The sequence below is a fragment of the Erpetoichthys calabaricus genome, chromosome 3 (genome assembly GCF_900747795.2).
Source record: "Erpetoichthys calabaricus chromosome 3, fErpCal1.3, whole genome shotgun sequence".
NCBI classification, from domain to species: Eukaryota; Metazoa; Chordata; class Cladistia; order Polypteriformes; family Polypteridae; genus Erpetoichthys; species Erpetoichthys calabaricus.
This window is the reverse complement of record NC_041396.2, coordinates 238,976,880-239,048,968: the sequence shown is the minus strand read 5'-3', so window position 1 is coordinate 239,048,968 and position 72,089 is coordinate 238,976,880. Positions and strand designations below refer to the sequence as shown.

At 38.3% G+C, this 72,089-nt stretch overlaps 3 protein-coding genes across 3 annotated transcripts; all 3 read right to left on the bottom strand.

Annotated features, from left to right (window-relative positions):
- Positions 1-15,983: 15,983 nt before the first annotated feature.
- Positions 15,984-17,021, bottom strand: LOC127527113 (trace amine-associated receptor 13c-like). The gene has a single exon (XM_051924751.1). It carries the CDS (start codon positions 17,013-17,015, stop codon positions 15,984-15,986), a length of 1,032 nt encoding a protein of 343 aa, XP_051780711.1. The 5' UTR covers positions 17,016-17,021.
- A 15,346-nt stretch (positions 17,022-32,367) lies between these two features.
- Positions 32,368-33,402, bottom strand: LOC114649466 (trace amine-associated receptor 13c-like). The gene has a single exon (XM_028798957.1). The coding sequence runs from the start codon at positions 33,400-33,402 to the stop codon at positions 32,368-32,370; it is 1,035 nt and encodes a 344-aa protein (XP_028654790.1).
- Positions 33,403-34,860: 1,458 nt separating this feature from the next.
- LOC114649465 (trace amine-associated receptor 13c-like) lies at positions 34,861-47,307 on the bottom strand. The gene is made up of 3 exons (XM_028798956.1): positions 47,292-47,307; positions 44,972-45,990; positions 34,861-34,935 (listed from the first exon to the last, which is right to left on the bottom strand). Exons 1-3 carry the CDS (start codon positions 47,305-47,307, stop codon positions 34,861-34,863), a joined length of 1,110 nt encoding a protein of 369 aa, XP_028654789.1.
- Positions 47,308-72,089: the final 24,782 nt, after the last annotated feature.

The window sequence follows — 72,089 nt, the reverse complement described above, 5'->3', positions numbered from 1 at the left end:
TTTTTCGACTCGCGCCTTGATTTAAACGATTGCATGTCTTGGTGGGTTTGCGTAGCTTATTGTCAATATCTTTACACTTCTTTTTAAGACTTAATTTAAAAAGGTTTTCTTTTCTTCTTAATTAAAATTTAAAAGCAATACTTCACCGCTGCGAAGCCCCTCTAGCGCTCATGTCCGAGGTTTGATTACCGTAAGCGAGTGCAGTGAGTGTGTACGCCTGATGAGCCAAGAATAAGGGGGAAAGACGTGTAGCGTACTCTTTGCATTATTTGACAGTAAACTATTTTCATCCATTCTATGATCTGCTTCTCACAACTGAAGGCACCGTGGCTGATGTTACCTGACTTGCTGGCCAGCCATAAGTGTTACTTGGTAGGTAACCACCCACTCACTTCACTCCCTTACGGGAATCGAACCTCGGACGTCAGCGCTAGAGGCGAAGCCCCTAAAATTGCGCCACGGCGTGTGGTTCGTTTATTTGACAGCATGTAGATCGGGGTAATTACATTCACGGCATTCGTAGTCTGATTCACAATCTGATTGTATGGGTGGTTACCTACCAGGTAACGCTTATGGTTAGCCAGCAAGTCAGCTCGAAGTGATCACTCGAGTGAAGGCAGCTTCACAAAAAAACAGATCCTTAACAAACTGTTATTGGTATATTTTCCATCAATTTAAAAAGCTTTTCTTCTTAATAAAAATTTAAAAGCAGTACTTCGCCGATGCGAAGCGCGGGGATTTGAGCGACTGACGCATACAGACATATTCATGAGTGCAGGTACTTCAGAAAGAAAGCACCGTGTAAACCTAAACTTTAAATTAAGTTCATAGACCTACAAAAGGTTGCCATTGATTTGAGGCAAGATTGCTTTTCTCATGTACAACTATACGTTGCATTCTTAACAGTAAGCTTGCACAGCTTGGTCATATTACAACCTGAGTGCTGAACTGACGTCGTATACAAACAGAACTATAACAATTGTAATAAACAAACAAAAAAAAAAAAGCGAAGAACCCTTGGATTTAATAAAAAGGCTCCTTCCTTGGCGAAGCAAGGAAAAAGGAAGACCTTATATGGCGTTTGTTTATAAAACAGAGGAAAAGCTGTGTTAAGGCTGCTTCACAAAAAAACAGATCCTTAACAAATTGCTATTGGGATATTTTCCCTCAATTTAAAAAGCTTTTCTTCTTAATAAAAATTTAAAAGCAGTACTTCGCGGGGATTTAGATATATATATATATATATATATATACAGTAATCCCTCCTCCATCGCGGGGGTTGCGTTCCAGAGCCACCCGCGAAATAGGAAAATCCGCGAAGTAGAAACCATATGTTTATATGGTTATTTTTAGAATGTCATGCTTGGGTCACAGATTTGCGCAGAAACACAGGAGGTTGTAGAGAGACAGGAACGTTATTCAAACACTGCAAACAAACATTTGTCTCTTTTTCAAAAGTTTAAACTGTGCTCCATGACAAGACAGAGATGACAGTTCTGTCTCACAATTAAAAGAATGCAAACATATCTTCCTTTTCAAAGGAGTGCAAAGCAAGCAGTCAAAAAAAAATCAATAGGGCTTTTAAGTATGCGAAGCACCGCCGGTACAAAGCTGTTGAAGGCGGCAGCTCACACCCCCTCTGTCAGGAGCAGGAAGAGAGAGAGAGAGAGAGAGAGAGAGAGAGAGAGAGAGAGAGAGAGAGAGAGATAGCGAGAGACAGATAAAAAAAATCAATACGTGCCCTTTGAGCTTTTAAGTATGCGAAGCTCCGTGCAGCCTGTCCTTCAGGAAGCAGCTGCACACAGCCCCCCTGCTCACACCCCCCTACGTCAGCGCAAGAGAGAGAGAGAGAGAGAGAGAAAGTTAGCTGGATAGCTTTTCAGCCATCTGCCAATAGCGTCCCTTGTATGAAATCAACTGGGCAAACCAACTGAGGAAGCATGTACCAGAAATTAAAAGACCTATTGTCCGCAGAAACCCGCCAAGCAGCGAAAAATCCGCGATATATATTTAAATATGCTTACATATAAAATCCGCGATGGAGTGAAGCCGCGAAAGGCGAAGCGCGATATAGCGAGGGATCACTGTATATATATATATATATATATATATATATATATATATATACATGTGAATGTATGTATGTATGTATATACATGTGAATGTATGTATGTATGTATATATGTATGTCTATATATGTATATATATATATATATATGTACATGTGTAAATTTGTATATGTATATATATATGTATATGTGGATGTGTATATGTATATACAGTAATCCCTCCTCCATCGCGGGGGTTGCGTTCCAGAGCCACCCGTGAAATAAGAAAATCCGCGAAGTAGAAACCATATTTTTATATGGTTATTTTTATATTGTCATGCTTGGGTCACAGATTTGCGCAGAAACACAGGAGGTTGTAGAGAGACAGGAACGTTATTCAAACACTGCAAACAAACATTTGTCTCTTTTTCAAAAGTTTAAACTGTGCTCCATGACAAGACAGAGATGACAGTTCCGTCTCACAATTAAAACAATGCAAACATATCTTCCTCTTCAAAGGAGTGCGCATCAGGAGCAAAGCCTGTCAGAAAGAGATAGGAAAGCAAACAAATCAATAGGGCTGTTTGGCTTTTAAGTATGCGAAGCACCGCGGCACAAAGCTGTTGAAGGCGGCAGCTCACACCCCCTCCGTCAAGAGCACAGAAAGAGAGAGAGAGACAGAGAAAAACAAGCAAGCAAAAATCAATACGTGCCCTTCGAGCTTTTAAGTATGCGAAGCACCGTGCAGCATGTCATTTCAGGAAGCAGCTGCACAAAAGATAGCAACGTGAAGATAATCTTTCAGCATTTTTAGACTAGCGTCCGTATCGTCTAGGTGTGCGAACAGCCCCCCTGCTCACACCCCCTACGTCAGGATCAGAGAAAGTCAGCGCAAGAGAAAGAGAAATGTAAGCTGGGTAGCTTCTCAGCCATCTGCCAATAGCGTCCCTTGTATGAAATCAACTGGGCAAACCAACTGAGGAAGCATGTACCAGAAATTAAAAGACCCATTGTCCGCAGAAATCCGCGAACCAGCAAAAAATCCGCGATATATATTTAAATATGCTTACATATAAAATCCGCGATGGAGTGAAGCCGCGAAAGGCGAAGCGCAATATAGCGAGGGATTACTGTATGTAGATGTGTATATGTAGATATGAATATATAAGTATATATGTTTATGTATATATATGTTTACATAACCTCTTTAACACACTACTTCTCCGCTGCGAAGCGCGGGTATTTTGCTAGTATATATATATATCTATATCTATATATATCTATATCTATATATGTATATCTATATATGTATATATATATATATATATCTATATCTCTCTCTCTCTCTATATATATATATACATATATATATATGTATATCTAAATCCCCGCGAAGTACTGCTTTTAAATTTTTATGAAAAAGAAAAGCTTTTTAAATTGAGGGAAAATATCCCAATAGCAATTTGTTAAGGATCTGTTTTTTTGTGAAGCAGCCTTAACACAGCTTTTCCACTGTTTTATAAACGAACGCCATATAAGGTCTTCCTTTTTCCTTGCTTCGCCAAGGAAAGACCCTTTTTATTAAATCCAAGGGTTCTTCGCTTTTTTTTTTGTTTGTTTATTACGATTGTTATAGTTCTGTTTGTATACGACGTTGTCAGTTCAGCACTCAGGTTGTAATATGACCAAGCTGTGCAAGCTTACTGTTAAGAATGCAACGTATAGTTGTACATGAGAAAAGCAATCTTGCCTCAAATCAATGGCAACCTTTTGTAGGTCTATGAACTTAATTTAAAGTTTAGGTTTACATGGTGCTTTCTTTCTGAAGTACCTGCACTCATGAATATGTCTGTATGCGTCAGTCGCTCAAATCCCCGCGCTTCGCACCGGCGAAGTACTGCTTTTAAATTTTTATTAAGAAGAAAAGAAAACCTTTTTAAATTGAGGGAAAATATACTAATAACAGTTTGTTAAGGATCTGTTTTTTTGTGAAGCTGCCTTCACTCGAGTGATCACTTCGACCTGACTTGCTGGCTAACCATAAGCGTTACCTGGTAGGTAACCACCCATACAATCAGATTGTGAATCAGACTACGAATGCCGTGAATGTAATTACCCCGATCTACATGCTGTCAAATAAACGAACCACACGCCGTGGCGCAAGTTTAGGGGCTTCGCCTCTAGCGCTGACGTCCGAGGTTCGATTCCCGTATTGAAGTGAAGTGAGTGGGTGGTTACCTACCAGGTAACGCTTATGGTTGGCCAGCAAGTCAGGTAACATCAGCCACGGTGCCTTCAGTTGTGAGAAGCAGATCATAGAATGGATGAAAATAGTTTACTGTCAAATAATGCAAAGAGTACGCGACACCTGTTTCCCCCTTATTCTTGGCTCATCAGGCGTACACACTCACTGCACTCGCTTACGGTAATCGAACGTCGGACGTCAGCGCTAGAGGGGCTTCGCAGCGGTGAAGTATTGCTTTTAAATTTTAATTAAGAAGAAAAGAAAACCTTTTTAAATTAAGTCTTAAAAAGAGGTGTAAAGATATTGACAATAAGCTACGCAAACCCACCAAGACATGCAATCGTTTAAATCAAGGCGCAAGTCGAAAAACACCATCCCATAATATTAGTTAACGATTAACACATTTCTATATGTATTGTAAGCATACAATACAACTGATAATATGTTGCGCTTATTTATCTGGTGTACTGACATTTTTGCGCGTTTAACGGCTGAAATCTAACGTAGTTTGTGCCCTTCAGAATGAAAAGACTTTGCATTTACCTTTTTAATAAAAGGCGAGCTTTTAAGCCTGAGAAATCACCCCGTAAATGCACACGTTTAATTGCACATGTGTTAATATGTATGCTTACACAGTATTAAAAGACTCTCAACAAGTACACAGTATTAAAAGACAGTCAACAATTAACGTCATTTACCTTCGTTCCCACGTTTGACTTGTGCTGTAAATCTCTTCCTCGTTTTCAGTTCACGTGATTACGTAGGAGGCGTAATACGTGATGACGCGATATGTGACTCCGCCTCCTCCATTAGAGTATATGGACAAAAAACAGGTTCCAGTTATGACCATTACACGTAGAATTTCGAAATGAAACCTGCTTAACTTTTGTAAGTAAGCTGTAAGGAATGAGCCTGCCAAATTTCAGCCTTCTACCTACACGGGAAGTTGGAGAATTAGTGATGAGTCAGTCAGTCAGTCAGTGAGTCAGTGAGGGCTTTGCCTTTTATTAGTATAGATGATTGTGCATTACGATATGTCATTCTATTATAACCCCCATTAATTAAATGGTAAAATGGAATTCTAGGTTTCTTTACAAAATTAACATCTGTTGCTGCACGTTGAGATAAGACGCGTGTACTTGGTCCGTGGGCCTTGTTGGAACATTGTAGAGGTACCCGTAGAATAAAATGATAAAATTCATTGGAATATACGTTTCACCATATGTCTATAAGTGATAACGTTGGAACATTCTAGAGCTACCCTGTTACATAAAATAAAATGATACAATTCACGGTAATTTACGTATTTACGTTTTCACCGTGTGTTTATAAACGATAATGTTTGATTATGCCATGTTAGATGGTTATCGGTCTATTATATATAACCGACTTGGACAAAATTACACATTAAATATTTTAATGCATTCTGCATTCCTGGAGCGTTATGGCTCACTTCTTAGATTTGGATGAATTTGAGGCACACCTTTCTGAACGACATAGAATTAGCAACGAAACGCCTGGTAAGATTTGTATAATATATATACATGTATAATTAGTGAAAAAATCTACTGGTTTGCTCCCTAACGGGGGGCCTTTTTCTTTTGGCAGAGTGTCGAGCTTTTTTCCTCTTTGCTCTCTTCCTGGGCCGTGCAGGTGGTCCAAGCAGTGCTAGATGGAGTGTGCGTCTTTTTATTTTAACACCTCTCTTTATAACAATCATACCCGAACCTTCTTGTTGGGGTGTTGCAACTTTATTCATTACAGCACCTGCCACATGACTCACGACATCATTAGCAATGCTTTTCGCTGCAGACTTGACATGAGGTTTCTAGCCCACGCCTAAACAGAGATACTGCTTTTCTGAAGAGAGCTTTAAAAATACCACCAATACCGCCACCGTACTGGACCGGGAGACCATGAAACCCTGGTAGACCATTGCCAGCTTGTGTCTTGCGTAGGTGTGTGGATCTCCATAGTTTTTTGTTACAAGCATGTTTAAAAATTGACAGATCTTGCTGGATGAAAATGCAACTTGATTATTACCTTACCATACTGGAACGGAACTGGTTTATTCTGGTCTGTCTTAATTTCAGTTCTTATAGTATTGAAGCTTTGCACGGCGAGAGGTATGTAGTGTGGCTTTTCAAAAAATATGGTGACATTTGCACCATCTTCACCTTTTATATTTACACATCTCAGTAATGGCGCATGCGAATCTCCAACAAGTTGTGGTTCGATAATATCTGTATACACGAACATGGTGGAAAAACCACCTGTGATATCAGCTGGGTGAAGTGCCTTGTTAGATGGCTTCTCTGGATCAAACCCGAGAATGTAAGCCAGCTCTCCGGTCACTTGGAGCAAAATGTTTTTATCACCAATCAGGCGAACAGTTCTACTGGCAGGATTGTATTTAAGTATTGGCTTAGGTGATGATGGGTTGGTATTAGTGACATGGTTCATTTCCAACAACAATGCTTCTATATTCCTGAAATAGCCTTTGTTTAAAGTGTATATCCATTTTGTTGCTCTTGTTTCCTCATTCATTAGTGTAAAAGGTGCTTGCTCAGTGATAGAATTGAACGTTTTTGGATAAGTCAATTCCACCAATGCCACTTCCCAGTCTCTGGACAGTTCTATTGTCTTGGCTAACTGAATGGTAAATGATGCTATTGTGTTGTTGGGAAAAGTCCTGGCCGATGAATTACTCGGCAGTGTCACATAAAATCCGCTTCTGACTTTAGACATTTTTTCTTGTTTTCTCAACTCCTTATGTCTTTCACTTCTGAAGCCTTGACCCAACTGTTAAATCTCTTGTCCCAACCAAGCCATTTTACCAACACATGCTTGTTTCTACCACGTCCGCGAGTGGTTAGAATTTTCTGGATGTGATACACCTGGTTAGCATCGCGGTTTATTTTTTGTAACTCTTCTGCATAAAATGTCCCTTGAATTTCATCACCTGCGTAATCTTTTAGTTTATATACAGGTTTGATCCCTTTAAAACAGTCCACGATAATAAATATTTCATCTGTAAATGACTGCTCATAACCTTTTTCGAATACAGCTTTTAATTTTAAAACTCTGACATGATCACCTATTTTCAAAGTGCACGAAGTAGATTTTCTTTGCACGGCCCTACCATAGACTGTTTTCTAAACACTCAGCATTTTCTGGTGTCACATCTACCGGTCTTATTTTAATCATGGTGTGAAAATTGTGGTTATAACTCTGCAGAAAGTCTGACAGGACATCTATATACCGAAAAGTATTGGCATATGTAAAATATTTACACATTTTGGATTTTAAGATCCTATTGAATCGTTCTGTTATGCTGGCCTTTACATCACTGTACGTGACAAAATGTACACTATTGTTCTGTTTTAGTAGTTTTTGCACCAATGTGTTATGAAATTCTTTGCCTTGGTCTGTCTGTAGCTTCTTAGGAACTCGACCCTGTCTAAAGATCAAACTAAAACTCCGAGAAACAGCCCAAGCATATTTTGAGAGCACATCGATACACGTAAGGATAAATTTATGTCCATCATTGAATTTTGAGTAATAAGACATCTCTACCAAATCTGCTTGCCACTGGTCATCGACCGTTGAAACAATTGTTTCTCTTGAACCTGAGCTGTGCTGGTTTGTGCACACTGTAAGTATATTGTCCACTCATTCATTCCAACATGTTTTTTCGCTTAACATTTTTCCGACGACTTGATACATTTCTCAAGAAGCTGTTAATACCACCAAAACTGCCAGGCTCCTTGGGTGTGTAATAGATTCTCTCTAAAACTTTCTTGTACATCCTCTTGCTGGGTCTGTCACACATGCTGTCTGTACTCTCTGTACACACACCGGCGCTGTACGCACATAGGAGCAGGATGTTTGCTCATCCCCATTGCTCACTTACCTTTTTGACACCTTACAGGTCCCGAAGGTCCATCTCGGATTACAAAGATGATCAGCCCCGTTTTTAGGACCAAAGCCAAGATCGGCCGACCATTTTCCTTTTCGAATGACAGACAAAAGGTCAGATGTCTGTCAAATATAGCCCAACAACGGGCAGAGACTAGAGCGCGGGGGAAACACCCATTAACCAGGTGGCATCTGGTGGGTACCAGAAATGCCCGGGGGGGCGGGACATACACCTGTCAAAATTTGTGATGTATAACAGTGACGCACCTTTACTACTCATGGGAGGCATGGCAAAGCAGTGATTTTCATCACCTCATAACCAGTCCCATGATGCAAGACACACGAAAATAACCACACAGAGACAGCTTGGAATTACTAACTAACCAATCTTGCACATCTATGTAAATATGACCCTCACAGACACAAGAAAAATGTGCAAGCTCCCCACAGTCATTATCTGGGCACAGGCATGGCTAAATCTCTGAGGCAGCCTCAGCCTTCTTTTCCCTTTACCTAAGGTGACATGAAAACAAATTATACATGCAAAACCCTTACTCATTCACATATGAAATTGGACAAAAAGTCTTTTTATGAGAATTAAGGGAAATTTAACAGTGTTTCAAATTTGTGAAACTTGACTCAGATATAAGGTTACGACTACTTTGAGGAATTAACAGAGGAGAGAGTGTGAAAGGGAAAAAGCTCTAGTGGGATTGCTATTTGGATGTACTGTTGAAAAATTATGAAGAAAATGTTAAAGGACATTATTATTACACAAACTTGAGTTCCCTGAGACTCGAAGCTGACTGTGTCTTCTAACATACACTGCACTCTTGTTTAGCTTGACAAGACTCCTGCTTAAGTCCTAGTACCTGACATCTGTCTTCTGAAAAGTTCAAAGTGTCCTCTGTGAGTCATCATCTCTCCACTTGTTCTTTTGGCTTTTCGATTCAAGTTAGATTGCTCCGTAGACAAACAACACTCTTGGCTGATGAACTGAGCATGTCCAATATGTCCAATAAAAAAGATTTTCCCGTTTTTTGACTTTCAGTGTGGACAATAAACTTTTAGAAAAGAATCTGGCAATGCTAGTGTGGATGGAAAACTTAAAATGAAAACGGCGTTTTCAAATGTAGCTGTGTTAGTGCGGACTAGTGTGATATGCTAAGGGTGCTTAAATGTGGAAACCCTATTTTACCAATACAGTGAGTGTGAATAACACTGCATAAAGGTTAGTACCCAACCCTGGACAGAAGACTAGTTTAACGTTTAACACTTGCACTCATCTTTAACCAATTTAGAGCTGATAATCAACCTAACCTGACCATCTTTGTGATGTGCTTAGCTCTGCCACCTCTCTTCTCCATATTTCTCAGTAATTGTACATGCTTCCTCTGTGGGGTTTTTCGGTTTCCTCCCACAATTGATAGACATGACAACTAAACTGACTGGAGATTCTAAACTGACCCCTTTTGAGAATGTGTGTTACTGTACCCCAAACTAAACTTGATTGTGCAGTCTAATAAAACACGCAACACTACAAGGTGCTTCACTGAAACAATGACAGTGAAGGTGACTTCTTGTGAAGTTAGAATTCATAGGCTGATTGTGTAAAAACTATGTGCTCTACTACAAATCTAAACACCTTCCCGAGGCATTGATCACAAAGCAATGCCAAGTGAGCCTGTGGCTGATAGGTTGGAGCTTTGCCTGCCTTGTGCAATTTCAAAATATAAAGGAGATGCTAAGAGTGGGAAACAATAATGTTGGTAGTATGACAAGAAGAGGAATGGAGCTGGTGGATATGATGCAGAAAAGGAAGATAGGAAAACTCTGTGTCCATGAAACCAGAGTGAAAGAAAAGCAAGCCAGAGAGTTGGGGTCTGGTTATAAATTAGTGTACTGTGGACCATACGTTAAGGGAAGAAAGAGAGTTGGGATCATCTTGAATAAGAAATATAGAGAATATCTAGTGGAAGTGAAGAGTGGAAGTGGCAGAGTAATAAGTGTCAAACCTGATCATGGTGACACAGTAATACATATATTAAGTGCCTACGCTCCACAGATGGAGTGTGAAGAGTATTCTGGAGACAGCTGGATGAAGTGGTAGTTTCAGTATCGGAGAGATACTTCATTCGTGGAGATTTAAATGGCCACGTAAGCAGAGAAAATGGGGTAACTCCGAGGATCCATGGAGGTTGGGGCTTTGGAAAGAGAAACACTGAAGGAGACAGCATAGTTAACTTTGCAGTAGATTGTGACATGGCAATATAGAGCATATTTTTTTAATAAAGTCTGGAGACCAGTACCTGACATTTAGTAGTGGAGGCAAAGTGAGTCATACTGAATACATCTTGTGCAGACAAAGTCACTTAAAGCAGATTGTAAACTGCAAAGTGAAAAGAATGAATGTAAAACAGCACATCAGCTGGTGGTAGCAGATTGGATGTTGTTACAATAAGTGTTACGATGAAGGGACAGCTCTATAAGACGGTAGTCAGACCAGCAATGATCTATGGAACTGGAACCTTGCCCCTGAAGAGGACCTGTGACGATGCAGGTTCAGCTCCGTGCTCCCCTCATTGGTCTGGGAGCCCTTGAACCCAACACCGTCGGTAATGTCACCGATGAGCTAGACAGTGAGGCAATAACAATGAGCAAGGGAATGGTGTAACAAAGTGCAAAGTGCTTTTATTAAAAGACAAATCAAATGTTCAAACAAAGTGCAGCAGTGCATTCAAAAGTCTTCATTAAATAAATAATCCATAAAATGAAACGTGGAGGTTAAAATGCACAAAAACAAAACAATCCTTTAAAACGAGGTTAAAACGTTAATAATAATAATAATTCATTACATTTATATAGCGCTTTTCTCAGTACTCAAAGCACTATCCACACAGGGAGGAACCGGGAGGCGAACCCACAATCTTCCACAGTCTCCTTACTGCAAAGCAGCAGCACTACCACTGCACCACCTGTGAGGATAAGTTCTTCAGGAAGCAGTCTTTAAAAACAAATGATAAGCCCGGTGCTTCTTTTTGTTAGCGTTAGCGTCTCACCTGCTTCTCCCATGCGGTCCCTGCAACAGGCGAGACGCTCTTAATGCAGCTGACCTTCTGCCTACTTCTGCTACTACTGTCAGTCGCCTTTCCGATCCTTGGCTCCGGTCGGCTCCCCCTGACAGTGACCTGGGAATTCCTCCAACGGCCAAGGCTTTCACGTGAAGGACACCACATTCCCAAGTCCTGACTCCCGCCGTCCGTCTGCCATCCGTGGAGAATCATCCGCCTTCCAGTCACTCCCGTCGTTCTAAAACACTGCGGGAGCGACAACATCTACTACGCCCGGGGTGTCGGCCTAACACCCAGGTTGCCTACTCAGCTGCTGCGAGCCTGTTCACGCTTGCTCACTCACTCGCACCGGCGCACTCTCTGTCTCTCTCTCTCTTCCTTACATGCTTCCTTCCTTCCGTAACCTTTGTCTTTCTTTCTTTCTTTTACTTTTTCTCCTCGTTCTCATTTTCTTCATTCCCCTAACCGTCTCGGACTTCTCTATATATGCAGAGAGGACATGGCAGCTGCAGCACATTAGCCCCAGGAACAATCACGGATGTGGGCAGTCTCTCACCTGTGCACACCGCAGATCGCCCTGAGACGCTACAGCCACCACGCACCCCCGCTAAGCCGGGAGTGCAGTGATTATTTATTTTAAACAAACTGGCCTTTGCTGGAAGAGCTGTGGACCCATAACACCACAGGACCCAAAAGAGAAAGCTAGACGAAGCAGAGATAAGAATGTTGAGACAGGTGTGTGGAATGACAAAAATGGATAAGATCAAAAATGTGAAGATAAGGAAACCTGATTGGTAACAACTATCTACAGTATACTACTCCAGCAGTCAATATTCAAATTGGGTTATTTCTTCATTAAGCCATAACAGTTTTTGTTATTTAATCCTCTATTTAACAAGAAATGCATCCACATTTCAAATGGTAATAAAAATGGAGCACCTTTTGTTACCAAACACTGTTTGCGCATCTATCTCCAATGCCATTTAGTATGTCAAAATATCAACATCTTGTCCCTGTGAATAGAGTAAACATCAAGGTGTTTTTAGTAAAATACGAATCCTTGGAATAGCCGCCTCATGCCAAATATGCCACTGAATAAAACTCAGATGCTCCTTTTCCAAAAGGAAAAAATATGCATTATCTAAACCAGAAAATAAAGCAATGGAGAAAGAATCATACAAAATGCTTTAATTCTATCATCTAACGGTCCTATTGGTGCTGTTTTTTCTTTGTTGAGAAAAAAGATCCAGTTCTAAGTCCAGACTATTGCAAATTAAATAAAATGGGACTTGTCGTCCCTGTCTGGAAAGAGAAGCATAATCGCTTGGAGTGTGGCAACTACAGGGGGATAACACTGCTCTCAGTGCTGGGTAAGGTCCTTGCAAAGGTCATCCTTAATAAGATCCATGATTACTTGCTCACCTACCAGTGACCGGAGCAGTCTGGTTTTAAGCCTAAGAGGTCTACCATCAACCGCATCCTGGCACTGAGGGTTGTCATCGAGCGCAAACGCAAGTATCAGCAGAGTTTCTTTGCAGTCTCTGTTGATTTTCATGAAGTGTTCAACTCACTTGAACCCCCTGAAGTTGCCAGATGTCATGGCTGGCCTGTAGACTGGTACTGTGTGTTCTATGTAGAGAGGAGGCAGAACCTCTGCATTCTTCCCATTTGATTCTGGGGTTCATCAGGGGTGTGTTCTTGCTCCTACTCTGTTCAATGCTTGCATTGACTGGATGTTGGCAGGGTTGTGGGGTCAAGCAGCTGTGGGGCATCTGTTGGTGAAGAAAGATTCACTGATCTTGACTTTGCTAACGATGCTGTGATGTTTGCGGAGTTAATAGAGGTTCTGACTGGGGCCATCGAGAAACTAAGCAAAGAGTCTGAGTGTCTGGGCTTGCGAGTGTCCTGGATAAAAACTAAGATCCAGGTCTTTAATAACCTCTTGGGCACAGCCATCAGCAGTGTGTCTGTCTGTGGAGAGAATGTCGACCAGGTTGAGAGGTTTACTTACCTTGGCAGCAACATTCATGTCTCTGGTGACTCTTCCTATGAAGTCAGTAGATGAATTGGGAGAGTTGCGGGGTAAAGAGGTCTCTGGAAAGGGGTGTGTGGCGCTCCTTCGTATCTTTGCAAGAGAACTAAGGTTCAGATCTTTAGATTGATGGTGCTTCCTGTTTTGCTATATGGTTGCAAGTCATGGATGCTATCCAGTAACCTGAGATGTAGACTAGACGCCTTCAGTACTATGTCTCTTTGGAGAATACCTAGGTACCACTGGTTTGACTTTGCATTGAAAGAGCGATTACTCACAGAATCGCAAATACCTGCATTGTAAGGGAGTGTCAGGTGTGACACTAAGACCATGTGGCGCGATTTCCCGAGGGTGATCTGGCTCGCTGGATCCACACTGCTGAGGACCCAAGTGGCTGGACCAGGCCAAGGGGACACCCATGTAACACTTGGCTGCAGCAGAAAGATGGCCATTTCAGGACGGTGTAACTGGACCGTGTGTCAGTCTGGGTGTTTGCCAGCCGGGATCCTGCGATATTTTGTCATGTGGTGGGTGCGGCAACGTGCTGTACCAGTACATGCTCCCCATCGTGATATGACCTGACCTGCTTATGAAGCTTATTGTAGCAGCACTTGTAGTAGGGCACAATTCAGATCTGGAAAGTGTGACAATCTTCTACAGGGCACAATCACACACAGCCACACTCCCTTGTATTTGACTGATTCTTAATTACATATTAACCTAACATGAACATCTTTGGATGGGAAAACACAACTACACAAATACACTGGGGAATGTGCAAAAGCCACATAAAGAGTTAATGGGCAGGGAGTCGCAGCCAGTTGTCATGCAGCAGTGCTAATCACCACACCACTGTGCCTCATTGACTCTGATCTCATATGACGGTGGATTTAGAACTATAGCATTGAGAATGCATGAATAGTTACTAAAATAATCACAGGATAACTTCTTGATTTATACCCAGAGTCAGAAAGTGTGGTAAAATGTTTTTAAATCATCATGCAATATTGCATTTATGTTTCCCAAGAGTAATTTACATGTAAATGTTATAAATTTTATTATAGATTTAACTGCAGGCTAAGAAAAGCTGTTGTTTATTCTTTTTGTTTAAAAATCAAGATGTAGTGCATAAAATGGGAAAAACAGATTAGATGTTTTGATAATTAAGCAAAAAATATAAATGCAATGACTGATGAAGTTCTTGACAACTTTTATGTAGCCCATCAATGTCAACTATATCTAATATCAGCAATAAAACAGTGTATACCTATATTAAACATAACAAAAATCTACAATACACATTAAAATTATAAATTTTTTCACTAGTTTAAAAACACACGTGACTAGTGAATTTTTATCTAACCATTTGTAGTGGATGTGGATGATCTTTAAAAATTCATAAGTAAAGAAAAACAGTGCATTTCATAAACAAATTTCTATATATAAATAATCATTTTAACATTGAACTTACCTTCTGTATATTTTGGTATATGTAATAAATTTAAAATTTCCAAACACCTTTCCAGCGATCAATTGTTTGTTTGGTAACTCTATCATATAGTTGCCACAAGTCTTAATTGTTTAACTTCAATAATATTATCAATATCATAGCAAAATGTAAATCTCTCAAAAAACAAAAAAACTGTCCGACAAAACCTGTACAATTTTAATTGTGAACTTATGATTATGGACATATTTATCATATTCTGGCAAACACCAGCACTGAACCACAGTGTTACTGCATCACAAAGTACATTTACTTATATTTGGGGCAATTTAGAGTTCTTTAAAACTGTTTAAAACTTAAGCACTTCTTTAAAAACTGAAGAGTAGTCAGATCAATTGATATGCTCTGACTCATACAGTAGGTCAGAGGTTAGGATTTAAAGGGAAACATTTTCCTTTAAAGACAAATACCGAAGCACTAGGCAACATTGCCTGCCATATAAAATTTTGATTTCAGATTTCAGTAGCATGACACTATCTACTATACATCCACCACATATACAGTATTTCACTACACCTGAAACTGTAATACCTCTGAAAATATATAAACTTGCTGAAATATAAAAAATATTTGTAAAACCTTGATTATATATAAACAGCCTCTTTCTACTTCAAAATATAATGTAACCATAATAGACTGTAGAATTAATAAAATATTTCAAGATCTTAACATAGGAACATTCATATGGAAAAAAAAATCATTACTTAACACTGCTATTTAGCAATACAGCATGTTCAGGTTTTACAAAGAACACCCCATTGGGCTTTGGGAAAAAGCCAAAGCCATTTTTGAAAAGGATGCCAATCCATTGTGGGGGTACACCCACAACTACACATTGCAGTCAATTTGATGTGCAACTATGATTTGGTAGAAATAGCTCCCAAATGCAGAAACCGGACTGGAATTCCAATCCACTCTCCTAAAATTGTGCAACAAAAACAGCACTAACAACTGTGTCACTATGCCATCCTCATTATGAGTCATTTAATCTTCATTATACTCATTTAGAAATAATATTTTCTAAAATGCAAGGAAAAGCATTTTAGGCTCATGTTCAGCACCGCAATTTAATCCTAAAACCCAAAATCAGAATTAGTTTACATACATTTGACAATGTGTCCATGTATGGTTAATATAACATTATCACTCAAGAATGTTAAAATTAATGATGACTGGGGAACAAATTTATTAGAGATGACTCATGGTTAAATATTTTACAAGTTATTATAATTTTGAAAGATTTCTGAAACCATGGATAGAATAGTGCATATATTAATGGGTTAAAACTTGAATTAAAATAAGCTAACCATCCCAATGCATCTACTACTACTGGTGTAGAGAAGAAATCAGAATATGTGGCAAAAATATTATTAAAACAGTAAGGCGACCAACATAAAATAAATGCACTCATCACAATCCCTAGAGTTTTTGTGGCTTTTCCATCCTTTCTCTGAGAATTTATATGCTTATTATCATCAGAAGATGTTTGTTCTCTTGAACACTTGATTAATCTGGAATGCCTTCTGGCAACTAGGAATACTTTAATATACATGCATAACATTACTGTACATGGAAGCAAAAATGTTAAGAGTGTATCAAGTAAACCCCATAATGTGCTGAACAAAACAATGCAGTCACCTGGGCAAATGTTATATTCCTCTGTTCCTTTTATATTACCTTTAAAATAAAAAATCAAAAATGTATATATTAGTGGTACTGCCCAGCTAACTGTGACAAAACTCCAAGCTACAGAAATTGTAATTTTAGTAGGATAAAGCAAAGGATAACACACAGCATGGTAACGATCAATGGCTACAAATATTAAATGAATAACAGAAATTGTACACAATGCTATATCAAAAAAAGAATAAACAATACATATAGTATCTCCAAAATACCAACAAGTTTCAACAGTTCTAACCATAGTCACTGGCATGAGAAGTATCCCTAGAAGAAAGTCAGTGACTGCCAGCGAGAGAATGAGAATGTTGGTAGGTGTATGAAGCTGCTTGAAGTGAGAAATTGAGATAATCACAATTAGGTTTCCACCGATTGTCAAAATAATTCCAGCTGATAACAGAAAATACAGTATCAAATAAGTAGTCATAGGTCGTATTTCTTTAGGGCAAGAAATATTTTCTGACTGGTAACAGTATTTCAGAGCTTCAAGTTCATAATTTTCTGTATATTCCATTTTCTATTTTTCTTCAAATAGTCACATTACACATCCGGCAGCAAGAATGGTGTATCTAATTGTGTCATGTACAGGATTAGTTTTTAAAGATGTAAACTCCCGCAAAGGGTCACAGGTGAATTCTTTTCAGTTTATATTTAACATTCACAGCATTTTCCCTAGGCAGCATTTTCTCACCTAAGATATGGCAAATATATTTGATCACTTGTGTTAGTACAGCAAAGTTATTAAGGATAATTATCATTTTCAAATACAGTATTATTTTTAAATGCTAGTAAAGGTGGTGAATAAAAATTGAATCAGGAAATCTACTGCAAATATAGTACAACTATACCTGTCCCTTTATGGCCACACGGTTAGTCTGGTTGAGAAAACAACACCTCACGATTTTTAAATGTTCTAAGTAGGAGATTTCTTACAGTATTATCATTGAAGGCAATTCAATATGTTGGATAATCAATAAATAAGTAACCAATGACCATGATTTGTTTTTCAGTTGTAGTCACAAAAATCTATTATTTTATTTTGTTTTATATTGTATCCTGACATGGGAGGCAGAGCATGCTAATATCTAGCACTGCAGCTTTACAGATATAGCATCCTGGAACTGAACTTTGTGGTAGATATTTTCCATGTAAAGTCGTTCTCCACTACGGTAAAGTGAGGTTCACAGCTGGTAGGCGAATTTTAAGTAAATAATTGCAGCTCTCATGCCTTTGTGTGGAGGTTGGTAGTGTGACAAGAGCTTTTCCTGTGTGCAATATGGGAAGGACGGTTCTGCACTCAGTACACACGTGCAAGATCGCCCACGACCCTGATTGGTGCTGGGAGCGGATGATGGCTGCAGCTGTGCCACGTCCCTGTGTTAAAAGTGATTGTAGCCAGCGCTTTGGAGGTGGCTGAGGTATTGCTCCACAGTAGCAGGAGTAACCATTATGCTCAGGAATGTGCTCTCACCGGAAGGAGCCAATTAAGTGGCAGCGGTGAGAGGACACAGAATGCTTCCGTTCTGTGAAGCCAGGAATGGCATTAGTGGGTGTGGAGCAGAGCAGGGTTCGGTAGCTCCCTAGAGGATACCATGAGACTGGTGGCAGGGATACAAACCAGGATTAAAGGTTGCCTGAGTCTGCTGGTGGACTTCCCTTCAGTTTGCAAGGTCCGGAAAGGGATGAGACAAGGAGAAGTTAGTTTTAAAGGGGCACCAAGGTTCAATGTTTGAAAAGACAGTTTTCTGCCAGTGATTTAAACTCATTTTAATAGATTATTTTTTGATGGATTTTTAACCTCCACCAAATCAGTTTTTATTGGATTATTTATTTATTGAACTTTGTGCTGTACTTTAAAGGACACTTGATTGTTTTGATTGTTGAATTGTTTAATAAAAGCACTAGAGCACTTTTACACCATCCCCTATCTTTGTAAGTTGTCCTCATCAGCCAAGCTTATCCGATTATATTATCAATGGTGTCAGATTCAAGGGGCTTCCAAAATGGAAGTGGGAGCATGGAGCCAGCCTGCACCGTCACTCACATGTCTGCTAAAGTTTTCCTTCATGTAGGCCTACCCATGTATGCGTAAGTGGACCTTCTCTAGGGCTGTTTCTGGCCTTGAACGTACAGCTGCCACAACAGACTTTGGACAAACAACAAACCTGAGTTGGAAATGAACTGGTGATCCACCCATGTACATAAGTTGGTGGATTCAGAAAATGGATTGACTTTATTGCTTTATATTTCATCCTTTTCCACATTTCTTTATTTTTTAAAGCTGTATATGAATCTTCATTTGCATGAAGTTTGTTAAGCCTGGTATTTTTCTTTCCTACATGTTCTTAGTTTATTTTAATGACACTCTAGGATTCATTCTGGTGTTATATTGACATATTACATTAAGAATCTTGTTAAAAAAGTTAACAGAAATATTCATTCATTCTCTAAAATGTAAAGGATCTAATAAACTTACTGTGGTTTGATCTAATTTTCTGCATCCATTTCCATTTGTTTTACAGGTCTGCAGATATATTATCAAGTGACTCATGTTATTTTGGCGTTCTTCATATATATTAGAAATACTAGAAAACTAAACATTGTTTTCATTGTATTGTCTTTTGCTTGCGTAATTTGTCTATAGTGTGAGGTTTCTGAACTGTTCTGGGACCCATAACGGGATGGCACACCGAAGTGCGATTGCTGCATCTGTGGAGGGCTGCTTGTCTGTTGCAGAGGCAACCTCAGGTTCAAAGCGCTGCAGCACAGCACCGCGGTAACAACTATGAGCCAACAGAGATTGTGCTATAAGCGCCTGTCGTTGATGAGTGATGCAAGGAACATTATAAATTCAGGGAACAGTATAACTTGGCCACTAACCTGGACCCGACCCTGCTTGTTTGCTGTGTCTGTGTATAGCAGAGCGGTAGATCCTGCTGCAATAAATAACCGTGCAGTTCCTGTTTCAAGCTGAATAAAGCTGGTTTTGCTAAAGTACTGCGACTCAGCCTCCTTTTTAGAGTGTAAGATACCGACTCATGTGTCACATGGTACCAGAAGTGGGGTCTTGCGTCAGTGGAACTCCAAGATGCACATAATATCCCAATACCAGGGGAGCAAAATGAGGCTTCTGTGGGTACTCCAGTATTTGCACACGCCAGGGATGTGCTGGTGAAGATGGCTCCCTCTGACAACCCAGAGTGTTTCCTATTCTGCTTCGAGCACACGGCAACATTGACGCGCTGGGACAGGGGAGTCTGGCTGGATATTGTGGCCCAGTTTTTAACTGGGGAGGCCCTACATGTCGTGCAAAACATCCCTACCTGAAAGGCTAGATGATTATGACTTCCTGAAGCAACACATCCTCTTCCACATGGCTGTGAGCCTGGTGGCCAAGGGGCTGCAGTTTCGTCTATAGCATATTGATCCAGACCGCCCTATACGAGGACAGATCCAGGGCTTAGTGGACCTGATTCAAAGCTGGATCTGCAGAGACTGCAATAGTATTTTATTTAAACAATCATCCAAATTTTTTGCATCATGGAAATATAAATGTGTACACGATATTAAAAACTGTATTCAATATAACGTATATTCTTTCAATAATTGTTATTAATTTTATTTTAATTTATACATCAGTTTTATATATATATCATCGGTTTAACAATAACATGTAAACATTGTAGGTAGCGCTGCTGCCTCGCAGTTAGGAGACCTGGGTTTGCTTCCCGGGTCCTCCCTGCATGGAGTTTGCATGTTCTTCCTGTGTCTGTGTGGGTTTCCTCCGGGTACTTCAGTTTCCTAACACAGTCCAAATACATGCAGGTTAGGTGCATTGGTGATCCTAAATTGTCCCTAGTGTGTGCTTGGTGTGTATCAAAAAAAATGCCAAACCATGTAAATTGTTAATTAATTTATGAGGATGATAACTTGGCAAATGTAACAAGGTATGTCTGTCAGTAGGTTTACAATAAACTGTAAATATAAACATGTCATCTTGTCATTATAAAATTTTTAATCAATATATAATCTTTTACATAACAGAATAATCATTAAATATAATGAAAATGATTGAAGGTAACTCAAGGGTTAACTAAATGTAACCTAAAGCTTAAGCATGTGAGGTCTTCCTTATCTTACAGAAACCACCAACTTTATTTTCCAAGGTTGGATAGAAGTAAATGAGCCATGAACAACCCTCTAAAAACCGTAAATAAAATGATGGGAAATACCATACTGTACACCCTGAATAAAAAGCAGTTCTAAGATCAATTAAACAATCTGCAAACACCTAATGAAGCTGCGTTCGGAATAATGGGAGAATATGAGGTGTACAGTATCATAAATTGCTTGTGGCTTTATTTGATTGGATAACGAGTCAGATGACATGATGTATTATGAGATAATGGTAATAGAAAAGTATAAAAGAGGATGAATTATTTCATTGATTGTTCTCTCTATGAACTGAGATATTTGTGCATACTGTATCTCTGTGCAAATAAAGAAACGTTCTGCATTCTCATCTATGCTCCGTGGCTGCCTTTAAAAATAGAGTGAAGTGCGTTCCATGACATAGTCTGATCAGTACCCCCAAAAAACAGATATCATCTGGTCTTGAACAAATAGTAAAATGTAGATTGGGGTCACATTTCTGTGTACCTCTCCACAGAATGAAGATATAATTTATGTATCTTCCCCAAAATTCATAAAATAAGTTCATTGCTGAGAACACATGTAACTCTTCAAATTCCGCCATACAGAGTATCACAAGAAGTCTCAGACATCATGAAGGTTTGGGGCAGACAGTCAGTGCATCCCACCGCCCCCTGGTCTGGCATGGAATTGCTACTATTTAGGCCCTTCATCTGTCTCCCAATCGCAAATGTGTAACATACTAAACCCAACCCCCACCCCTCCCACCCCACCCACCCCGGCCGAGACCCATCAAGTCAGGCATACCTGATCGAGAGGTTGTGGACTAGAGAAACAGCATCAGCGTTGGCATGAAGAGTGCCTTTATGAGGAACAAGCGAACATTTATATGGTTGTAGGTCAAGAAACCACCTAGTGACCCGTGGATTAGACTCTTTATGCAGGGCCATCCACTGTAGGGGTGCATGATTCATCACAAGAGTAAATTCATGGCCCAAGAGGTAGTACCTTAACTGAGTAATCACCCATTTAATTGCAAGGGCCTCCTGTTCCACTGCCGCATACCTAGTTTCCTGATCCAACAGTTTCTGGCTCAGGTACATGATGGGGTGTTCAACACCATTGACGCTTTGGCTCAGCGCGGCCCCCAAGCCTGTGTCTGAAGCGTCTGTCTGGAGTATGAAAGGAAGTGAAAAAAATCAGGTGCTTTTAATTTAGGTGCTGACGTAAGGAACTGCTTCAGGTCACAAAATGCTGCGTCTGTCTTATTATTCCATACCACAGTGTTTGGAGCCCTCTTCTTTGTTAAAACAGTCAAGGGCGTTGCTCTCTCTGAAAAACAAGGTAGAAACCGGTGGTAATACCATGCTAATTCGAGAAATGCTTGTATCTGCTTGGTTCACGGACGGGACCATTTCAATATGGCATCTACTTTTGAACACTGTGGTTTCATGATACCGCGACCCACTAGGTAGCCTAAATATTTAGCTTCTCTTAAACCAAAAAAAAATGTTTTTGTATTGATTCTGGCTTTTCCCAGCATATGTGTTCCTTACATGTGCTGGCATAAATGACCATTGTAATCTAAGTAGGCAGCAGTATACATGTTATGGGGAAGGAGCACTTTATCCACCAGACGCTGGAAAGTTGCAGGAGCCCCATGTAACACAAATGGAAGGACACGATACTGCCAGGGAGGCCCTTCCAGGTTTTTCACTCACAACCTCCGGGACGGACAAGATAGCTGCTTCGAGCTCTTGTCTCTGTCTATCAGTTAATTCAGGGCCTAAGTTAAGGTTATTACTTTGAGCAAAGAGTGAGCGGGGCTGAGGAGGGCTCGGGGTCCCTTTCCTTCCACGGCTTCAGTAAGTTTACGTGACAAACCCACTCACTCGGTCGACGATTGGGTTGTTTCACCAAATAATCGACGAGCCCTTTCCTCTCCTTAACTTCATAGGGGCCTTGCAAATGGGCTAGCAACTTAGAGTGAGAGGTAGGAACTAACACCATGACACGATCCCCTGGAAGGAATTCTCGGAGAGTCGTCCCATGTTCATAATAATGGGCCTGAGCTGCTTCCTCCTCCTCCATGTGACTTATTAATATTGGACGAATTTTCCCAAATCTATTGCGTAACTGCGCAATATATTCTAATATATTAGTAGGGGGAAGAGCCTCTCCTTCCCATCCTCCTCTTAAAATATCCAGTATTCCCTGAGGTTTGTTGTCCATATATTAATTCAAAAGGAGAGAACCCCATAAAGGCTTGTGGGATTTCCCTATAGGCAAAGAGTACATGGGGAAGGAGCTAATCCCAGTTCCTCCCATCCCCGCTGACCACCTTGGGGAGCATTTGTTTGAGAGTCTGATTAAATCTCTCTACTAGACCATCAGTTTGAGGATGATACACCACTGTCTTTACAACAACAACATTTACTTATATATCACATTTTCATACAAATGATGTAGCTCAAAGTGCTTTACATAATGAAGAAAGAGAAAAAAGACAAAATAAATTAGAAAATAGAATTAGGGAACACTAATTAACATAGAGTAAAAGTAAGGTCCAATGACCTGGGAGGACAGAAAAAAACAAAAAAAAAACTCCAGACAGCTGGAGAAAAAATAAAATCTGTAGGGTTTCCTGGGCTACGAGATCACCCCTCTAGGCATTCTACCTAACATAAATGACCTCACAATCGGTCCTCATTGTATTCAGGGTTCACATGGAAGAACTTGATGATGACGGTCTTGTGGACTTCTGGCCTTTAATCCATCAATGTAGGGACATCACGGTGCTTTGATCAGGTGGTGGTATAATGCTTTATTTTAAGTAACTTGGCCATTTCCCTGAATGTCTCCGAGGTGAAAGGCGTCCCTTGGTCCGTAAGAACTTCCTTAGGGATGACGACATGCACAAAGACCCCTACAAGTTCCCATGCGATAGCCTTGGACATGGCTGAGTGCAATGGAACAGCCACTGTATATTAAGTAGCGTAATCCATGAGGACTAATATATATTTGTGTCCTCGGGCTGAGGGCTTTAGGGGTCCAACTATATCAACCCCGATTCGTTCAAAGGGAAAGTCAATCAAGGGAAGGGGAACGAGAGGAGCTCAGCCCTTCCTAGGAATTTGCTGTAATTGACACTCCTGACAAGAGATGCAAAAACGGTGAACATCCTCATTGATTTCTGGCCAATAAAATTGGAGCTTAATTCGCTCTAAAGTCTTTTCGGTCCCCAAATGGCCTCCTAGGAGGTGGGCATGTGCCAATTCACAGACCTGCCACTGGTAGGTTCGTTGGATTAACAACAACTTCTGCACCCCTCCGCCAGTGTCTCTTGAAACTGAAAGAGCATTTTGGAGAGAGGATTTGGTCTGAGCTCAATAGGCAGGAATCCTCCCGGCTCGTCGTGGCACCAGGGGATGACATACTTGCCTGCGACGGTCCAGGAATCTCCCCATCCACCTCTTGGTCTTCCGGATCCCTCTCCACTGGCATGTTACATGGCATGGAGACAGCTTGAGTCAGCTAGTCCTTTCTAAAACTAGGCCTACGTTGCTATCAGGAGTAGTTATTAATAAACCAAATTTATTTTCAGACCAGTTCTGCCTAAGAATCACCGTAAAGGATAGTTTGGGGAGGACCGCTACAGGGAATTTTTTTAGCGATCCTTCATAATTGATGAAATATAGGGTGATTTTATAAGTACCGGTTTCACCATGTATGCATCTTATACTGGTCTTTATTTTTTTTCCATTGTCACGGTAATACATATTGGCAGTCAACAATGGAAATGTTGCTGCCGGAAGCCAGGAGCACTTTTACTCTGAAGCCATTTACCATGACTACTCCCGTATGCATCACAGTCGGGGGGTTCGAAAGTGCACAGGGACTTAGGAACAGGCTCCGGTTTATGTGAAAAAGACCTATTTTGTGGGACATAATCCCTGCGGAGTCCACTAGAGGACCGTTCTGCTCTCTCAGATTGCGAGGCTGGCTTGGATGTTTCTATAAGATGAAGTAGCTCCTCCATAGAGTGAAAGTCTCCCCAGACCGGCTGGGTAAAATTATTGGGAAGACCTTTCTTTAATATAAAACAGGCTACCTGCTATACTATTCGGCAGGTGGTTAGTTCAAATGGCCTTAGCTATTTGCCCGCCAGTCCCCAGAGGGCAAAAGCTTGCTCTCTGGATCGAATTCCCAAGTTATTAATTTTTCTACCTGCTTGAGGAAAACACATATTTATCTGGGATCTTGACCCCAATGGGCGGCTCAGCTCTCTCCTCCAAGAGAACATAAGCCCTTTTCATTTCCAAAGGAACCAGCCCACACCTGTGTGTCTCTTCCACACTCTCCCTTTTGTTAATTATCAGCCCGGTTTTATGTTGTAGGAGCAGAGCCTGCACCGGGTCTCTCTGGACCATTGGATGAACCCCCCACCTGGAAACTTAGCCCAAGTACTCTCCCAACTGGTTAAACTTTTGGTTCCATCCCGGTCTCTTCTGGGAATCCTGCTGACTACGCCACTGTCACAAGAATGAGTCTCGGACATCATGAAGGTTTGTGGCAGCCACCCTTATATTGTTCAAGTGCTGCAAAATTGAGGTTTACATTGAACAGAAATGTTCACAGATGCGAGTCCAAAACAGAACTGAAGTTATTGAGACAAGATGTTGGCTTTAAAGGCCAGTCAAGGAAATGACGTCATCAGGGTGGAACCGGAAGTGACATCATCGTTGTCACCGGAAGTAATGTCGTCGGGGCCGGAAGTTGCATCATCATTGACATTGGAAAATGGAAGTGACGTCATTAGTGGCCCCGATACCCTGTGTGATTTCCCATGGATGGATTGCAAGAAGATCAAGAGAGACAGTCAGTGCTCCCCCCCACCCCCTGGTCTGGCATGGAATTGCTATCATTTAGGCCCTTCAGCTGTCTCCCAATTGCCAATGTGTGACAAGAGGTTCACAATGCTCCGACTAAAAGTTGTGCAGATTGCTGTTCCTTTATATTGAAAAAAAATACTGAAAATAAAAAAAGTTCCATCTTAAAGTAATTTGGGTAATGCCAATTAGAAAATCACAGAAAAAGGATGTGACAGTGAACAAATTATTAAGAGCAGAGTGAACTGCAGTAACTGCTGCTTCCTGGTAAAGATTAATATACAGAGATTCAATGTCCAATGTAACCAAAATAGAAGACTGGGTGTGTGGCAAACATTGCAATTTATTAATAAAGTCAGTCCAGACTTTGCACTGAGTCTCCCACTATTACTACTTTTATGGGGACTACCTGTCACTTCAGATTTATCAGAGTTACTCTCCAACTCTTCAAGGTTCTGAGAATGGTTGGAAACCAATATTCACATGCTTATACCTCTCTGATGTGGAGTCCCCACTTTGGGGGTGCACACTATTTCCCTAGACAAGATCTGTCTATTCTTTACAAAAACACAGGCTGGCCACCTTCTATTATGTTTAGGAACTGTGAGCAGGGGGTATTGGATGAGCTGGCATCTCTTATGGATATAAGGCTCTTGGGAGCCAACCTGACCAAAACCAGCTTCTAAAAAGTCCAACATCTTGCATTGTATTGCCCTCATGATTTAAATTTGTTTGGGTAACAGTTAAGTCCTCTTAAAATGAAATATGAATTAAATATGAGTTTAAAAGTACATCTGTTTAATATGAACTGGCCCTCTATAAGCATCTGTATTTACTATTTAAGATGGTCTTACTACCACAACACACTTGTTTCCTTCTCCTACTGATGCCCTTTAAACTGGCTGCTAAATGTGTTTTTTTTATCTCTTACTAATCTTTTCCCAAAATTGTTTCTCTAAGAAACTGTCTCATCATCACTTCCTTTTTAAGCCCAATGCAACTATTAATACCATAATTGCTTAAATACACTCCTTTACAAATGTGCTCTTCACCATTGTCTTCCCCATAGCACATAATTTCATTAGTAACACACAATGTTAACTAGTACTCCTTTCTTTCCTTCATTTCTTCCTTCATTCCTAGGAAACCCACTCAGTAAACACAAATTTTTAGAATTGCAGAAGTAGAAGTATTACCAGTAAACTCAAAATTGAAAAAACAAACAAAATTAAATCTAGAATCTAAACCTGCAAGTCAGCTTAAATGAATGTGTACTTACTTCTGGTCCAATGGCTCAACATTGTTTTTGCTGCATTTAGAAAGAATATCAGGGGATTGTGCATCAGAACTTTTTCATTACAGTTTTTTACAATTGCTAAAGCACAATTTTGACAACAAGGCTCATTGTTGCAAATCATTTAGCACAATTCACAAAACACCTCACCCAAAGAGCAAAACACCTCACATAACCTGCAAAATGAAACACTGCAACCAAAACTACATATATAATGATCATAATCAAACTACTGCACTAAATGGCACACATGTCAGTTATATCACCAGATTTTTGTCTAACCAACTACACACTGTTGGGCAAAATGAAAAGCACTCTCATCTTTAGTATGCTCTGCCACAATACTAAAATAGTCCAAATTGTTGAAAATTAGAGTGTTCACATGCACAGAAATATTTGCAGATACACACACATGCATTTATTTTTTTATTTTTCACCAAACAAGTCAGTGCAACATATGCACAGCAGATATATTTACATTGGAGCGAACAAAAATATGCTCAGAAGAAACAGTAAACTGAAAAAGAAAATGTGCAGAAGAAGTATATAGAAAAAAAAGAGGCAAGAAAAATAATTAGGCAGCATCTTGCCTCTCAGCTGGGTCTGGCCACAATGCCTCGTCCACATCACAGGCAATATCTTCCCTTGCCAGACATCGAGGGAAGAAGTGCCTTGAGTGCCTTATCCATCCCTGAATCGCACCCACATCAATTTCATCACATGCCTCTTCCATAGCCTGCACAAGAGGCATACGCACATAGGGCTGCCGGTCGTATACCTTCCACCGCCATGCCGAAAAGAACTCTTCTATGGGGTTCAGAAATGGTGAGAATGGTGGAAGGTATTGCACGAGAAACAGTGGGTGGTCAGCAAACCAATTTTGGACTGGCGCTGCATGATGAAAGCTCACGTTGTCCCATACTACAACATACCGGGTTCTTGCATGGTCTGCATCATTCATACGCTCTGGTGGAATGAGAATGTTATGGAGTCTGTCCAGAAATGTTAGAATATGGCCTGTGTTGTATGGTCCAAGGTTGGCATGACGGTGGAGGACACCATGCATTTTGGAGATGGCAGCGCACATTGTGATGTTCCCACCATGTTGGCCAGGAACATCTATAATGGCTCTGTGGCCAATGACGTTTCTTCCCCTTCTTCTGGTCTTTGCTAGGTTGAAACCAGCCTCATCTATGAAGATGAACTCATGTGGGATTACATGAGCATCCATTTCCAGTACTCCCTGAAAACAATGAACTAAAATCAGTCAATATGGTGTTATCCAGTACACTGGGAAACAATGTTGCGTGTAATGTGCTGCAGTCAATATTGTACTTACATCCACATATACTCATCCTGATCTCTTTGTTTCTTTGAGAGTTTCTCTCAAAAGGCACCTTATACAATTGTTTCAGGCTGATTTGGTTTCGCTTGAGAATGCGAGCCAATGTGGACAGACTGACTCGTTGAATGTTGGTGAATATGGTGTTGTCTTGGATGATGTTGCTTTGAATTTCTCTTAATCTGATTTCATTATTCTCCAAGACCAAGTTTACAATGGCAGCTTCCTGTACCCCTGTGAACATTTCGCCCCTTCCTCCATCATGGTTGCGTCTCTCAGTCCTTTACAAAAACAAAAAACAAAAATATAGGGCTTGGACAATGCAGCCTAAAGATTCCCCCACAGTAGAGTAAATTGGACAGGAAACTTGTACAGTTAGTGTATGACATTAGCCATTCATGAAGTACACAGGTGTCACCCAACTGATACACTATGACATGGGGTGTACTACACAGTGTGAAAGACATTTTGGTTGCATACCTGTGCTCCAGTCTAAATGTCCGGATGACAGAGGCGACAGTAAACGGCTCAAGTTGGGCTGCACTCTACGTCCAGCCTCTTGCATTGTCAGCCCATGGTTGATGACATGATCAACTAAGGTTGCTCTGATTTCATTTGACAGTTGCTGTCTTCTTTGCCCATGACCTCCTATACCAGTTCTACCCCTACCTCTCACTCTTCCTCCCCCTCTCATCCTCACCCTCCCTCTTCCTCTTCCTCTCTCTGCAATGTCTTCCATTGTTCTTGAAAAAAAGGTGCTCACCTGTGGTCTTTTTATAGTGCTTACTTCCTGATTGAAGTGGTAACAATTAACCATTGAGGTGTTTGGCCAGGTGGCACATATATTGGCCAATTAGCTCATGTTCTGTCCTTTTGAATGGCAGTGTGTTGTAATGGCAAACATGTGACTTTATGTCAGATTGTTGTGTCTTATGCAGAGAACCATGTTCAGTGCATTTAGAAAGTGCCATTTTGAATTGCAAAATGTGTGTAAAGCAGGAAATGTGTTTAGAGTTTTAGAGACTTGAGAAGAGGTTTTGCTCTCTGTGTGTCAGTTTGAATAATTGTGCTATGCATGTCATTTTTGTGTGTTAGCAATTGTGAAAAACTGTAAAATGAACAGAAGGTAAAAACAAAATCCATATTATTATATACAGATAACTTTGCTTGTTTTATGTTTTTATTTAACCCAAATAGGAAAATAAAAGAAAAATGTATGTTATTGTATCTCCTTCCAGCCAGTGGAGCCTTTGCTTCTTCTCCACACTCAACTCCAAGCTCACCTGGCTGGAGACTGATTGGGCCTTTTTAACAGTAAGTGAGAACTCCTTCCAGGGGAAACCTCCTAGATGTCTTCTGGGGCTAGGAGTGCTCTATGGAATTCCTGGGGTTTTGTGGATTTAGTTCCTCCTTATGGCCGTAAGTGTTCTTGCAGGCCAAGGTCCCAACACATTAAATTACCGGGCATTTTAATAGCCTGACCACTGTAAAGTGTCACACCTTTTGTTCTACAATTGTGATCCCCACTGTCCCTCTTTTAAATTTGCTTTGTACCATGGGAGAGAGAGAGATTAGATTTATCTGAAAAAGGTCATATAAACTACCTTTATGTTCGCTGCAGAGTTGGGTAGTTTTCTACACTGTATTACAGGATGACCAAAGCAAAAAAAAAAAGTAATAAAATTTATACTAAATGGACATATGCAAGTATATATAAATGCAAAGGCAATAAGCACAACCTGACCGAATATAAATCTTGGCTGACTGAGCTACTTTCTCTTTTGTCATATATTATATTTCTTCTGTAAATTTTCATCCGTAGAATTACACTTATTATCTTAATAAATGCTATTCATTTACAGTCAGTCATTGTCCATCCCGCTATATCTTAACACAGGGTCACGGGGTCTGCTGGATCCAATCCCAGCCAACACAGGGCACAAGGCAGGGCATCAGCCCACCGCAGTATTCATTTACATCAAGCTTTTAAACTCTTTTTAAAGATTTAAGTTCTTTTCACTGGTTAACTATGTAAATCTTAAAATGTACCCTGCCTTTGTGACAGCCTGACGTCATTGAGGTGCAGCTATCATTTTAAAAGAAAGGATATTTGAGTTTACAAGCTTTGTTTCTTTATAAAATCTTTGTAAAAGACAAAGCTCTACCAGAAACACACAGGTTACTACTTAAAATTTCAGTAACAAGAAATGTCCATGTGAATGCAACTGCTAGTTTTTACGCTAAATATAAAATTATAAACAGTATTAGACTTGAGATCTGTAAGCACACCACAGAGAAGTGAAAGTCTCCATTCAAAACACAAAGAGAGCAAATCATTTTTGTTTTAATTATTTAATGTACTAGAAATTTTGAATTTTTACTTTGTACAAATCAAAACTTGTATAATGAGGAAAAAATATGTATATTGTATAAGTACATACATTTGTCTCTTTAAATATATAATTTTAAAACTTCATACTAGAAAAACAGGTTTATGACAATATTGCATAAAACAACATCAACATCAAATATACAACACATTATTATTTAGCTCTAGTTCAAAACATCAAAGCACTGAAAGGTTGGCACTTTAGGCATGATGTAAACTTTAAATCATATGATTGTCCTAAAATCAGTTCATTTCTTGCAGAAAAGAATAACAGAGATTAATTGTAGGATTTTCCTTTACAGAAGATTCCAGTGTAATGAATGTAACCAACAATAAATTGATCAAAAAACACATATGGCAATGAATGTAATTTGCAAAGACATCTTCACAGTGTTTTTTATATCTATAAATCTTTGTAGGAAGTAATCAATTTTTCATTAAATATGCACTATAAATGAAGCAAATTATAGTATGCTCACAAGACAAAACATAAAACAGAATTCATAGTTTCACACATATTATTTTAGAATTATCCAACAAGTGTTTTAATATATTTTAGTATATTTTAAGGTGAAAACTATTTTTCTTGCATTTTCAAAGTGAACTAAAATGTTCAATGGAGTTACCATAAATATTTGTGAGGAATTATACGTTAACAGACTAAATGTTCCTTTTGAAATTATTTTATCTCCAGGTACTTGGGATTTATCCAGTGAGTTTTTAAAAATAAAAACGGTCTCAACAAAGCACAAAAATATTTTTGACTACATTTATACTGTATTGTACCCCAGTCTAAAAGTAAGACATATAATTTGTTTTAGCAAATAGCTTGAAAATATGCTTATAATAATTGTCAATTTATATAAATATATATATATATATATATATATATATATATATATATATATATTATTGAGTGCATTTATCTATTGACATGTCTTCTTTTCTTGCTTAATAGTATTAAAGTAAACAACGAAATGCAGCAGAGCAGTAGAAGGATTGAATATACTGTACTTTACTGGAATTTGGAATTAACCGCACTAAAATCCTATCACTTGCAGAACATATCTCCTTTCAGCTGTTGTTTTACTTTCAAAATAATTAATAAAATATATTTTGTCTATGGATTGAAATATATATTTACATTAAAGACAATTTTTACTTGTTTGCAGATAAAATAGTATATATTAATAATAAATCTTGAAAACAAATGGGAAGTCTATTAAAGCAGGTCAGATTCACAGGCTTATATATTTATAAAAACACAGATTTCTTTAAGGTATAATCTGCTCTAATATCTGAGGTTTAATCAAATTGGAATGTCACCATCTAATTAAAATGGTTGTAAAATATCAACATGATAAATAATCTTATAATGTGAAATATACAGTAACACATATTTATTGTTGCTCCACTACAGATACACTGCATTTTATATTTGTCTTCCACCTTCCTTACACGACTTTTATTATAAATGATGGCAGTAACAGTGTAAAATATGCTGCTTTAACCAAGAGCAATTATTAAACTTGTATTCTGCACAAAATGTACATTTTGTTGATAACATATCCCATGTCCAACAGAACCTGCAACCCTTATTTTTCTTGGATGTTGCATTAGTATATTACATTAATAGTAAGCGCCCTACGTCTCCTAAACATCAGGACCTTTCTATTAATCCTATTGGAAAAGTATTTTATCATGTTTTTGCTATTAAATAGATAATGTGCAAATGCATTATAGGCTTAAATTTCTTTTTTTAAGATCTAAATTATATTTTCACTGAAAATGAATAAACAGCTAATTGTTTTCTGGAAATAAACATAATAAAGATGAATCTGTACTAAATACTCTAAATGTAACAATAAGTTTTAGTGCCCGTTGAAACCATGGGTAAAACAACCCATAAATAATTGGGTTAAAACCTGAGTTAAAATAACCCAACCACTGTAGGCCATCAACTATTATCGGAGGAGTCCTGTAACTTAAAAATGGATCCATTAGACTGTTTACAAAGTATGGCAGCCAACAAAGAATAAATATGCCTATTACAATTGTCAATGTCTTTGTTGCCTTTTTATCTTTATGTTTTGTTGCTTTTTGTGTTGTATCTTCTCTTGGCTGAAACTGATCTTCTATTGTACTAATGACTTTTTGATGTTTTTTGGCAATAATAAATATTTTAGTGTAAAGGAAAAGCATCAGAGAACATGGAAAGAAAAATGTCACTATTGTGTCAAGAGTCCCCCAGATTGAATTAAAAACAATTATACAGTCTCCAGGACAAGGATCATACCCTTCCATACCTTCAGTATTCCCTTTAAAATAATATATAATGCAAACATATATCACAGCAACAGTCCAGCTTGTTACAATAAAGAACCAGGCCAGAGGCATTGTTATCTTTGTAACATATAAAAGTGGATCACTCACAGCATAATAACGATCAACAGCAATAAATATCAAATGAAATACTGAAACAGTTGACAGAATTAGGTCAACATTTGAGTGAAAGAGACAGAAAGAATCTCCAAAGTACCAGCAAGTTTCAATAGATCTGACCATACTGAATGGCATCACAATTGCTCCTAAAAGAAAATCTGCAACAGCCAGTGACATAACAAGGAGATTGGTGGGAGTATGAAGATTCTTAAAATGAATTATAGAAATAATCACCACAAGGTTTCCACATACAGTCATTAAAATTCCGCCGATAAAAAATGTATATAATATTGCATAGACTGCTGAAGCGCGTTTCTCTTTTGGACATGACAAATTACCAGAAAGAAAACAATATTCTATGTCTTCTAGGTCCTTTAGATCAGTAACATTCATTTTCCCTTAAAAAGTAACATATGGAGGTCTTGGCATTCTGTAGGCAGAAATCTTTATATAAACAATTCTTAATGCTTTGCCACTCCCAAATGTGTCAAGCCATGCTGATAATTATCTCTTTTGAATATGCAGGAAACATGCAGAAGTGTGAATCACAAATGGTCCTGCAATGGAGTATCATGGGAGGTTTCACATTTCTCAAAGGAAAGACAATATAGAAAATTGTAAACAAGTCAGATAAAAATAAACTATTTAAACATTAAATCTAGTAAATATTTTATTTTTGTACATTTGTGTGCAAATATATTTTTCATTCCATGTGATAATTAAAGATTTAACTTATAAAATAAGCCAAGCACTTTACTTTTATAGAGCTATGGCTATGAAAACAAACTCAGGCTAATATTACAAATTTAATGCCACTATGCAAATGAAACCATAAAAAAACTATTAATGAGAACAGGCTTTTCCATCTATTGCAGCTTGAAAATCCCTATTCACGTAACTTATACAAAATATTGACCAGTGCATGATTCAAGGTCTTATTACTATCCACTATTTATCTTTTAAGTTTATTTTGTGTATCTAATGGTCTCAATATGCAAAAATATTTTGCAACATATGTACAAAATTTAGCCATAACTGCATAATACCCTTCTCATTGGTGCTTTCATGTTTTGTTGAAGACCTAATTTCAACTGCTTGAACTAACTACTAACTGCTTTTAATCATTCTGAAAACCACTACACATTATAACATTCCCTAATCTGTTTTGACCAGTGGTAGGGAGCCACAGTGAAGCATCAAGAATCGTTGGAGAACCAACCCAGTAGTGCTGTTTAATTGTTTTAAAACAAAAAGCAAAAAGGTGCATCATTGAACAATAAAAACGATGTGGACCACAAAATCTCACACTGAGTTCTCGCACAGCAACTCATTTGTTATTGACTTCTAGTTGTGAATAAGATGCCATTTTTTGAGGCCATCACTCTTTATGGTGTCCTGAACAGAGGAGGAGGGGCCTGCTCTGGGCATCACCGCCAGGGCAGGGTGCCCTCACTGGGCATTTTGTCAGGGTTGTCGGGGAAGGAGAAGATACCATTAGCAACAGCACCCCCTCTTGTCCCAGATTAGTATCTCTTACAGCACTTCAGTCGATCCCTGAAGACAATTCTCTGGTGCATGGCCTGCAGTAGAGGGCAGTAGCATTGGCATGGAGCATTCCTTACCAATGCTGAACAATAAACTTGTATTGTTGCAGGCTTAAAAAATAACAGGTCACCCATGATTTGAATTCCTTGTGGGAACATAATCACTGCAGGAGAGCATGGTAGGTCACCAAGATAAACACCCACCCCAACGGATAGTATCTGAACACGTAATTGTCCACTTAAATGCCACAACCCCCCATTCAATCCCTGCATACCTCATCTCCCACTCGAGCAGTTTCATGCTAAGTTACTTAATGGTCTGTTTGCCTCTGTCATCAACCTGGCTCAAGATGACACCCAAACCACTGTCCATAGCATTGGTCTGAAGGGGAAAAGGCAAACTAAAGTTAAGGCTAATCAACACTGGAGACGTTTGCAGGTCACAGAATACCATCTCGCTTTATCCTTAACTCTAGTAAAAGGTCCAGCCCTTTGTGAAAAGTGGGGCACAAGTATCCAACTGAACCTTGTCAGCCCTAGAAAAGCCTGCATTTGCCTTTTAGCTTACAGCTGGGGCCAGTAACGAATGGCCTGAACTTTGCAACATTGTGGTTTGACCCGTTCCCTACCCACCCATCCACCACATACCCCAAATACCTATGGTCCGCCCATATAAACTGTTCTTATGGTTGATTTGTAGGCACCCATTGTGAATGCTGAGGAGGATGGCCAGATATGCAGTACATGTTCCTTCCTGGTGTTTGAATATATTACCATGTCATCTAACCAGGCAGTACTAAAGCATTGAGGGACCTGAGTAGTCTGTCTGCCAGACATTGGAAGATGGCTGGGGCACAACAGAGGCCAAGTGGTAGAATACAGTACTGTCAGTGTTCACTGAGAATACTAAACAAGGCCCTTTTCCTTCACCAAGTCAGTAAGGAAGATCTGGCAATGCCCCTTTGTTATATTGAGTGTGGTCAAGAATTAGGCTCTTCCCAGGTGTTTCAGGAGGTTATCAACCCTCAGCATGTGACAGGTTTCAAATCAGGACACTTAGATGAGCCAACAAAATTCAGTAACAAAAGAGCAAACTCCCACAGGGCTTTGGAATGAGAACAATAGGGCTATACCAAGGGCTGTGACTCTCTTCAGTGACCCCAAAGTGTAGCATACTCTTTATTTCCAGCTTGACTTCTGCCTTCTTCACCTACACAAGACGGTATAGCAGGTCCCTAAATATGACTCCTGCGGGATAACTATGTAGTGAAAAACTAGTGTTGTCCAGCCTGGCTAGAAATCCTCCACTCCAGTCATGGAGGCGGTGGCATTCCCCACTTCTTAAAAGAGCTATTTAGTATTAGAAATAGACGTGTATTAAAAATTAAATAGTTTTACCAAAATTCATGTTTGCATCATTCTTACAACAGTCTCTCCTGTTCTTATCAAAGCCTATTGAAGTTCGAAAAGTATTCTTTTAAATTTTTCTGCTTCCTCTAATGAATTTAGAGCAATAATGGCTGGGAATAACATTACATATCTGATGCACATTACATTGAAATGCTGCTTCATACCAAAAAAAGTAGCCTTCTTTCTTGCATTCACAACAGATAAGTCCTGAAATTTGTCGATCATGTTGTTTTCAAAGAAGGCACATTTTCATTTTCCCAAATTAAACCCAGCAATGAATGTTTTTCAAGAAAAATCAACAGATAGATAATATGCACTTTACAGTTCTGGATTGTTTAATGAATTTCCTGAATTTTAACAAAAAGGGTTAAAACTAATTATAAAGTATTTTCATCCTTATGCATAAAATTCAGGCATTTTGCAAATAGTTGTACATTTGCATTTTACAGTAGTAACTCTCTTTTCAAGAATTTTCAGTGAAAGCTGTCAGATGTGTCATTCTTGTTGCTTGTTTTTTGCCCTCTATTTTTTAAGACTTTTTCTTTTTTTATTTCAAAATACTTAACTAGGTAATTTACCACATCTTCCCTATCTTTATTTGCATCATTCAGAAAGAGCATGTACACATTTCAAATTCCAGGACGTTTTAGAACATTTCCAGTACAAACCAGCACAAGAATCTGAACTATTCATGCTATTCTAGGTAGGACTACTAATTTTTAAAGCAAAAATATTGTTTTCTGGACAATGAATTTGCCATTATACATGTGGTATGTACAGAGGTGGCTTGTGCCAGTATTTTGGAGTGTGCAAGCAAAGGATACAAAGAAATCATGAAATCATTGAGCATTATTTACAAATGGAACACTTTAAAGTACACATAAAAACACAGAAACTTTACTGTGTTGGGGTGCTAACAACCCAATACCTTTAGGTAAATAAGTGATCATAAAAATAATTTTGTCATATTTTAAGTAGTAAATTGTTGTGGGTGAAAAGTCTAAGGTATACCTTGGGAAGGACATTCACATACACTCTATGTCTCTCTCTGACTAGTAGGAAACATTTCCTGAAAAAGGTTACCCATCCATGACTTGTATGAATGATGCTTGTCCCATCACATTTAACAACAGGAGGATTTCAGATTCTGACATTCACTTTTAGTTACATATGTAAACAAAGAAGGTGATGTAGTAGAAGTGTCACTAGCCCAACTAGAGGTCTCAATATTATAGCCAACTAATCCACTTGAACTCCTTGTAGGTGCAGCGGTCAGATGTGACGATAGCCCCATAAAAGGTCAAAAATAATTCTTAACAGAATTACTGGTTTCCTTGCTCTTCCTTATTTCACAATGTTTAATTTCACTCATATGGCTTTTCAAAGCAGACTCACCCTTATTCCCAATGTCAAACTTCTTCATACAGTAACGACACCCAGCCAAATGCTCATTTGGTTTGTCTTATTGCAGCCATCCTTTGTAGTCAGCATTTTTCCAACCAACTTACTTTCCTGGCATTTTGACTGATTGATAAATCACAGTGACATATCTAATATACACAATGTAATTTACCTTGCTAACTATTTACCACTTAACACCAACTAACCGCTAACCACTATTAATTTAATGCGCATGCTAACATCTTTTATGTATCTATACCAGTTCACACAAATGTTCACATGGAACAAAACATAAAATGATATTAATGAATTATCGGGTGTTTTTTCTCATGATATGTGATTATTGAATTCACTTTAATATTTTCCATGACTTTTAAGTACCATTTAAATGTTTTTAGAATTTTAATAACTTTTCCAGTTTTTCAATTTTTTGTTAATAGTCCATGACTTTCCAGTTTTTTCAGGACCTGAACAACCCTGTTCAGATATTTTTTCATTATTTCATTCATTTTTTCATATCTTTCATATTCCTTTTACTTTTTTATTGCATATTAATTTCTAGCTTAATTATGAATGTCCAGATTGATGACCTACCTATATCAAACCAATGGTCATTTTTCAGAAAATGCACTAACAAATTTGTAAACTACTAAGTACAGTGTTTCTTTTTTTTTTTTTTTTTTTTTTAATAATTGAGAATGGGCGGCATGGTGGTGCAGTGGTAACGCTGCCTCGCAGTAAGGAGACCTGGGTTCGCTTCCTGGGTCCTCCCTGCATGGAGTTTGCATGTTCTCCCTGTGTCTGCATGGGTTTCCTCTGGGTGCTCCGGTTTCCTCCCACAGTCCAAAGACATGCAGGTTAGGTGCATTGGCAATCCTAAATTGTCCCGTGTGTGTGTGTGTCCTGCGGTGGGTTGGCGCCCTGCCCAGGGATTTGTTCCTGAATTGCGCACTGTGTTGGCTGGGATTGGCTCCAGCAGACCCCCGTGACCCTGTGTTAGGATATAGCGGGTTGGAGAATGACTAACTGACTAATTGAGAACATTAAATGATTAGTGATTTTCTTTTTAAACCACTGTTCTTTGGAGCTAACACTAACATGTAAGATTTCTTACAAGTCATACTTTGTGAACTCATCTTTTATGTCATCAGCTAACCCACTACAAAATAATGTTATTAATGGCATTGTTTCTCCTTGAGCCTGCTGTTACTGTTTCTGAGGTTATAATGAATTACCCAATTCCTTGTCTAAAGCTCAATAATTTATTGTTTGTTGTACGCATACTGTCAGGATGATCAGAAATTAATATTAATTCTTTTTCTAATACTTCTAATCTTTCAGTACAGGGATTTTTATTAGCATATAGAGCAGAGTTTAGCACAACAAATACATTATTATACAGAATAATAATGTAATAGGAGGTAGAAACAGGGAACAAAGACATGTTGACTACATTTAAGGAATACTGTAAGTGTTTATTGTTGTGATTGAAGCCTAACAAACACTAGAAAGGCATGAATACTACAAAAAATTAACAAAAATACATAAATGGGAAAACCACAAAAAGGGAGAAGGAAAATTATCAAAACACTCTTGTCTAAGCAAAGATATTAATAATAAATTTAAATCAAATAACACTCAGTTACAATGGGTTAAAATACCCTGAGTGGTGCACTGAGAGAAACAACGCTAAAGCAGTTATATTCCATGCATCATTATATTGTTACAGGTTGATTGCAATCAGATGCCTTAAACTAAAAAACGATATGTGGTTAATTTCAGTGTATTGGATAAAGCCAAGTCAGGAATGTGAATCAAATAAATAAATGGAAACCACACAGGAACAGTAGCACTGCTTTGATGCTGGGTTCTGCCAGTCTGCAAAACTGAGCAGAGAACTTGCGTATGCAAGGGTTTGACCTGGCGTGAGAATGTGCGTGGCTTTATGTCAAGTTTAGCTTTTATCCGTTGTAATGTGAGCGTGGAAACGGGCATAAGTAACATTTTTGTGCATACGCACCATTTATACATGAGGCCCCAGGAGTCTAAACCACATAATCAATAAACTGAGATGCCAAAACACTTTTTTCTGGTACTGCATATACCTTTACCTCCTGGTCCACTTTGTAAATATTAGTACTTTGCGACATGATTTTTTTCCCACCAAATCACTACAGCTAGAATGTGTATTATATATTATATTGACTAATTTCACTTCTGAATAATGATGTTGCAATCATATGATCAAGGTGAATGTTACAGCTAAAGAACAGAGAAGATGCTCCCCTCACTAATATCACAGGATCAAAGCAAATGTACTGTACTCTATTTAAGTGTTTGTTTTATATATTTTCTTACAGAATATGAATTTCCAGAGGTCGTACTATCTTTGAATGGGGATATCTATTTACCATATTGCACAAATTTAGGTTTACTTGCAATTTACTGTATCTGCATGGATTAAATTGCTCTATACTAGTCCAGAAACCTCAGTCAATACAAATATATATTTGGATTATTCCTTGATGCCTGCAGCTGTATGGTTCATTTTGCCACTGGTTGGCCTTTCTTCTCAAGTGTCATCAAGGATGAGAGTTTTTGGAAACAGCTGTATCTGTACCATTCCACTCTGATATTCGTTGATATTATATTATTCACAGAAATTAAAGCTATTGTGGAACATGCCCCGGACACAGACAGGCAGACATGTTTAAATCACCCCACACACGTTTATTTACAAGGTGCTCCATATTTACAATTAAGTGCTTAAAGTTCCCAAGTCCCCAGAGTCCTGGCCATAACACAATGCCTTCTCTTCAGGCCGCCTTCTCTTCTCTCCTCCCAGACCTTGTCCTCTCTTCACTCCCGACACAAGTCTCTGATAGAAGGGAGGCTGCCCCTTTTATAGCAACCCGAGTGTGCTCCAGGTGCTTCCCAGCAATCTTCCACCGGCACTCCCCAGTGTGGCGGAAGTGCCGGCTGCATCCCCGGAAGCACTCTGGGTGTCCCTGCTTCTTTTCCCCCCAGCACTTCCAGGTGTGGCAGAAGTGCTGAGATTCAGGGCTCCCAAGGCATCTGGGCACCCCCTGGCGGTGACCACGGGCCCCTACAGTGTTGAGCTTCAAAGCTCTGTACCCATGGTCCCCATATAAACCAGGGTGGTCACTCTCACGTGGTCTGAGGAAGGCATAAGCCCTCTTCCGGTCCTCCGGGATGTCCCGGCCGGGTCACCCCCCCAGCCACCTGCGACACTGTTAATGTGTTGACAATATAGCCGTATAAATTTGCCAACATTAATTATATCATCATTAATGATCACATTCTGCAAAAACCTTCCTTCTTTGTTAAAATGTTTAAAGTCTATAGTACTAGCTCTAACAGGTTTGCTAGCTTCAGCAAGTTCTAGCCTTCCATAATGACTATATGGACTATTCTGCAAATAAAAAGTTCTTGCTTTAATATATTACGTTGAGCCATCCTTCTTAGTGACTTATTCATTTTGGTCAGGTCTCTAAAGTCCTAAGTTATTTATTTCATAGTACAGGGTATGCTTCTACTAAAAAGCGTAACTGTTTGAGCAGGACTATATTAACAAAAATAAACATCTGCAAACACTGGATTTGACTTTCTGATGACAGAATGATGAGTTGAAATAATTTTGAATACAAGATTCTTGGGGCAGATGCAGTGTTTACTGACAATGGAGAGAGAACTTTTGTTTGCTGTCTCTCTGAAAAAAAAATGCTTTGTCGCCATCTGCATACTGCAATATGTGAATGCAGTACAATTATAGTAATTTGACCTTACCTACCATTCAATGAGATTGAAACAGGACACTTGAAGTTAGGATAGTGTTTTGTTGCGTTCATACAAAGCCACTGATCCAAAAGAGTATTGTTTCATTTAACAAAAAATGATGATTCACAAATATTGTAAGGAGGAGAATCTAAATTAAGGAGTCATGTTTATCTGAAAGTCAGTCATAATAATGTCCTTGTTTGCTTTTTCAAAAAAAATGATTTTGACATTTCTAAAAACTCCAGGTAAAGTGATGCTTTGCTTGTCATCTTCAGAAACAGCGAATGTATATTGTACAGATAGGAGGGTTTACCTTTAAGAGGAAGAAGCTGTTAAACCTCTCCTTAAAATTCTCTGTATGTCTTGCCATGGACTTTATGATTTGTCTCTTGACATTTGCTCCAAATGGTCTCTGAACAGCAATATTATACACTTAACTTTCTCAACTGAAGTTTACAAGCCTCATCACTATATCCATGTCATCTTCCATTTTTCAACACAATTTTGCACCCAGTGCTTACTTCTGAATGTGGTGAAATGCCATTACTATGGGGTACCATGAACTTGTGTTGTTCACCATTTATATTTGATCACATCTTGCCTGAAGAAGGGGCCTGAGTTGCCTCAAGAGCATGCATATTGTAAGCTTTATAGTTAGCCAATAAAAGGTGTCATTTTGCTTGGCTTTTCTCACCATTGATATACAAAAGTTTCGCCTAGTCTAAGCCATTTTTTTTCAAAGAACTGTCAGTTTATTAAAAATGATTTTACCAGTTGTAGACCTGTGCATAGGGAGCAAACAAAAGTTTATTTTCTCAAAAATCCCTTCAGTTAATAAAAGCTCACAGCTGCTGTTTGATATCAGTCCTGTCACAAGACAATTCACTAGTGAGTGTCATGTAACCTGCTTTCTTTAGACTGGGGAGAGGACAGGCAGTTTTTTGGCCAAAACGTCTATTGTTCTTACTTCACTATTGTTCAATAATTGTGCTTGCCTCAAAAGCTTGACAAATGTTTTGCATATGTGAAAGGTTGTTTTTACTTCTGTTTAACGTTTACAAAAGACGCAGAGATGATTACCTTCTTTTGTCTGTGGTGGTAATAGAATAATTATATGCCATAATATAAGTTGAAATGCTTTGTTTATGACTTTCTGATTTTGTAGTGCAGTTGTCACTGAAGTGGCTATGGCATATTTCGACATTTTGCTTTATATAAGCCAACCTGCACATAGCTATGATCTGAGCAAATAGCAAACAAGACAGCTAAGCATTCATATTGTCCAGTATAATAGAAGAAAATTTGCCAGTCTAGACAGAATTGAATTGTTTGTTTTTTGTAATCAAATTTATGATTTTTACCTTTACTGTTATGCAAGCAAGACTTAGATATGCTGCGTTCATTTGTTTTTCAGTTTAGTTACTATAATGGATTAACAGTATGCTACCTACATATTGACTTAGTTAACATGTAAGTACTTCCATAGGTCTGTGTGTTAGCAGACTGCTAATTGGGCTGCCAATTGAGAAACCCAGTCAGCTGCTTCAGGATTTGTGTAGGGTGAACACAGGCTGGATTAAAGTGCTTTATGGACTGGATGTGACCAGTGGGCCACCTTCTGAAAACTTCTGGTCTAGAAGTTGTCATCTTCTTCATTGCAGTTATTTCTTCTTTTCTAACTGCTGACTTTACTAAAAAATGATATTTAAACTTGCTTATGATTAGAATGGGGCGGCACGGTGGCGCAGTGGGTAGCGCTGCTGCCTCGCAGTTGGGTGATCTGGGGACCCGGGTTCGCTTCCCGGGTCCTCCCTGCGTGGAGTTTGCATGTTCTCCCCATGTCTGCGTGGGTTTCCTCCGGGCGCTCCGGTTTCCTCCCACAGTCCAAAGACATGCAGGTTAGGTGGATTGGCGATTCTAAATTGGCCCTGGTGTGTGCTTGGTGTGTGGGTGTGTTTGTGTGTGTCCTGCGGTGGGTTGGCACCCTGCCCAGGATTGTTTCCTGCCTTGTGCCCTGTGTTGGCTGGGATTGGCTCCGGCAGACCCCCGTGACCCTGTGTTTGGATTCAGCGGGTTGGAAAATGGATGGATGGATGGATGATTAGAATGGAAATGTACAATACAGTAAAATTAAAAATTAGTATCATAGTGCAATACCAATTTTAAAATTATTAGATTTAAATAAACAAAATATGAAAGAACACAAAAGTAATAGATATTAAGTGCCTTTCATGGACACTTTCATGATACAACAGTAGCAGAATCCCATATGTCCAGTGGTGGAGCTCTGTTACTGACATCTGCAAGTCTCAAAAGATTGTGCTGGATTTCTTGCTAGTCCCAAAATGGAGGTTTTAGCCTTGAATCTGCATAAGTGAGTTTTGAGAGCAGATGTCTGTAACTTTATTTATTTAATCTCTTTGTTAAACACAGCCTTTAAATTTCCAACAAGCAGATGTGCTTATAAGACATCCATCCATCCATTTTCCAACCCGCTGAATCCGAACACAGGGTAACGGGGGTCTGCTGGAGCCAATCCCAGGCAACACAGGGCACAAGGCAGGAACCAATCCCAGGCAGGGTGCCAACCCACCGCAGCTTATAAGACAGCATATTGTATATGAATTGCTTTTAAATTCTTTTTGTTTGTTTTTATTTAAAACTATATTAATAGATTTGAATTTGCCAAACACAAGACAAATGGTGACTTGAGTTCTTTTTTTAACTCCATTAGGCAAATTTTTTTACATTGCCTTAAACAAGTCCAAGGTTACAATATCACAAAATGATAAATGTGTATAGCAGTAACATCACTGTATCTGTAACATAATTAAAAATTCTTGTCTCTGTGTAATCATTTGACTCTGATTATACTTTTAATTGGATTAACTAGTAGGCAATTACATATTCACACAGTGTCAGCAGATGTTGCATAACTTTATTCACTCAAAAAACATAAGCAAAAAAAAAATTGTAATTATAGATGAAATCAGGAATAAATTAGTTGGATACTTCTCCATGGCACTGTATGGATGTAGAAATAAATATTAAAATCACTACTTCAAGACATACAGTACATTATTATTGTAACATCCATAAACTGTTTTCCTTTCAGTTTCTGGCTTATGCTTTATAAAAGTTTTAAACAGGTTATATATATATATATATATATATATATATATATATATATATATATATATATATATATATATATATATATATAAACTACATTCACAAGCTTTTTAGCAGCTGTTAATCTTATCTACTGTAAGTGTTAATTGGATATTATTAATCTTAAACATTCTAAGACAATAACATTTTTTTTGCATGTTTTGAATGACTTAAAAATTAAAGGATCTGAAAATACATTTTTTATTCAGTAATAAAATGAAGTATTGTTTGGATGTGCAATGCCACTGTTGTGCCGTTGTCTCTGCAGAATGTTAATTATAGGTGCTAAAAATAAGAATGTGTGATGACACATTTGAAAATGTGGCGATGCAATCAACTTGTTTTTCATTTTTATGGTTATATTTACAATTTTTTTCTTTCATATCAAAAGTTTTCAACATATTGTAATTAAAAAATACAAAAACATTTTTTTGTTTTTTTCTGCAACTGTTTAAATTATTTGAATTTCATACAATGTATCTTATTTACATACAGAACTATGTCTTCAAAATTATTGTATAATTATTGTATTTTTACTCAACTCAGTGTTGCATAATTGAGCAAAGATAATGGGAAGCAGGTAAAATCTGCATTGTTTTAAAATACATATTAGAAATTAAATCATTTTAAACACTTACCTTGTTTCTTACTGAAAATAAATTAACTCTTGAAGAGCTTTGATAAAATATTTTACAAGTAATAATGTGCTGCAGAGCATTCTGAAACCATGGATAGAAAAATGCATAAATTATCGGATTAAAAGTGGAATTAAAATATCCTAACCAAACAAAGGCATCAAAAACAGCAGGTAGTGTAGAAAAATTAATATAAGGGTCCACCACAGAGTTAACAAAGAAAGGTAGCCAGCAAAGGATAAAACCTCCCATTACAATTCCAAGCGTTTTAGTTGCTTTTCTTTCAGATTTCTTTGACATTCTGATTTTTGTTTCATTTGCAGAGTACATTTGTTCTGTTATTGAGTTTATTTTCTTTGCTTGCCTTCTTGCCTCAGAAAATACCTTAGCATATAAACAAAGCATTGCAGTGCATGGGATGAAAAATGCAATAAATGTGTCCAGAGTTCCCCATAGAGCATTAAACCAAAGAATGCAATTTCCTAAACAATATACAGAAGATATGTAAGCATCGATGCCCTCAGTATTTGCTTTTGAATATAGCAAGCTATATGTATAAATTGCTGAAATCCCCCAGCTTGCTGCTGCCATTATTAAAGATATTGGTATAGTAATTGTGGTTGAATAATGCAAGGGATAACACACTGCACAGTATCTATCAATTGCAATGAATATCAGGTGAAATATAGAGACAGACGTAAGAAACATATCAAAGCTTGAATGCATGAGACAAAATGAATCACCAAAATACCAGCAAGCTTCTACAGACCTTATCATACTAAACGGCATCACACACAGTCCTACCAGGAAATCTGCTAGAGCCATGGAAAGTACAAGCACATTTGTCGGAGTATGAAGCTGTTTAAAAAAAACAATTGATAACATCACTGCCATGTTTCCAGATATTGTTAATAATATTCCAGCAACAAACACAATGTATAACAGAATATAGGTAGATGACGGATAGAGTTCTTTAAGACAAGATCCATTTATTGCTGGATAACAAAACTGTGCATTCAGAGCTTGTTGAATATTTTTGCTTTCCATTTTCATTATATTACACTGGTAATGCTTTTTTATCTATAATTCCATTTACGTATTACTCTAATTAAATATTAAAATACTGTTGCAGGATCCATAGCAGACTATATATATTTTAGTCTTTATCTACATATTTTCTATTCCACTGTATAGTTTTAGGAGAAAACATTTAGTCTAAAAACCAAATCACGTATCTGCAGTATTTATAGACAAAATACATCTTTGGACACTCCTTCTTTCTGATATGCCTCAGTTGGGAATAATGCAGTGATTTTACATAGAACATGACATGTGACATTATTATTTACCAAAAATGACAATCATTCATAAATACAGTATGTATGCCTGCGGTAGTTTACAGATATGTCATGTTTTCAGGTTTTGACATTACTGACACTTTGCAAAGTAGGGGTGGCTTTAGTAGGAAAATCTAAGATGTCAAGTATATTATGTGAATGTCATCTACTATGAAGATTGATATTTATTTCTTGTGCGTATATTGTGTCCGCTGCCACATGGGAATGAAGCCGCTCTTCAGAAACTCTTCCATACTCTTACCTCTCCTCTGTGCGAGATCAGTTGCAGGCTTGCAGTCTTCGAACATTTAAAAAGGCCGAGCTGTGGCCATCTTAATGGTTCACTCTCCTGTCCTGTCTTCCCCCAGACTTGCACTGCTTAGGTCACTGCTTCTGAGCTGCTGTACTCACTTGATTAATTATTTATTTATTAATTTATTATATTATTTGTAGACAAATTTACATTACACTTTCAAACCTGCTTATAGCCTGTTCCATGAGCATGTAGGATAAATATAGAACTAGCACTGGACAGGGTGCCAATCCACTGTGTGACCCACTTATGCACACCCACCCACACTCACACAGGAACATTATTTCATTCTAAACATTTGTTTATTTGCAGAGAAACCAAGCATATCACTTGTGTAGATTACTAACCTGACAGATGTCCAAGAAATGCTTCCAAAACCTTAACTTTATAGAGTGCCTTTTATGTCTGATTACATAAGAATTGGCTATGCCTGCATCAGCTGAAATCAAACAACTAATAATTTGCAGTGACTTTGTTACTTGTCAGTGAAGCTACTTTTAGCTAAATACAATAAAATGTTGACTAAAAGGTCCCAAGTACCTTCTTGTAAGCATACACACAATGGATAGTTTATCTAGTTTTGTGAAAAAAACATTGTCATGTGTTCAAAGTACTCAGTCACGGAATCAGATGAGAATGCAGAACAATTCTTTATTTGCATACAGATATGCACAAATGTCTTGGTCCATGGAGTGAGCAATAAATAATATAATTCATTTGCTTGTATGTTACCATTAGCTCATCTAATACATCACTTTTTCTGGCTCTTAATAGGCAGAATTATATCATCTTCACTAATAAACTACAGCCACCAGTAACTTTGTATACATGTCAATTCTTCCATTACTCTGAATATTGCTTCATTAATAGGGGTGTCATATGGGTTTTCCCATCGAGTTTATCACCACTTCACAATAGAGATGTTTCTCACTAGTTTGTCCTCTCTTTTTAAGGGGGTGTTCATCAGTCATTTACTTCATTTTAACCTAACATTTACTTCATATTTAACCTAACTATTTTGGTGGCTCCTCTAAGATGAGAGAAAAGCCTCACATTCTCAAGCTTTAAGCCAAGTTTAGTTAATCCTTCAGTTACCTTTAGTCCTTTTCCTCATGTTTTAATTAATTCATTGTCATAACTTCATATAAGTATATACTTGAAATAATTTAAGATAATATATTGACAAAAAAATCCATAAAAGCCTATACAATCAAATATTTATAACATAGTAGAACTATTTGTTTTTACATTTGCATATCTCCCAATATTCTTCTAGCAAATTTGCATACATCTCAATATCCTCTTGTTCTTGATAAACATTTAGTCATTCTTATAAGTCATTGAAATGTACTTACTTACCAAACCTTCAGTCCAAAAAAATGTATTTTGCTGTTGAATCCCTGTTTAAATACACACAATGAAATAATGTTATCTTTGCCACTTGAGCACCACAATATAGTCTTGTTTACCTAATCTTATCTAAATAATCCTATATTCCTCCATTAGCATATCATACAAAATAAATAGTATGTGTCTTATTTAACAAACTGTAAGAAGCAATATCTTTCACCCCAATGTAGCCACCTATTAAAGTATAAAAAAATTATACAAAAAGAGTAGGTTCATGGGTACATTGGTTCAAAGCATGGCCCTGCAAGTAACCTGAGAATGCTGTTTAAATGAGTCAAACTGGGTCTAGAGTTAAAAATTCCTCTTCTATGGACATAAACAGAGCTGAGGTCTTATCAGGTAAAGGCCGGAAAGCCACCCCACAAGATAGATAGTTGTAATTCATCTATCACTTGTTTTTTGGTTATACTTAAATTCTTTCATAGCACTTAATCTTGCTTAATAAAAAACACTTTTCACATTATACATATATTTTTCCATGGCAAACAAAAAAGAAACACACACTTATAACTGAAATCTTACTTAGTTGTTAATGTGTTTGTTGTCTGTGCACATATTGGATAAACAACATGAAGAGTAATACACAGTATATTATGCCACAGAGATAAAATAAGAAGTATTTCTGGTCTTTCATTGTTTAAATATATGTGTTAAACATCCACATCTTTTTGTATTATGTATTGATAAATTAATTACAAATTCATCAGACATACAGTGCATTCTGCTTGTATCCAGGTGGGAGATGGAGATGACTCTGGAGCTTTCCTAGTTGAACAGAGATTATGAAAAGCAACCTGGTTTAAAGCTCCAAAATATCTTCCTCATTAAAGCTCCACATCATGTTTGTGAAGATTCAGAGACATGCCTATAGATCATGAAAACTAATAGGCTATTGCTAATTTAGGTGGAATCTCTTAACATAGGTCTCACCTGAGGCTTTACCCAGATTTTGCGCCAGTCATCATTCAAAAAAGGACAGGTTCTATTTCTACGTATCAGAAGGCAAAACAGTCCAGCCTAAGTCTTTTACACGAGATCTTTCCATTTTATCTTCAACTCACCAGACGCAGCCATTGAGTGACTCACTGCTTCGAGGATGCTTTCTTATTAATCTGATGGTTTTCAGTTGGTTTAGTATTGTTATTTTCTGCTTGTACTGTTTCAACCACTATAACAAGTGAAGGTTTATTTTGCAGAAGGACAGTTTAGAAACTGTTAATTTACTTATATTTTTTTATGTGGTAGTTCACTGAGAGGTTATGAGAAGTTGCATAAATAAATTCTTGCATTTACTACTTTACCTGAAAGGAATGTGCTGTTATACCTTTTAAGCCATTTATACAATGATTGTTTTTTTTGTATTGGATTGCATGTACTTTTGCATGGATGGAAAGGTTATGCTGCTGCATTTGAAATCCCCATGGAACTGTGGCAGTGAGCTTCTTTAATGTGACACCTGAGAGCACTGCCAGTGTCCCACTAGCATGGTCTGGAAGTACCTCTGGGTGAGGCAGAAGACTAACAAATTAGGGCTCGCTAGTCCCTGCAGCATCCCCTGGCAGCATTCACGGGTCCCAACATGCTTGAGTCATAGAACTCCAACTTACATGGAGCCCTTTGTGAAACCTTGGCACTGTGGCAACCTAGGGAGTTTGCCATCTAGCGATCTGGGGTAGGTAATGCCTCATGCACGCTATCTCCCCCAGTCGTTCCAGTATAAAGTCACCCCGGTTGGGCAAGTGCGCTAGCCGTCCACCACAATGTAAATTGTTGCTGAAATGATGGACATATATACATACATACATACTGTATGTATATATATTTACTAGCTGTTCCCTGTGGCTCCGCCAGTGTAGTAGTGAAACAGGACAAACTTTAAAAATCAATAAACAAACAGGTATCGCTAGCTAAGCCAAGACAAGGTATGATCCAAAACATGGCCAGAGGTAGGCTGATTCGAATGGAGGCTGGCGTGTGAGTGAGGAGGGCCCTGCCCGGCTGCCTGCTCCTGATGTCACACTTCTCCCTCCCCTCGGCCCGCAGCCTCTGTCTCAGATTATCATGAATGTATCGCTCCTGAAAGCAAAGTATGATACTTAGCAAGATGAGAGAAGTCCCAAAATCAACTGGAATGTTCAAGCAAATTATAGAAACAAACCCTATCTAAATCTGTTAAGTAGTTCTCTCGTGAAAAGCAGACAGACAGACAGACAGATGAACACTGGATTTTATATATATAGGGATATATATTTATATATGTATATATTTAACAACAATGACAGATGAAGGCGCTCTCAGCTGAAAACAATGAATATAATTCCTTTCTATCATTTATTCAACAAAAAAGTCAGAAATGCAGTTGTCAGCTATAGAAATATAGAATTAGTAAATACTGTACCTACCTTTAATAGTTTGTATTTGCAGCCCCTTTGGCAGTAGTTGTGCTTCTTTTTTTTGTGCACTACTTCTTACGGAATTCCTTCATCTGTGGGATGAGTGAGGGCTTTCCTGTATGCATTGCCAGGTGCTCCATACAACATTTTTATCGAGTAAAGATCTGAACCTTGACTTGTACATTGCATAATCATTGTAATGTCCGGGCGGCTACAGCCACCCTAACCTCGACACAGACAGGCAGGACACAGGTTTAGCACAGAACACACAGAGCAGAACTTCTCTCTTCTCCCCACAGCACAACACCCCTTTGCTGCCATCTTCAGTCCTCCACACAGGCTGTGTTTTCTTCCTCCCGACTCTGGCCGTTGGATGCCAGCGACTGGCCCCTTTTTATAGGGGACCAGGAAGGACTCCAGGTGCTCAAGAAACTTCTTCTGGCAGCACTTCCAGGTGTGGTGGAAGTGCTGCAAACGTCCATGCGCCCCCTGGCCATGACCCGTGGAAGCTAAGAGGGCTGCCCTCTGTTGGTTTGGGGGAGAAACTGTCCTGGAAGTATTCTCTCCCCAGGACCTTCCATAATCAGGGCGTCCCAGCCAGGTAAGGACCCCGACCATGCACCACACCATCCATTTTTTTCTTTTTCATCCATTCCATTGTGTATATCAATCAATCAATCAATTAATTAATCAATCAATCGTCTTGTATATAAATGACTACGCGTGGAAGTGTGTGTGTCTGTTCAGCCCAGAAGTGAGAGGTGGAGTCGGGGTAAGGGCTACACCTCCGAGGATACACAAGCGAGGCCAGCACGAACAAAATGAAACCTCCAAAGAAAGTCACTCGCTTAGCCACTAATGCACAAACGATGCGAGCACGTCGGCAAGATGAAACCTCCTAGGAGAGAGATGTCCTGAGTAGTTCCTTTCAATTACCTGACATCACTACATTTCAATTTTTTTTCTGATGATTTCAATAGTTTCTAGGACCCTGTGCTTTTTACAGCATGGGCTTACACAGCTAGTTTATTTATAAAGCACTTTAAAACAACAGAGTTGGGTATTGCGGAAAAGAAATGCCATGTTTTCTTAAAATGGACCCTAAAGGGAGAATATATAAAGAAAAAAGGAGAGGGCCCGAAATTGAACCGTAGGGAATGCCACAAATAAATGATGCTGAAGATGATATACAATTGCCAATGTTAACAGAAACAACTTCTGTTACACAGGTATTATTTAAACCAGTTTAGTGTAGAGCCTTTAATGTCAATATATGCTTCAAACAAGAGATCAATATGGTATGATCAACCGTAAAGGCTGCTGTTAGGTCTAAAAGAACAAGAATCACCAGAGTCAGTAACTAAAAGAAGATTGGTTCAAGGATGCAGTGCATATTTGAAAAGATTGTAGTTGTAAAAATGCCAATTTTTCTAAAAGTTTAGAGAGAAATGAAAGTTTAGAAATGGGTCTAAAATTGGAAGGATCAGAAATATCCAAGTTAGGTTTTTTTCATAATTGGTTGTACTAACACATGCTTAAACAGATTAGGAACAGTGCCTGGAGTCAAACTGCATGATAGCTTGAATGTTTTGGGTCATTGTTTTATGTCATGGTCCAGTTATGCTTCAGGTTCAGTCTTTTGATAGATTGCCTCACATTATCCTTTAAGAATTATCTGGTACAATGTGGAATTCATATTTAATTCTACGACTGCGAGCTGGCGGGACTATAATGCCCTAAATTATAATGCTTCCACCACTGTGCTTGATTATTTTGGTCAAAGATAGTTTTATAGTTTTTGACAAAAAAGTTCTAATTTTAGGAAAACTAACTTTTTCTGTACATAGAAATAGCAAAGAAATTTTTCTGTTCACTTTAATAGTAAAATAAGTTGGATTTTTAAATGTCATTTTTTAAACTAGATCACCACTATATATTAGTATTTTAGAAATGGCTCTTAAAAATTTGCTCACAACCCCATGGGTTGCTGAATCTTCTTTTCTTTTTTTTTCCTTTGTGTTTTCTGTATTGATTTTGAGGTTGTATCTGCTGTGTTATTATTTATTGCCTTTGCGATGTCTTGCTTTTTGAAAACTAAAAAAAAAATAAAGACAAACATTTCAATAAAATTTTCATGGGGAGTACATTATTTTCACACATTTGCACATGCTATTTTTTATATAAAAATGAATGATTGTAAAAAGAGGCGTGAACCTAATGATGTGTCTACGTGTGAAACAGTCAGAGATCAGAGTAGGAGTGACTCTCTGCTCTTTATTATAAAATAAAGCTGTACATGTGCAGATTCACATGTGGAACCACCGGAGATACTTATGGTCTTTTGAAGGCAATGCACAATGGATCTTATCAGAAGTCAGGATTTTGAAATTACAGAATTCTGTTACCAGTCAGAAAATATCTCTTGCCAAAAAGAGATTCGATCTAACGCAATATATTCAGCACTTTATGTTTTCATATCAACTGGAATTCTTATAACAATTGTTGGAAACCTAATTGTTATCATCTCCATCTCACATTTCAAGCAGCTTCATACACCCAGCAACATCCTTGTGCTCTCTCTTGCAGTCACTGACTTTCTTATTGCAGTGCTTTTAATGCCAATTGCAATGGTTAGGACTGTTGAAACATGCTGGTACTTTGGAGATAAGATCTGTTTTATTTATTCATTTTTTGTTGTTGCACTATCTGACACATCTATTGTTCATTTAATATTTATTGCCATTGATCGTTACAATGCTGTATGTGATCCTTTACTTTATCCTTCCAAAATAACAGTCTCTGTAGCATGGGTTTTTGTTGTAGTTTGCTGGGTATTGCCGTTTATGTACACAGCTTTGATTTTCTATTGTGAAGGTAATACAAATGGTGTTGAAGAATACAAACTTTGTCCAGGTGATTGTGTAATACTGTTTAACTCACTGTGGGGTTTGATTGATACAATAATAACATTTATTATTCCCTGTCTCCTGATGGTAGGAATGTATGTAAAGGTTTTCTTTGTTGCTAGGAGACATGCTAAAATAATTAAAGATCAATCACATTTTGAAGTGACTAAATGCACAGTATCACAAAAAAGAGAAAGAAAAGCCACAAAAACACTAGGCATAGTAATAGGAACATTTGTTACCTGTTGGTTGCCTTACTGTTTTAGTAATATTTTAGCTCCATATTTTACTGACATTTCAACTCCAGTGGTAGTAGATGCTTTGGGCTGGATGGCTTATTTTAATTCTGGGTTTAACCCCATAATATATGGCTTATTTTACCCATGGTTTCAAAAAACTTTGAAACTTATTGTAACATTTCAAATATTCAAACAAGGATCTTCTTTAATAAATGTTTTTCCTGAAAAATAATAATTTTTCTTAATACACATAATTATTATTAACTGTGGATGGCACCGTGGATGAATGGTTAGTGCTCCTGGCTGCTGCGTCAGAGTTCAAGATCTGGGCACTGTCTGTCTGGATTTCCTATCGTCCATATTCCTACAGTAAACAGATTAAGAAAGCTAATAACATTTCAGTTTCATACCACACTGTATTAACTGCGTGCCAAGAGATGTTATTGTTAATCTGTGCAAAGGATTTGTCAAGATTAAAGGAAAAATACAAGAACACTAGAGAAAGCACAGTGAAGAGACACCAGCCTTATTCCTTAAGAACTTACAGTTATAAATTGGATTATTAGAGTAGTTAACAGCTGTCACTTTAAAATGTGTTATTCAATTAGAAACTGGTACTATTGGACATTGGTTAAGGATTAATTTTTCACCCATGTTAGAAAGTTTTCTTTATATTGAGGACCATAGATATAAGGAATATGATTTAAGATAGTGTCATTGTTGGTAATACTTTGAAGGTTTAACAAACTATTTAAGGGTCAGCATTGTGGCACTGTTTTTAATGCTGCTGCCTCACAACCTCACTGTCCAGGATTGAATCCTATTGCAGGCACTAGTTATGTGAAGTTTATCTATCATAGCAAAGGTGTGTAAGTTAGGATAACCAGCCACTCTAAAGTTGTTAGATTATAAGTGAATATGAGTATGTGAGGACCATCATGGTAGTCTCAGAAAGCCTCAGTTACCAGTGCAGTATGGGCTGCCTGTCAATTGCAGGACACATTCATACACAAATCATGAGCCTAATTTGTAATCAGCAGTTACCTTAATATTCGCTTTCCTTTGGGGGTAAAACTGGGGCACCAAGAAAAAAACCTGCACATTTTTTGGGAAGTATACTGACTCTAAACAGACAGCAACTGGACATGGATTTCAAACGCAGGACCGTGGATTCATTAGACAACAGTGCCTCGATGCATGCTCAATAATCCAGGTAAGGAAATCCTAGAAATTTGATTCTGTTCATCTGGACAAAGTTTTTAAGTGGGAGAAATATTTCGAGACTTATCCAAGTCTCTTCCTCAGTCTCAATTGACTGCAGGTTTCCCCAACCTTATAAACAGTACCTTTGCTTAATCACAGAGACTAGCACCTTTCACAAAGGGCCAGTTGATCAGTGATATGCAAATTGTCCACTGATTAGCAGACGTGTGAACCATTCATAGAGGGTTGAGGAATGGCTGCAATCACAGCATTGTAAGATGGCGACAGATGTACCCTTAGGCCCCCTCCTCTGTTCAGAGATGGTCGTTCCTTTTTCACGTAAATGGCCTCCTTGATTCCTCTCTCAAACCAGCGCTCCTCCCTGTCCAGGATGTGCACCTCTTCATCTTTAAAGGAGTGACCACTATCCTGTAGATGTAAATAGACTGCGGAGTCCTGGCCTGACGAGGAAGCTCTTCTGTGTTGTGACATGCGCTTAGCCAGTGGCTGCTTGGTTTCCCCGATAATTTTAATAATAATAATTTTTTTTTTTTTTTTTTAAATGTACAATTCACGGCACTCCTCCTGGCACTTAACTGCATAAACTGTTACTCTGTTTGTGCCGTGGGACCCGATCCTTGGGATGGACCAATCTTTGGCGTAGTGCGTTTTGGGGTTTGAAAGCCACTGAGACCTAGTGTTTCGAGAAAATGCGCCTCAGCTGTTCCGATACTCCTGACACATACGGGATCACTAAGGGTTTTCGCTTAGGCAGTGGATGTCCTTCCCCTCTCATGAATCGCTTGGAGCGTTCTTTAGGTGTTCTCCCTGCTTTGACAAAGAACCAGCTGGGATATCCACATTTACTCAGGGCCTTTTTGACGTGGTGCTCTTCTGCTTCCCTGGCCTCTGAGTCTGTGGGAATGGTGTTAGCTCTGTGTTGTAGAGTCCTAATGACACCTAGTTTGTGCTCTAGTGGATGGTGAGAGTCAAACCTTAGATACTGGTCCGTATGTGTGGGTTTACGGTACACATCCACTTTCAAATGTCCCCCGTTGACGATGGAAATTTCACAGTCTAAGAAGGCTAGCTTGTTATTTTTCATATCCTCTCTGGTGAACTTGATGTGTTTGTCCACCCCGTTGATGTGGTCTGTGAGCTGTGGTACCTCCTGAGATCTGATTTTCACCCAGGTGTCATCCACATATCTGAACCAATGGCTCGGTGGTGTTCCAGGATAGGATGATAGAGCCCTCTTTTCCACTTCTTCCAAATATATATTGGCTACTATAGGTGAAACAGGGGAACGACCATCTCTGAACAGAGGATGGGGCCTAAGGGTACATCTGTCGCCATCTTACAATGCTGTGATTGCAGCCATTCCTCAACCCTCTATGAATGGTTCACACGTCTACTAATCAGTGGACAATTTGCATATCACTGATCAACTGGCCCTTTGTCAAAGGTGCTAGTCTCTGTGATTAAGCAAAGGTACTGTTTATAAGGTTGGGGAAACCTGCAGTCAATTGAGACTGAGGAAGAGACTTGGATAAGTCTCGAAATATTTCTCCCACTTAAAAACTTTGTCCAGATGAACAGAATCAAATTTCTAGGATTAGACAACAGTCCAAGCCACATCAGAGAAAGAGGTCAAACAATTAATGCATGGATGAATTAAATATTTCTGCATAAAAAACCTAATTGACTGACAGGTAAAATTCTATTGACAATGTAAACTGAGACACACTTTTAAAATTCTATCTTTTTAAATGTATTTTTAAATTTTTTGTTGCATTCAACTCTAATTATAAAAATAATAGCTTTTGAAAATGAGAGCTTTGTACCAAATATTTTCTGGGTATTTAACAGTGATACAGTCACTCCTACATATTTTACTGTAGAGTTTTTATGACTATAAAACCTTTTCTAATGTATTTTGTATGTTTTAGTTTCCTTTTAATGTTATCTTCAAAGAATGTTTTATATTTAATTAACAAATGGCATTGTATTCCATTTTAAATGCTTTTATAAAGCATACTTAAAAGCAACACAAATTCTCTGTCATGGAGAGTATATGCTATTTTTATAGTTTCAGAATGGCATAATATTGATAATGTTTAAGATTTTCTGAATGGTTAATAATAATTTGTATTGAAAATTTAATAGATAAAGCCATTGATGGAGTTCATGAACAAGTACATAAACATGCAGGTTTAACCCTCCTTGTATTCCTATATTCATATGCCTATATTGCCATTTTTATATAGCACACTAAAAAGACATAACTGATAAAAAAAATCATTCTTTATAAAAAATAAACTAATTTGATATATTTATAGGTTTTTTGTTTTCTTTCACCATTTTCTAATAAGTCAACCATAGAAAAAGGAAGTTTCACCTATAAATGGTCTTTGCTTCAATTACATAAAACCTCGTCACTCTCTGTTATAATAGATGCATATAGACACAGTACAGTATGAAATATTTCATTGACTGAAAATGTTTTTCTCCAAGGTTATTTTTGGGGTAACCCATTTTCTTCCCACATCTAAAAGAGATGGATGTTAGGTTTGCTATGTAATTTAAAATGTCCTTGTTTGATTGTTTGAGTAACGCTGGATGTTTGTAGAAGTGTGATTTATACTATAAATGGAGGATTTTGAAATTGTCCCTGAGGTTACCATTGAATTCAATTTAGAAACTTAAGAAGAGGAGTCATAATAGTTGTAACATCTAGTTGTTATGAAAGGTACATTTTATTAATTTTCCATGCCTTGTCCTTTGTATTTTTTAGAAATCTATGTCACTAAATTAGGGTTTGTATACACAGGGAATATAATTTTGACATTAGTTTCTCTCTATTAGTGTTGATCAGCAAATTTCACCAAACTGTTATTTGTACCGAATTAGTTGAGTTTGCATTTGCCCTTGTTTGTTGAATTATTTACTGATAATTCAACCGGTTTAGGAGAACTTTTTTTCCCCAGTACCCCATAATGCTTTGTGAGGTCAGTGAGACTTCCCCCAGAGCTGAAGCATCCAACATTGGATGGGACAACACCCTGGGAATATAATAAAGACTGTGTTCTTTCTTCTTTAATCTTACAGAGGCATGGTGGTGCAGTTGCTGCCGCACACCTCAGGCGACCCTTTTGGCCACAATAATTGGTCCAGTATAGTTGGTAGACGTTTCCCTAGCCCTCAGGGACACTTTAAAGATGATTGTGCCATTAAAATCCAGTCCAAGCTCGTTCTGTTAGTCCTTCCCCATTAACTTCAGTGCATTTTGCTGAGTTTGGCAATATTCGCAAACACTTCTCCGAAATCAAGGCAAAGCGAACACCGTGGAGTTTGCTCATCACTACTCTCTATCTGTTAGTTAATTAATTAATTAATTAATGTTAATTAAACAGGCTCAGGGTAGGACTTCATATCCTGAAACAATACCTGAAGGCAAATATTATGTGCAAGCAGAATTTAGAAGTAAGGTATTTGAATGGCTCATTCATGCAATATGTATGGTCATCCTGGGGACAGTCAATCGTTAATGAATCTGAAGAAATGTTTTTGATTGGAAAATATGAATAAAGACACACAAAAAATCTGTGGCAGTTTGTTCAACTTGTAGTGCTGAATTGACTCAAGGGAACCCCATTGGGTCATTAAATCCTGTTCCAGTTCCCAGCAGTCCATAGAAAAGTTTTTCCATGGATTTCTTTACCAATCTGACTCCCTAATATGGTTTCACTACTATTATAGTGATAGCAGACAGATTTTCAAAATATGCCCACTTTATTCTGCTCAAAAAACTTGCATTATCTTAGACTTTGGCTGATGTTTTTCTGAAACACATGGTGTGTTCACATGGTTTTTGACTTTATTCATGCATGATCGTACATCACAGTTCATCTCTGGGTTATGGAGATTTTTATATAAACACATGAGTTGTATGGTAAACCTTATTTCAGGATATCATCCTGAGCCTACTGGTCAGAACGAATTTGCTGAAATATGGTATACCATTATACATATGCCCAATTTTGAGAGAGTGCAGTGTCTCCACCTTGATTGATAGACTTCTACTTTGTCATCTGTACCTAGTGTAACTGATTATATCACAGAATTAAGGACTAAGTGGCAGCTGGCTGAGGGGAATCTTAAGAAGGTGGGTGACCCTGCCAAAAGATTTTCAGATTGAAGAAGGAAAACTGTGGCTGTGTTTAAAGTAGACAAAAAAGTGTGCCTTGACATACATAATACCAATCTGAGGGTTGCATCCCGCAAACTGGCACCATGTTACTATGGTGCTTATATAACTCAGAAGCAAGTGTCATTGCAAAAGGTGGCACATGACAAACATTAACACTGCTTTTGAAAACCTAATATCAAATGTCATATAACACAGATATACTGTATGCATTGTCTGGTGCACAGCAGATGTTACAGCTGAGGTCTATGTTAATTTAGATTTCAAACCATCCTAGGAAGGTAACACAGAAAGTACTGTATATTAAACAGAAAATTGACCAGTATCCATCCGTTACCTGTGTGTGGCTGGTGCAACATACTAAACCATCTGGCGCCTGTCTGTGCCTGGGCATAAGATTGTAAACCGTATGGCATCTGTCCATACCCAGGAGTAACATAGCAGCATTCACATGTGTCAATGGTGCTCATGTTTTCTGACTTTCACAAGAATATCTTTTAAAAAGCAGTGACAGCAAGAAGCACAAAGAAAGAGGGGCTAGAGACAGGCAATGACTGGACTCCATATATATTCAAAAAAATTTTATGAAAAACATTTGATCAAACAATAGCACTTTAGCATTTAGATTTATGGGTGCCAGGATCGCGTCTCCACCAGGTTTTTACCAATATTGTTTTAAGATTAATGGTAAAATTTACCATCGTGCTGATGCATTACTTCCAATTAAACGAGAAACAAGACATTCTACCAAAAACACTGCATTCAAAGACATCTTTAGTTTTTAGTATCCATACATCATGACTCTGTCTTTCTACTAATTATATATACCAATTTTATGTAAGCCTATATTGATTTATTTTTTCTATTTATTCATTATTATTCTTAATTTATTATGTTTTTTCTTTCCTTGTAAATTCTCCTTTGCACATCCTGTAAAAATATGATTGTCCTTCAGCTCAGGCTGTTACAGTGCATCTGGAAAGTATTCACAGCGCATCACTTTTTCCACATTTTGTTATGTTACAGCCTTATTCCAAAACGGATTAAATTAATTTTTTTCCTCAGAATTCTACACACAACACCCCATAGTGACAATGTGAAAAAAGTTTACTTGAGGTTTTTGCAAATTTATTTCAAATAAAAAAACTGAGAAATCACATGTACATAAGTATTCACAGCCTTTGCTCAATACTTTGTCGATGCACCTTTGGCAGCAATTACAACCTCAAGTCTTTTTGAATATGATACCACAAGCTTGGCACACCTATCATTGGCCAGTTTCGCCCATTCCTCTTTGCAGCACCTCTCAAGCTCCATCAGGTTGGATGGGAAGCGTCGGTGCACAGCCATTTTAAGATCTCTCCAGAGATGTTTAGTCGGATTCAAGTCTGGGCTCTGGCTGGGCCACTCACGGACATTCACAGAGTTGTCCTGAAGCCACTCCTTTGATATCTTGGCTGTGTTCCTTGGGTCATTGTCCTGCTGAAAGATGAACCGTCGCCCCAGTCTGAGGTCAAGAGCGCTCTGGAGCAGGTTTTCATCCAGGATGTCTCTGTACTTTGCTGCAGTCATCTTTCCCTTTATCCTGACTAGTCTCCCAGTCCCTGTCACTGAAAAACATCCCCACAGCATGATGCTGCCACCACCATGCTTCACTGTAGGGATGGAATTGGCCTGGTGATGAGCGGTGCCTGGTTTCCTCCAAACGTGACGCCTGGCATTCACACCAAAGAGTTCAATCTTTGTCTCATCAGACCAGAGAATTTTCTTTCTCATGGTCTGAGAGTCCTTCAGGTGCCATTTGGCAAACTCCAGGCAGGCTGCCATGTGCCTTTTACTAAGGAGTGGCTTCCGTCTGCCTACTCTACCATACAGGCCTGATTGGTGGATTGCTGCAGAGATGGTTGTCCTTCTGGAAGGTTCTCCTCTCTCCACAGAGGACCTCTGGAGCTCTGACAGTGTGACCATCGGGTTCTTGGTCACCTCCCTGACTAAGGCCCTTCTCCCCCGATCGCTCAGTTTAGATGGTCGGCCAGCTCTAAGAAGAGTCCTGGTGGTTTCGAACTTCTTCTATGATGGAGGCCACTGTGCTCATTGGGACCTTCAAAGCAGCAGAAATTTTTCTGTAACCTTCCCCAGATTTGTGCCTCGAGACAATCCTGTCTCGGAGGTCAACAGACAATTCCTTTGACTTCATGCTTGGTTTGTGCTCTGATATGAACTGTCAACTGTGGGACCTTATATAGACAGGTGTGTGCCTTTCCAAATCATGTCCAGTCAACTGAATTTACCACAGGTGGACTCCAATGAAGCTGCAGAAACATCTCAAGGATGATCAGGGGAAACAGGATGCACCTTAGCTCAATTTTGGGCTTCATGGAAAAGGCTGTGAATACTTACGTACATGTGATTTCTCAGTTTTTTTATTTTTAATAAATTTGCAAAAACCTCAAGTAAACTTTTTTCAAGTTGTCATTATGAGGTGTTGTATGTAGAATTCTGAGGAAAAAAATGAATTTAATCCATTTTGGAATAAGGCTGAAACATAACAAAATGTGGAAAAAGTGATGCGCTGTGAATACTTTCTGGATGCACTGTATATCAAACACAAGAATGTCATGATTTGCTAAAGATTCTTTTTTTCAATAATGCCCTGCTTTGAAGCAATTGCATTTGATATTGTATAGTATTATATAATATATTATATAGTATATATTCTGTAATCAGAATATAAGTTTAATGTCACTGTTCTCTGTACAAAAATTATTTTATAAATCCACTCATATGTACAGGCCAGGCCAAAGTTAGCACACAGGGGCTCTCAGCATTTAGAATTGTTGGGCCAAGCATAGGACAAGATAGACAAAGACAGCTGGAGGAATGTATAGTCAGCCTAAAGACAGGGGTATACTATTTTGTCTTCTGTTAAAAGTCAGCACAAAATCTTCTTTCCTTGTTTGGAAATAGACTATTTGCCGACGTGGGGGCCTGCACATGGTGGAACCAGTATAAAAGGCTTGAACAGCAGCCAAACACTTTGAAGCCGATGGACGGATGGAAGATTACGTTATCTGTCCTGAAAATCCTTTCAGCGCAGTGATGAAAATGACAAGCTATACAGAAAGTGTTGTCATGGCTTCCTCATCTGTTATGCCGCGTAAATCACCATTAAAGTAAGCTAAGTTATTTTCTCTCATGTGTTTTTTTATCGCCGTATCACTATGGGAGGGATATCGCCTTATTACATTATATTTATATAGTTTTCGGTTACTTAATTACAAAAGAACTTATTCCAACTAGGGAGCTACTGCCCCCTACAGTAAACACTATCTATCTGTCTATCTATGTTAAATTCCTTCAATATGACGCAATCTAATGTGTGACCTTGGTTGTGCAATATGCTGAGTAAGACCAAAAGAAACATGCTCAAAAATTCCTTTGGTTTTGAGCTGTAATTCTTGCCTAAATGAAAATGAAAATCTCCAGCTATAATAATCATGTCATATTAATGAGAACTGAAAATTAATGAATACACAAGGCATTATATTTAGAAGAAAAACTAAAGTCTAACACAAGGACAATCAAATTACCTGTGACAGATGCCTGGTCACACTTACAGGTAATCTAACTTAGACGCTATTAAAATATCCAACTACGCCACCCAGTTTTATTAAGGGACTGAGAACTCTTGAAATTTACCAATAATAGCCCACAGGTTTGTTTAAATTGGGCGGTGAGTAAACACACAATGAAAGAAACAACAGTAATTTCAGGAAAAGCAACACTAACTTCTATTACCATCCATCCATCCATTTTCCAACCCGCTGAATCCGAACACAGGGTCACGGGGGTCTGCTGGAGCCAATCCCAGCCAACACAGGGCACAAGGCAGGGAACCAATCCTGGGCAGGGTGCCAACCCACCGCAGGACACACACAAACACACCCACACACCAAGCACACAGTAGGGCCAATTGAGAATCGCCAATCCACCTAACCTGCATGTCTTTGGACTGTGGGAGGAAACCGGAGCGCCCGGAGGAAACCCACGCAGACACGGGGAGAACATGCAAACTCCACGCAGGGAGGACCCGGGAAGTGAACCCGGGTCCCCAGATCTCCCAACTGCGAGGCAGCAGCGCTACCCACTGCGCCACCGTGCCGCCCAACTTCTATTACACAAGACAATAAAAAGTACATTAAAAAGATAAACGAACATAACAAAATCTAAAAATATCAGGAACAAATTCCTTTTTTAAAAGGAAAACACATAGTTCACACTCTAAAAGTCCGTTAAAAACAAGAATTGGAGGATACAACCTTTAGTGGTCAGGTTGCGCACTGTTACCCCAACAATTAATCGTTCAACTGTCCACCGATGCCCTCAGTTCACCGGACACTCGTTTCCCAACAGAAGTTTTGTCAAAATTGTGGAATCCCTGTCAGGGTCTCCTCGTTGTTCTTTTTTTCACTCTGGGCTCCTTGTGTTGCTGTTACCTAGGCATGCTTCACTTCTAGTCTGCCAGATTTGCTCGGTCTGTTCATGCAGCTTTCCTCTCTAGCTGGACCCACAACCGTCGTCTTGTGGAGCTGTCCCTTCCTTCCCTCGGGGTAAGTGTTGCCATCCGTGTGCCTCACGTCGCCCCAGCCACGTACCCCAGTCTGCCATCGAGCCCCTGTACTCTCTGCGAGTATCTTGGCAGCGTTCTCAGTGAACCATCCCTCTTCTGCCTTCTCCTGCCCAGAAGTTTAAATCTCCTTCAGTCCTGGACAATCGGTTTAAACAATGGCACATCTAAATTTCCTGGGTTTAACAATTAATGAAAACACAAGTTAACAAAATGTATTGTTTCCAAACATTAATAAGTACATTTTCCATACGTTGCTTAAATCATCCGAGATTAGATGTCTCATCTTGGATGAGTTAATGCCAGTGAAACTCATCCAGATAAGTCGGTTTTTCAAACGCAGCCGTGTAGGAGATTAGTCTAGCTGGATCTAATCATCTGAGATGAATGCGCGTGCCTGCGCTGATTGAAAAGCCCAAATATATTGAGTCCTGAAAACATGATCGGCAAGTCTGTGATAGGCTGTAACAAAATAACGAAAGAACGGGCGCATTTTTTTTCTCACGCAAGCAGAGCAAGACCTTTTTTTTGAAGGACATGAAGAATTTCAAGATTTGATATGCACAAGGGGTAACACGGCAAAAGCAGCCCAGACCAGAAAAGATGGCTGGCAAAAAGTGGCCGACAAATTAAACGCTAAGTAGTGTGCATTGTACTTACTGAAAGCAACGTTTCATTTCCTATGTGTCAGATTAATTATTATTTAATATGTCATAATTCCAGATCAAACGTGAGCACAAGGAGAACATGGGAACAGGTTAAAGTGAAGTACAAGAATATACTTCAAACTGGTAAATATTGGTATATAACTATTTAAAGAATTGTTGACATAAATAATCATATATAATGTAAAGAACATTAATTTTAAAGCTAATAAGAAGGTAGACAAGCAAAAACAGGTGGAGGTCCACACGGTCCAGACCTAACCCCTGCAGAAGAGTTGGCTCTCCAGCAAAATGCCCTTCGCCCTGTTTCTGAGAGCATTCCAGGGGGAAGCTCCTCCTCAGAACCAGTGGCAGGATGCAGTGGTCACTTCATTTCAGGTAAAGGATGGTCATTGCATATGTTTGTCCTCCATATGTGCCACAGGTATGTTCCATTGTGAAGGACAGCCGGGTCCCATGCCCGGCAGGGACGCCCCTGCTGCATCTGTTCCGGGGGAGCCACCATGGGCAGCTCAGTACCTTCCCCGGGACGCTTGGTGGCAGCCTCCCTGGTGGACGATGATTCCCCAACCTGGCGCAAGGCTCCATGGGAGATGGAGTCCTCCACAGCCTGGTTGGGGGCTTGGATGGCCGCCAGGGGGAGCTGCATGGACTTTCCAGCCCAGCTGGTCGACTCGTCAGCCCCACCCGGAAGGTCAATTAGGGCCAGGTAATCAAGCACCTGGACCGCTTCCGGGTGGGATATAAAAAAGGGCCAGCCACAACCACTCAGGGAGCCAGAGTTGGGAGGAAGGAGGACGAAGCTTGTGGTGGAGTGGTGGTGGGAGAGAAGAAGTGAGAGTTGTTGTGATTGAAGTGCTTTTGGGACTGTGTTGGGCCTGTGGGACACGGGGAAGGCGTGCCCCATGGCTGAAGAGAAATAAAAAGTCTTTTATTTAAGTACGTGCCTCTGCCTGAGTCTGTGCCGGGTCGGGTGCTATATAGCACCTATTGCACCATATAGCCCTTTTTTTTTTGTTGGGTCAGTTGCAGGGAATGTCATATCCCTAGAACTTGTGTCTGACCTACGAGATATTGACGAAGGTCAAATACTTGATGAGACACACTGTGTCTGATTATTCATCAGGAGGAGAGGTACATTTTCCAAATAATGTTTGATCAAACTCCACTCTGATCAGTCCCATTCACATTTGGAAATCCTGGTAATGAGAATGTTAGGCTGATTGAGATTCTTCATGGAACTGTGGGAGTTTTTGCCCGTGTATTACCTACCTGCAATGGCATGAAACGCCTCTTTTATTGTCTGCACACACAGGTGTCCAGGAAACACTATAAAAACCCGAAGTAAATATTTCAGAGCCAAACAGACTTTACGAATTGCCTGGCAAACTGCACTTTTAGTTAAATGTTTTGCATCACCTACAGTATATAAAAAAAAGTGCCGCTTGCAAAAAACCTCAAAGCAATGCATACTGTCTGTGTGGTTGTGACAGCCCGACTTCGTCGAGTTTGACTTTGAATATAAGGTGCTAATAAATCTTTGAGGTACAATATTCCCCCCTGGCTAAAGCGGTATCTTTCGAAAAGAATTTCCTCGAGGAGCAATAAAGGATCTTGCCGATCATACAAACCCCTCTCTATATGAAATTCTCTTCTTATTTGCGTACCGATATCAATTGAATGGCAAAGTGATGACTGAATGAATTCCATGCAATGGACACTAATTAAGTGTGTGAGCTAATCCTTGTTTACATAGAACAAACCTGCTCCGTGCAGGGTTGAGGATTAGGATGTGTTGCTATGACAACACTTCCAGCAAAGGTTTCGAAAAACCGACAGATCCAGGATCAGGCCAAATCGTCAACAATTACATCCAGCTAAACGAGTAATCCACGTACGAAAAATACCCCCCAGATCTGCTGATTAGAAACCAATATTGTCAAACGTGAATTTCCAAGTCAAAATAATACAAACATTTTCCAAGAAAGGAGCAGTTCATTTATCACAGTTTTGTATTGTTTGTATACTTAAGCAGTTAAAACTTCAAAGCGGTGATTCTTTTGCAAGACAGCAAATACCTATATCCTGTAGATAGCCATGACAACAATCAGTAACGGGCTTACCCAGAAAATTTACCTTTCAACTTCTCACCCCCAGTCCCAGCAATGGGTGTCTAATGGAACCATCCAGTGTACAAAAAATGTCCCCCTCTGAGATATCTTTAATGGTTAGTTTATCGTTAAAGTTAAGTCACATTATTGAGGACTTAATTCTTTACAATTAACATTACTAGGTATGCTATTTGTATTAAGACATTTTATCAATTAGCATATTTTTATGCAGTTCAAAATGTTAAAATAATAAATAACCAAAAAGAACATTCTAAAGTGTCCATGTTTCCATGCTGTAAATAAACACTTGTAGTAAATATTATTTCTTAATATAAAAAGATAATTAAATATTTGTTGTGAAAGAACATAAACACCATCTATTTTGTACACAGAATGCTACAGGGAGTATTTCATGCCTAACACTGAATTCTCAGCAGATGATGAAACTTGAGATAAAGATTTCAGCAGAGAGAGGCTGCAGTTATTCTTATAATGTACAGTTAATCTTCAGTATAATAGGAAACATACCTAATGCACAGTCCATTAATAGTTGGTGCCGAAAAGAGTGAGGACTATGAATTTTACGGATGTGCAGAATGATGAACCACTACAGTACTGCTTTCAGTCAGAAAACATTTCATGTCCAAAGGAAGTTCGGACCAAAGTGGCCTATGCTGCTCTATATTGCTTCTTTTTAACTGCAATTCTTATAACTGTAGGTGGTAATTTAGTTGTAATTATTTCCATCTGTCATTTTAAACAGCTTCGCACACCAACTAACCTTCTTGTACTTTCACTGGCAGTGGCAGATTTATTTTTGGGACTGTTTTCAATGCCACTTATAATGGTTCGATCAGTAGAAACATGCTGGTACTTTGGAAGCACTGTATGTATCATGTATTCATTTGTGGATGTAGTTTTGTGTACAGTTTCTCTTTTTCATTTAGTTTTCATCGCCATTGATCGCTATCATGCTGTTTGTGATCCTATGCGTTACCCCAGTAAAATTACAGTTTCTACTGTTTGGATGTTTATTGCCATAGGCTGGGTAATCCCAATTCTGTATTCAAGTGGACTTCTATATTTCAGGGGAAATTCTGATGGAATTGAGGTATATAATCTGTGTCCTGGTGACTGCATGATACTGCTAAATGCACTTTGGGGCTTACTGGATACTATCTTCACATTTTGTCTCCCATTTTCTATAATGATAAGCTTGTATTCTAAAATCTTTATTGTTGCAAGGCAACATGCCAGGGCAATGCACCGTGTAGTGCATCAAAAGCTTACAGGTGAAAGGAAAAGAAATGCAGAAAATAAAAAAAAAGACAACAAAGCTACCAAGACTCTAGGCATTGTGGTAAGTGTTTTCATATTATGCTGGTCACCATATTGTTTTAATAATCTTTTTACTTCAGTTTCTGATGTTTCTTCATCTCCGTTAGTGGTTGAAATTTTTGGCTGGTTGGCTTACTTCAATTCTGCATTTAATCCTATAATTTATGGACTATTTTATCCATGGTTTCGAAAAGCACTGAAACTTATTTTGACATTTAAGATACTACAGCATGATTCCTCACTTATAAATCTCTTTCCAGAAAAATAAAAGATAATATAGAAATTAATAAACAAATGTATAATAAGAAAAAAGCATAAAATTATGAACCAAGCCATAATTATTAGTGAAGTAACTCTTTATAAAAATTAAAAATAAAGATTCAATTACTTTTTTTAAAGTACCTTTTAGCAAAGATATTGGCAAAATACAGATATACCCAATATACACTATACTTGGTTAAAGTACAAGACCCTTGAATACACAAAAATCAGAATGAAATGCAGATTAAAGGCTACAAGTGACCACACAGTATAACACGATAAACAACAAAGAAATCAAGCTGAATATAAAAGACATTCACACATACAGTGGCTGACTTGAAATGCAAGAAATTAAAGGTGGGCTTTCAGGTTTAAACTATAACAGACACAAATTCAAGAGAATGCCTAGAGAAAGAGATCCAGGTAGTAGTGGCAAAATTTAAAAATGATTTTCTCTAAAGCTTCTATAGCAGGTCTTTGGAATCATAAAAAGACAGGCAAATGAAGATCTCAGATGTATGAAGGATCATTCTACAGAGCAAACCATGATGACACAATGCTTGAATTGTTGGATTTAACATATCTGTAGTACAGAAGCAGGCCACTGAAAATTATTTGATATTATAAAAAAAAAAACAATGTAGTGGAGTTAGTTGGGGATGATTTATGCATTAAATTCTGGACCAAACTGGAAGATGACCAAAAAGTAATTTAAGCCACAGAGATGGTCAAGCTCATTCAAATTTTCTCGAAGAAAAAACAAAATCACTAAAACCAAGATGTTAAATTAAAGTTAAGAGCATGTTCAAATGTAATCCTAAAATACTATCATATCATACATGATACATTTTAGCATCACAAAATTATATACCTGTTGTAAAATTAAATTAAAGTTAAAGTGGAAATATGCATGCATGAGAGTGCCCTCTCCCTTCCTGTGTTACACATGATGCTCTTGAGATAATGTCAGGGATGTGTTGCTGACTCATTTATGTATTTCTTTTTGTTTTCAAAGTATGGTTAGTTTTCGATTACATTTTTATCATTACTTTGGTGACATTGCTTATGGACATGGTCATTTTTAGATTCTAGATCAAGGGCATTGCCTGATGCACTATTAACATGTTGTTTGACATGTGATGTCTCCACAGCTTTCTTTAAAAAAAAAGATGGGTGCCATCTTTTAAGACATTAAAGGAACTACTTACTAAAAGTAATGTGCTCCAGCAAATAAACAAATGAATCAGGAGTAGGATTCTGCTTGCAACTTCTTTCTGTTCTGCTCTTTGAACTTTGTAAAACACCTAACAGCTTGTATGTTCAGATCATTGCTTACATGCCTGACTATTTACTTGAAAGAACTGAACTGAGCTTTGCTACTTCTTTCAATCAAACTGTTCATTAAGACATTATATCAGTCCTACATGAACATAAGAGACAGCCTCTCAGCTTCTCAAAAAGCTGAAATTGATTCTTAAGGAAATTACAGATACTAATGCAATAGTTTAAGTTATTTGGGTAAAGTGGTCTTTGATGAAACCCACTGTGAACATCAAAATATATATTATACTACTTTATATTTAAGCATAACACGAGAGTGTTGTAAAAGGCTGAAAGCTTTACTATTTTGTTATTTTTAAATATTTTTTAATATACATTAAAATAAAACAAAAGATGGCTTCCTCCACCACAATTTTAGATTTTTATGTTTTCTTCTTTCTTTATTTAGTAGTATAGATTTGTATTTTAAATTCTAATATCAAATGAAAAACATGTGCTAGTGTTTAGCTATAGTATATTTTTGTTTATTCCTTTTCTGTGTCATTAATGTGCTTGTATTTGACATCTTAGTTTTGATAACTGCCGTGCACTTTAAAACACACACTGTAAATATAATGTGAAATTAGGCAATATTTTAAGAATATTAATTGCATATTTTTGATTATCAAAACGTATCACTTTTTTTTGTGTGTTCCGTGTCTACAACGATCTATGTAAACATATCGCTAAAACAGAAACGTTTTTCATGTTTTAGTAGTAATTGACAAAATGTAGACATGAAGTGTATAATGTGTGAAGACTGAAGTCCAAATATAAAAATATCAAAAGGTAGAAGAATAACAAAACAAGTGCTCTTTTATTCAAGAATATAACCGAAGAAAAAGAAGTTGCCTTAGGGTAAATGAACGACACGACTGCTTGGGTGGTGCAGTGGTAACTTGACTCATAATTAAGAGGTTGCCAGTTCAATTCACTGATCCACCAGTTACTATTTTCAGTAGTGAGCTATTTTTTTTTTACTTTTATATAATAAAAACATACATTTGATTTGAATCTGTAACAGCCAGTGTAAAAGTATGGTACTTGTAAAAGTTAGCATTTTTATTTTCACGATCACGATACAATCCCCCTCCACCACTCCAGACCTGACCCTGTTAGTTTTTAGTTGAAAAAGGGAATAACTGTAGATGTGAGTGGTGTTTTGAGACAATAGAACTGGAAATTCTCTGATCTGGAGGGATAAAAGTCAACACACAAATGCTGGTGAATCTGCCTTCTCGGTATCTCATTGCCACTTGAATTTTTTTTATTCAGTTTTATTGAACGGTCCTGATCACGCTGAATTAGTATGCAAATTATGGTCCATGATGTCAAAGCCGCACTGACAAAAGAAAACAGAGACATAGGTATATAGGATATTTGGAATAATTCATTTTATGACATGTATAGCACATTTCGGAAAACATTGTGGCACTGATGCAACATTATTCATATTATTCATATTCATTTGCATACCTTCATGCAGTTGTGACCGCGTTTCAGTGACTGCATTTTTTTTTTTTTTTATGATCTTGCCCAGTCTCCACATTTTGGTGCATGGTGGTGTTTCTCTTGTACTCCAAGATGAAAGAAATATGAAAGATGAAAGAATAGTACAGGGAGGTCAGTTCCACTCTATATACAATCATCAAATTCAAATGTTAAAAGTTCCCACACACCCAAGGACCATCCTTGCTACATTTACAACATTTGTACCTGTTGCAATGTACACACCTCTCTCTATGCTGGGGTTCCTATTACATTGAAGGGGTACCTGACACTGAGTTTGCTTTTCTGGGGGAAGCGGCGTTCTTGTAACAGAAGCTTGTGGATGTTGTATCCTCTTTTCTTTTTCTATCACCATTTCTTGTAAGAAGCAACAACAAAGTTCCTCTTCTTTTCTCAGTGGAACCCATGTATGCCTTGTATAGTACATGTACGTTCATTGCTGCCAGGTCAAGCATGTTGTAGAACACAGCAACTGGCCACCTGTGTGTTCTTGTTCACACTGAATAAACTCATGCCTTATGGTTCATAGTGTCAATGCAGCACTGTGGAAAAAAAGAAAGAGAAAAATATATGTGACATTTTGAAGAAATCATTTTATGACCTGAATAGTACCGATCAGACAACATCATGGGGATGGGATAGCAGGCTGCTTGCTGCTAGTGCTAATCGACACATTTACAACACAAAAGATGCTGATGGAAAGGTGTGAAGTGATTTAAGGTGGGCCAGGATTAAAATCTTTTCGCAAAGGCTTGGGTAATTCTACTGTTAAAAATCAAGCATATTACATTAATGAAGAGAACAAATATTTAGTCATTTTTGGACCCTCTGTCAGAGTGTCATGACTTTCTGAAGTGTTAAAACAAATGCTGTTGTTGCATTACATGAGCATAATTAAATGTTGTAGTGCATAAGACCATTGTCCATGACCTAAAATATAGAATATCACAAGTATTTTTAAAGTTAAATAATATATATTGTATTTACACTAGATTCAAAAAGTATTCAGATCCCATCGCTTTCTGCATACTTCATTGTGTTGGAGATTTCATTTTAAATGGATAAAGTTGTCATTTTTGTGTATCAATCTATAATCAATAACCTATAATGACAGACTTTAAACATATTTTCAGAAAGGCTTGAAAATTGATTAAATATCAAATATTTAAATCTTTTCTGTTTTCTTTCATTTCTGTAAGTATTCAGACATCTTCCTGTGACACTCAAAATAGCAGTCAGGTTCATCCTGTTTTCTTTAATTATCCTTGAGGTGTGTGTAGAA

What these genes read in the sequence shown, in the direction of transcription:
- LOC127527113 (XM_051924751.1), bottom strand. Translation starts at nt 17,015, where the DNA reads ATGGAATATACAGAAAATTATGAACTTGAAGCTCTGAAATACTGTTAC.
- LOC114649466 (XM_028798957.1), bottom strand. Translation starts at nt 33,402, where the DNA reads ATGAATGTTACTGATCTAAAGGACCTAGAAGACATAGAATATTGTTTT.
- LOC114649465 (XM_028798956.1), bottom strand. An exon ending in TATTTTCAGTAAGAAACAAG is followed by an intron (nt 34,936 to 44,971) that starts GTAAGTGTTTAA and finishes TTTCCCCTTCAG; the next exon opens with ACCAATGCTATGGACAGTGG.